At 42.7% G+C, this 60,948-nt stretch overlaps 1 protein-coding gene across 1 annotated transcript; it reads right to left on the reverse strand.

The window, feature by feature from the left end:
• Window positions 1-34,251: 34,251 nt before the first annotated feature.
• Window positions 34,252-37,879, reverse strand: LOC103650730 (uncharacterized). Its single transcript, XM_035966333.1, has 10 exons — window positions 37,728-37,879; window positions 37,464-37,602; window positions 36,921-37,387; window positions 36,747-36,839; window positions 36,485-36,583; window positions 36,072-36,416; window positions 35,865-35,993; window positions 35,556-35,792; window positions 35,429-35,483; window positions 34,252-34,502 (listed from the first exon to the last, which is right to left on the reverse strand). Exons 1-10 carry the CDS (start codon window positions 37,875-37,877, stop codon window positions 34,486-34,488), a joined length of 1,731 nt encoding a protein of 576 aa, XP_035822226.1. The 5' UTR covers window positions 37,878-37,879; the 3' UTR covers window positions 34,252-34,485.
• Window positions 37,880-60,948: the final 23,069 nt, after the last annotated feature.

Raw genomic sequence — 60,948 nt, forward strand, 5'->3', positions numbered from 1 at the left:
ACACACCCTTTTTTTGAAAACAAAACACTAATTGCCATACCACACCAGACTCGTCCATTCCTGTTGACACAGACTATTCGAATAAGTTTGAACTCTGCGTAGAGGGGTACACTTTACCCACTAGTTCGGTTTCTGCGATCTCACCGTCGTGAGATCCGAATGCTGAATCTCTTTCTTTCCTCGCACGTCCTTACCTTAACGGTTATACCGGAAGGAGTCAGGCCACCGCCATGTCGAAACTGGACAAAACATTCCCCCTCCTTATCCTCCCGATGCTCCCCAGCCTTCATAACCCTGGGGTTTGGACCGTACGAGTTCAGATTGAGTGACTGCCCATACAGTCTCGAGTGGTTGTACTTATCATGAGTACAAGTAGTGATGGATGAAAAACCAGACCTTATATGACAGGACAATCCTTCTGCTCACACCTAAACCAGCTGAGCCATCACCTTAAGCCCTCCCCTAAACCAGGGAGCCCCTGATCATCCCTACTCAAAGGTGATAAGGGTGAAAACCCTTCATCATACACATTTTGAAAAGCATTTTCTTTTGAAAACTCACACCTTTTCTCAAATCATTTGTAACAAATATATCAAGGATTGATTACGGCAAGTGGCTGGGTGGCCATAATAACTTGTCTCAAAATCATATCATGCATAAAATAATAGGCTGAGGGTTGTGGTTGAAAAATCATAGGTAATTTATGCATCAAAGGGATCCAGTGAGCTTGCCGTGCTTATCCGGCGAAAGGGGGGTGAGAGCTCGCGGAACTGGCTTCTGGCTCCACCGCCTGGCGTAGACTTACAGATCTGGCCTCCACGAGACGACACGAACGCTCCGATAACTATGCAACATGAATAAGCAAACATACAAACCAGCAAGTATATCAACAAATATTTAGTATAGTGGTCAGAATAGCGATATATGGATGGGTAGAGTCTTGAGTAGAATCTGTGTCATGTGGTGTTGAGATACTACTAGTGGTGGAGCGGAGGTGCTTACCAGGAGGGTGGGCTGGAGGCGAAGCGACACTATGCGTGTAGCCGGCAGAGCGGAGTAACTGAGTGGGTGGGGTGTTTGCCTTGGCTGAGGGTGTTGAGTGTGTGTGGAGAGGGAGAGGGTAGCTGGGTGTATTTATAGCTGGGTGTATGTGGTGTAGCACAGTGAAGTTCACTGTTGGCGAGAATAGTGACGAATGAATCGTCTGACTTAGTATGAACAGGAGAGTTATAGGTAGAATATGGGACAAGAGTATTTTGGGTGTTTTCTGGAACATGAACCATGCTTAAGGGATGACATGGTTGGATAGGAAATAGTTTGATAAGAATTTAGAAACAAGAATTATTGGTATATGAGTTTGGAAGCCTGGTTCAAAGGAATCTCAAAGTTAAGAGTGCTCAACTTGGAGAAACCTGGGATGGGTGACCAGATGGGAAGTTCCCTACTGGAAGGAAAATCACAGTCACTGGAGTTCGTATGACTGGAATATGGGTCTGGCTGGTCTTAGGTGGACTGGACAACATGACAGATAAGTAGTTGAAATTTGGGGTGATCAGATGATCGATGAATAGTAATGATGAATAGTGACGACGAAAAGTTACCATAGATAGTATCGATGAATAGTTACGATAGTGAATAGTAACGATGATGAATAGTGTTGATGAGTAGTAACGATGGTGAATAGTGTCGATGAATAATGATGGTGAATAGTGTTGATGAATAGTGATGGTGAATAGCGTCGATGAATAGTGATGGTGAATAGTTCGTATGAACGAACGATGGATAGTGACGATGAACGAACGATGAATAGGAACTATGAACGAACGGACGAACGAACGATCGGAATTTCGGCAGCATAACGACAGGACAAAGATTATCTGGAAGAACGATGAATAGGGACTATGAACGAACGATGAACAATGAATAGGAACTATGAACGAAGAATAGGAACTATGAACGAACGGACGAACGATTGAATGATCGGACGAACGAACGATCGGAATTTCGGCAGCATAACGACAGGACAAAGATTATCTGGATGAACGATGAATAGGGACTATGAACGAACGATGAATAGGAACTATGAACGAACGATGAACAATCGAATGATCGAATGAACAAACGATCGGAATTTCGGCAGCATAATGGCAGTAAAAAGATTATTTGAACGAACGAACGAACGAACAAACCATGAACGATCGGACGAACGATCGAACGATCGGACGAATGACCGAACGATCCTTGTGCTAGTGTGTGCTTATGTGGAGCATGGAGTGGGCGTGTGTGTGTGGGGTGAGTTGCCATGAAATGGCTTGGGGTGGGATGAGAGGAGGCCCTTGCCCCTCTATTTATAGCCATGGTGGGGGGATTAGGGCGAGGGATGAGAGGATTAGTGGGAGGATGAGAGGATTAGTGGGAGATTAGCATGGATTTGTCTTATATGAGTGTAATTAGCTTGTAGAGCTCAACGTATGACACCGGAGACATATGTATTCGTATGAGCATGAGGAAAGTTATGAAGAAAATATTTGTAGGGACTTGAAAAATGATTCTGAAGGTATTTCTTAGGAAGAAAATACTTGGAGATATATCGGTGGAATATTTGGGCAGTATTTATGGAAAGAATTTGAGGGGGTCACTGGGGAAATATCTTTGTAGTATTTCTGGAAAGAATTTGAGGGGGATCACTGGAGAAACATTTGTAGGATATTTTGAGAAGGATTTTGGAGAGAATATAGACCACTATATTTTATTTGTTGATATCAACTCACAAACAAACATTTTGAAACGAAATTTGAAATTCATTTTGAATTTAGAGCGTGTTTGAGAAAATGTCAAGATTTGAATTTTTCGGATGCTACAGCTTCCGGCTCCTCTCGGACTCTCTTCGCTGTCTCCACTATCGAGCTTTCGTTAGAAACGCCGCGGGCCTCGTTCCCTTCGGTACACGGTGGTGGCCGTGACACAAACGCGGTTGTCACGGTCTCGCAAGACTCTTGCCCCACTCGGTACAATTATAATGGCCCGCTCAAGAGCCGAGGGGTTGTGTGGTTTGTCTAAACTCACTCAACTAACTAGGATTCACCTAGAGCAAGCGCTAAAGCGGTCTAACTAACCTAAGCACTTCGCAAAGCACCTACGCTAATCACCAAGTGATCATATTAAGAACTTGGGTGTAAGAGCACTTGGGAATGTCTACTATATGCCTTGGTATGTCTCTTGGGCTCCCACACTTGGAAATGGCCGGTTGGGGTGTATTTATAGCCCCCAACACAAATAGAGCAGTTGAAGAAAAGCTACTGCTTTCTGCGGCACACCGGACAGTCCGGTGGTGCACCGGACAGCGCACTGTAGCATGTCCGGTGCGCCTAGCCGTTGCCCTGTCAGAGCAAGTGACCGTTGGCGCCGTAGGCTTTCCACACCGGAGAGTCCAGTCCTCACACCGGACAGTCCGGTGGTCTTCTCTTCGGGTGCCACCTAGAACTAGCTATTGGGCTGCGGTTCCCTGGTGCATCGGACAGTCCGGGGTGTGGGCACCGGGCAGTCCGGCGTGTGGGCACCGGACAGTCTGGTGTGCCACATGACAGTCTGGTGCTCCACGCACAGGCAGTCCGCAGGCAGCACACTTGGACTTTTCTTGGATCTTTTTAATGCCTTCTTTTGAGGTGTTGCTTTTCTCAATTCCTTAGTCCAAGTTAATCTTGCATCCTGTGAACTACAAACACAAACACTAGAAAACTTATTAGTTCACGGATTGTGTTGATCATCAAACACCAAAACTCAATTTGCCAAATGGCCCGGGATCCATTTTCCTTACACTCAAGAAGTTTGGAATGAAGAATGTTAAGCCCATCAAAACTCCTATGGGGACAAATGGGCATCTCGACCTTGACACATGTGGTAACTCTGTAGATCAAATGGTATATCAGTCTATGATAGGTTCATTGCTTTACTTATGTGCTTCTAGAACGAATATTATGCTCTCTTTATGCATGTGTGCAGGATTCCAAACCGACCCTAAGGAATGTCACCTAATGGCCGTGAAAAGGAACTTGCGATATTTGGTTCATACTCCTAGCTTTGGGCTTTGGTACCCCAAGGGATCTACCTTTGATCTTGTTGGGTATTCAGATGCTAATTATGCTGGATGTAAGGTTGACAGGATGAGCACATTAGGGACTTGTTAGTTTCTAGGGAGATCCCTGGAGCCTTGGGCTTCAAAGAAACAAAACTTAGTGGCTTTTATCTTACATTGCCGTAGGGCATTACTGTGCACAACTACTATAGATGAGGCAAACCCTTAGGGACTATGGCTACAATTGAGCAAAGTCCCTCTCCTATGTGATAATGAGAGTGCTATCTGCATGGCGGAGAATCCCGTTGAACACAACCACACTAAGCACATATACATTTGGTACCACTTCCTAAGAGACCACTCACAAAGGGGAGATATCTTCACCAAGCCCTTGGATGAAAAGAGATTCTATGAGCTTTGGAATGAACTAAATGTCTTACATTCTCGAAACCTTCATTGAAATGTTGCACTATGCTCATTTTATACTTTTGATCATGGCATGTCTCTTTCATTTGGTACAACTACATATTTCTTATTCTTATTGTGCCAAAGCTAAGACTAATATGCTTTCAAGTGTGTTTCTATACTTAGTCTTAGATTGAAAGGGAAATGGAGTTTAAGGCAAAGGCAAAGCTTCTACTGCATATTCGTTCGGTATCAAACACTCTTTGCCCAACTCATGTACTTATATTCATATCTTTCTTTTTATAGGTGTTGGGGACTTGTTCTCAAATGCTATTAGTTAAGAACAAGGCAACACAAAACGTTAATGGTTAAAGTCCTTCGCCCTTCGGAGCATTATTTCCCTCTAGGATATAACGACTCTTTGGACGAAGGTTACGAAGAACATACCTTCATAAGCACAACATATAAAAATGAAAAGGGATTCGTATGAAGTATAATAAACAACATGAACAATTAAATATGTTGTTATTATTGAATTGTTTGTATCTTATTATTATGAATGAATAGAAATGATAATTTATTACAAGTGTACCTTCGGCTTGAAGGAAGATAAAGAGTACAAGTGTGACGCAAAAGCAAAATGCCAAGCCAGCCTGAACAGTAAGGGAGCACTGTTCATCTATTTATAGGCACGGGACGCAGCCCATGTAAAATTACACCCATGCCCTTTACATTTGCTAATAACTTTATAGTAATCCATCGAGGTTTAAATAGCCTTTTCATCTTTAAGTCGGTTTCCTTTTCTGCTATCATGCCGAAGCTCCCCTGCGCATAGCTTTGGCTCTGTGCCATCCTTCGTATTCCTTATACTTCTTCACACTGTGGTTTTGATCCAAGTCCGAAGGTACCTGTTCATGTATTACACTCCAGAAACATTGTTAAATCACATTTTTGAGGACCTTCGGAAGCCAAAGGCCCCCAACAGTAGCCCCTCGCAATATTAATTTGTTAGGATGATAAATTTAGATTGCGATATGGACGAAGGCCCTAAGCCGAAGGTCCGAAAAAACACCTTCCCTTTGCTAGAATAGCAACAGTCAATGACAAGCGGGCCCCTCCCACTTGCAACGCCCTGGGCGAATAAATATGATCCGACCGCGAGCTCATTTGGTACGCTTTCTTGCCATCTGCTTTGCCTGCTCGAATAACTCTTTGCCTACAAACTCTTGTCCAGCTTTTTAAATTTTTTAGCTTCGGCCTTAAGAACACATTTTTAGCATTTTCGAAGAGATGTCTCAGGAAAAGAAAGTTGTTGCTGAAATGAAACTGAGCCTTTCTGAGGAGAGGAATCTGGGCTTTCTTGAATCGATAGCGAGAACAAATACAGAGAAGATTACTAGAGAAACTTTAGAAGGCTTATCTGAAGATACCGGTGAAAGTGACAGTTATGATGTAGAAAGTGGGGGTGAAGACTCCGAAGATCGACCGTGGCGACCAAGTCACACAGTCTTTGGAAAATCGAGTATTAAACAGAGTCATCTTGATAACATGAGGGGAAGATATTTTCGAGACATGTCTATTGTGAGGGCAGATGACGGAGAGAGAACTGTGCCTACTCCCGAAGAGAATGAAGTCGTGATCTTCCGAAGCTTTTTTAAAGCTGGGCTTCGGTTCCCCTTAAACAGATTTGTGGTCGAAGTTCTGAAGATATATCAGGTCTTCATCAACTTACTCCCGAAGCTATCATAAGAATGGGAATCTTCGTATGGGCCGTGAGGAGCCAGGGCTTGGAGCCAAATGCAAAAAGTTTCTACAATATTCACGAGCTATTATATGAGACGAAACCCTGGGGTAAAGAGCAATATCATAACAATTTTGGCTGTTATAGCTTCGGTGCTCGCTCTGGGTCAAGCTGTCCCGTGCCAACTTTTCGGAAGAGATGGCCCGAAGATTGGATGAAGGGATGGTTCTATGTGAAAATGATTTGAAGGCACGAGAAGATATTAAAGATATCATCATGTGTCCTATCTGGCATCGCTTCGGTCTCCGGAAACCAAAGGTGGATATTGACGAAGCAGCCGAAGAATGTCAGAGAGCCTTCGGCGTAGTTTGCTCTTTCATCGGGACAAGGGATTTAATCCAGGAGCACATAGCCTTCAGAGTATGGCCACTTGTAGAAAAGTGGGAAATGCCAAAGGAGACTATCACCAATTCTGACGAAGGTGGGTTGATTAGGATGAAATTCACCTTCAGATATGAGGGTAAGTTTGTTGAGCCAGATGATGATTGGCTGAAATGCATTGAAGCTACAAGCGATGAACTGCTTGGGCCTTACTCAAAGGCAGAGGATACTGCGTTATCTGCGGCCTTTGGAGGCCGGAAGAAGAAAAGGCTCAACCGAGTTTTTGATGCTATTGGGTTCATGTACCCTGACTACCGCTACCTGCTACGGGGACAAAAGAGAAAAGATGCAACTTCCAGGAAAGATGATGCTTCAGCTGCTCCAAGCGAGCCTGCGTCGAAGAGGAAAAGGGTGAAAGTCCTTACTCACCGACCGCGCTTTATTGAACCGGCCATAGTGCCCGAGTTTGTCGGTGAGGCCTCTTCAGCGACTGAAGCCAAAGAACCTACACCTGCGCAAAGAACTGAAGAGCTGACTGCAACGCCGAAGGCTGAAAAAATTGAAGAGCCGAGAGCTGAAGGGACAAAAACATCAGAAATTTTAATCCCTTCGGCAAAAGTTGAAGTACCAAAAACCCAAAAAGGTCTAGCAGTGACCCCCAAAAGAAAAAGGATGGTTAATGTTCTAGATGTATTAGAGACAATAAAATCTTCAAGCACTACTCCGAAGAAAATTGCCGAAGTTCCCAAAGTGCAAATTGAGACAACAGCCTCTGAGGCCGAAGCTACAAAGCACCAAGCTGAGACTGAAGCTGGGCCTTCAGAGCCTGCCAAGATGAAATCCTTGGAAACCATAGAAAAAGAAACAGAAGCGGCAGAACAAACTTTGGCTGAAGAAACTGTCCCTGTCCCCCTGAAGCATTTTCTGAAGCTCTCAATTATATTTTTACGACATGCTTCGGGAAAAAAGTTGACTGAAAAAGAAAAACAAGAGGCTCAGTTCTATGCCCAAAAATTGAAATATCCGAAGGGAGCATTGATTTTCAATGGCAGCGGAGAAGAAGACTTCTTATATTGTCTCCCAGACAGCAAGGAGATTTCTATCTGTCGGGAGATGGGAAGAAGCTTCGTATTCTCGACGCTAGAAGATGGGCTTTCAGTGTTATCAAAAGATGAATTGGCCGACAGCTTAGCGTACAACAGCTTAAAGGTGAGAAAATAAAATTTTTGTGCTTAAAAACAAGACTTTTTCGTTTGCTTATACTTAATACCACACTTCTTTTGCAGGGCCTTATTCTTAGCAACGCCCTTAGGGCGCAAAAAAGCGCTGAAGACGAGGGATATACCATGGCCTTGAATAACCTTCGTTCCGAAGTAATTGAGCTAAGGAACGAAGGTCTTGAAAAAGACAAAATATTAAACTCATTGATAAACAAGATAAAAGAAGACGAGGCTACTTCGAAAGCCCAAGCTGAGGTCCAGAAGTGCAAAATTGAAGATCTTCGAAAACAGCTGGCAGAAGAAAAATTAAAATGTGCAGTTGCCGAAGCTGACCGAGACGCTAGTGAATACTGGAAAAATCACTGGAAAAAAACAGTTGTGGAGCTTCGTTCTTCAAAAGAAAGATGCTATGAAAATTCTATGGCATGTGTACAAAAGATAAAAACCAGCTTCGCCAATATTGGCGCATACTCAAATGAGGACAACTTCGTAGTAGGCGACCCTGAAGGCCCAATCGAATGGATCAAGGGAGAAGCCGAAGCCTTTGAGGAACTTTTGGGTGGCCGTGGAGATGTCTGTGCCTTCTTAGGTGCCAGGGGAATTGCAGCCATCTTAGAGAAGGCAGGATGCGAGCATGTGAAGATTTTGGCCCAAGCCGAAGCCGCGTTTTCTATTGAAGATACAAAAACCCTTCGGCCGAGGCAAGCTTAATTGGCGGAAAGTTTTTTACCGACATCTGGGAAGACGGTAGCCGAGAGATGGCTCACGAAATTATAAGGAAAAGTGAAAAAGATACCCACGAAGCTGAAGAAGCAGCAAAGGCAGTTGAAAAAACTGCATAACTTGAAAGGCGGATAGGTATTGTCTAATTGCTTTTGGCTTTATGTTTTATTATCGTGACTTCGAACTTATTCATGTTTCATATCGCAGCTGAATTATCTCCTCCCCCGGAGCCCTCCGGGTCATAGGCCGACCCCGAAGCAAAAAAGGAAGATGAAATTACTAAGATGGCCGAAGCTATTATGGACAAAGTTGTTTTTCAACTACTAAACGAAGCTGCAGAAGTAGTTTTAAAAGAAGAATAGCTACTGTTGTAAAAACATTTGGAATATTAATGTAATATGTGCTGAACAAAGTTTGTAATATTCTATAATTTGAAAGTAATATATAAGATGTATGTAATTCAATTCTTTACGATGCATGAAACTTTACATACATACCGCTTTTGAGCCTTTGGCGAAAAAACACCTTCCCTTCTTTTCATGCTTCGTGAAGAATATCCATATGCGTGAAAATATTATGCTTCGTAAGCAATAGATCTCCTTTGATACTGAAGTTGACGAAACTGTATATCCTCAAACTTTGTTTTGTGCCTTGGCACAATTTCTTTGAAACAATTTCCGAAGATTAACATTGTATTCCCTTCTTGTGCCATTAATGCAATGTGATGTATGATGTCATGTTATGCGAATGATGTGATGATGCTATGATATGCAAAATGATATTTGCGCCGAAGATACACATACATTCCCACAGTAGGACACAGTCTCTTTGCCATTTATTTTTCGGCTTCACCGCTCATTTTTCGGTGTATCAGCGTTGACTTTTCGCTGTAAGCCTCCCTTAGGAGCTTCTTCGCCTTTTATTTCGGCGGTATCAGCGTTTATTTTTCGCTGTAAGCTCTGCATTCCCTTTGGAACGACTTTTGAGCAGAAAACTTACGCTGCGTTCCCTTAAGAACGACTTTTCGAGCAGAAAACTTACACTGCGTTCCCTTAAGAACGACTTTTGTTGCTTCGTCAAAACTTTTGGAACTTCGTCGATTTATGAGGAAGGTATATTACATTATGATAATGACGACGCTATTACAAGAAATTGAAAACAACAAAAGAACTAAGCTTTCAATGATTGCTCTTCATTGAAAAAGGTAAATGACAACAAATGTAAAAACTGTTTCAGAGGTAGGATATATCTTAGTAGATGTGCTTCGATTCTGGCACAGTACTATTGACTGTGCGAGCTTCGGACTGCTCCCTGAAGTCTCGCTGCTCGTGAGTGTGTTGGCTCCCTTCTGGCTGCTGGCCTTGGGGATAAGAGGGTTGCATTGGTGGTGGAGGTGGAGGCTGTTGCCAAGATGCCTGAGGTTGACTTGCCGAAGCAACAAAAACTGCAGGATGGTTACCCACGTACTCTGGAATATACAGTGAGTGGTATGAAGCAGTACGCAGAACCTGCTTCGGCTGGCTCTGTTGGGCTGCACCTTCTGCTATCTCTTTTTGTTTCTGGATGGTGACATGGCACATCCTGGTAGTATGGCCCTTGTCCTCACCACAGAAAAGTCAATAAATCTTCCTGGGCTGATCCCCAAACCTTCCTCCGAAGCCCCTGGCGCCTCTGCCCCTTGGAGCTGGGGCCGGGGATAGCTCTGTTGCTGCCCCGAAGCCTGGGAGTAATACTGCGGCCTCTGTTGCTGACTTCCCCTGTCGTCATTCTGAGTAGAGTGGATAGATCTGACGTGCCTAGGGTGGATTCTCCCTCCGAAGCCCTTGGTCATTTCGGAGAACCTGTAAGCTTCCTCCCTTCTTTGTCGAAAGTCATTATCTGCTCGGATATATTCATCCATCTTCTGAAGCAGTTTCTCCAGGGTCTGAGGGGGTTTCCTGGCGAAGTATTGGGCTGTAGGTCCTGGTCTAAGCCCCTTAATCATGGCCTCAATAACAATTTCATTGGGCACCGTTGGCACATGTGCCCTCAGTCGTAAGAACCTTCGGACATACGCCTGAAGATATTCTTTGTGATCCTGAGTGCACTGAAACAAAGCCTGAGCAGTGATCGGCTTCGTCTGAAACCCTTGGAAGCTGGTGATGAGCATGTCCTTCAGCTTTTGCCACGATGTAATTGTTCCTGGCCGAAGAGAAGGGTACCAGGTTTGTGCAACATTTTTGACTGCCATGACGAAGGATTTCGCCATGACTGCAGTATTGCCACCATATGAAGATATGGTTGCTTCGTAGCTCATCAGAAATTGCTTCGGATCTGAGCGTCCGTCATACATTGGGAGCTAGGGTGGTTTGTAAGACGAGGGCCAAGGTGTAGCCTGCAGTTCTGCTGACAGAGGAGAAGCATCATCAAAAGCAAAATTTCCATGATGGAAATCATCATACCAGTCATCCTCGTTGACGAAGCCCTCTTGGTGAAGCTCTCTGTACTGGGGCCTTCGGTTCTGCTCATCTTGCGTAAGATGACAAACTTCTTCAGAGGCTTCGTCTATCTGCCTTTGTAGGTCAGCTAGCCGGGCCATCTTTTCCTTCTTCCTTTGAACTTGCTGATGCAACATCTCCATATTCCTGATTTCTTGGTCCAAGTCGTCCTCCCGAGGCGTTGGACTGGTGCCTTCCTCTTCCGGCTTCGGGCCTCCCAAAGAGAAAGGGTCTCCTAGTTCAGGTCCAGCGGCTGCAGAGCGGCAGCCCCTGTTGCTGAAGCTTTCTTTGGCGGCATGACGAAGGTCAATGCTTGCCGAAGGTGGTCGAAAAGGGTTCACCAGAGGTGGCCGCCAATGTTGGGGACTTGTTCTCAAATGCTATGAGTTAAGAACAAGGCAACACAAAACGTTAATCGTTAAAGTCCTTCGCCCTTCGGAGCATTATTTCCCTCTAGGATATAACGACTCTTTGGACGAAGGTTACGAAGAACATACCTTCGTAAGCACAACATATAAAAATGAAGAGGGATTCGTATGAAGTATAATAAACAACATGAACAATTAAATATGTTGTTATTATTGAATTATTTTTATCTTATTATTATGAATGAATAGAAATGATAATTTATTACAAGTGTACCTTCGGCTTGAAGGAAGATAAAGAGTACAAGTGTGACGCAAAAGCAAAATGCCAAGCCAGCCTGAACAGTACGGGAGCACTGTTCATCTATTTATAGGCACGGGATGCAACCCATGTAAAATTACACCCATGCCCTTTACATTTTCTAATAACTTTATAGTAATCCATCGAGGTTTAAATAGCCTTTTCATCTTTAAGTCTGTTTCCTTTTCTGCTATCATGCCGAAGCTCCCCTGCGCATAGCTTCGGCTCTGCGCCATCCTTCGTATTCCTTGTACTTCTTCACACTGTGGTTTTGATCCAAGTCCGAATGTACCTGTTCATGTATTACACTCCAGAAACATTGTTAAATCACGTTTTTGAGGACCTTCGGAAGCCGAAGGCCCCCAACAATAGTCCTCTAGATTTTTTCGTTTTTGGCGCTTAATGCCAAAGAGGGGGAAATTAAAGGCCAAAGCAAAAGGACCGCACCACCACTTTTTATCTTCCATATTGGTACTATTGCATTTGCAAAAACCCTTTTGACAGCTAAGAGGAGAGAAACTATCTATGCCAAAGGGGAGAACATTTTCAGGAGGAGTTTTTACTTGGCCAACGGAAAAGCATTTGAAAAAGGGGGAGAATCTTTCAAACTTGAAAATGCTTTTGAATAGTTCTATTCTTATTCCTTAGGCCAATTGCAAAAGAGTTTGAAAAGTCTTTTCCAAAATATTTGCAAAAACAAGCTAAGTGGTGCAAATGTGGTCCAAAATTTTAACTATGTCAAAAACATTCATATGTACTTAGAACCACTTTCACTTAATTAACTTATGCACCCTTGTCAACTAGTTACATTTCTGAGAGCACCTAGAGGGGGGTGAATAAGTGATCCTGCAAAAATCAACTCTAAACAACACAAACTTGGTTTATAATGAGTGTTAGTGAGAAGTAAAACCAAGTTGGTATGAGTAGAGAGATGGATAAAGGACTCTTCTCTTGATTGCTCCTTTAATATGAGTATTATACTTAGGAGCAATATTGCAAGAGAGTAGAGAACTCAAAAGATAGTAATCGCAATAAATAAATACACAAGTGACACAACTAATTTTACCATGGTTCGTCCAATGCCTACTCCACGCTGTGGTGACCTCCTTTGGTCAAGGGCTGCACTAAACCCCTCTCAAGTGATCTAAAGATCAAACTTGAGTGCCACAGATATATTCATTATATCAGAATCCTGTTGTGAGGAATCTCCAGAATTGGAGTCTCTCACGCCTTACATAATTGTTTACAATCAAAATGGACTAAGGATGGGAGTAGAAACACACACACAAGAAAACAACCGCAGCAACAACACGAACACAAGCCAAGAAGAGAGCGCAAGAATCAAAACGGCGGAGTCACAGCTCAAGAAACACACTCAAATATCTCTCTAATGAATCATCAATGTGGTCGCGGAGTCTCGGAGTTGTAGTGTGCTCAACGTATGCTTGTGTACTGCTCCATGGCGCCTAAGGCTCCTTTTATAGCCCCAAGGGACCTAGGAGCCGTTGGAGCTCCATTTCGAAGGCCCTGGTTGCCTTCTGTCCGCGGGCGCACCAGACTATTTGGTGCACACCGGACACTGCACAGTGCAAATGGCTATGAATCACTTGATTGGCTACTTTCTGCTTCTAGGTGGCACCAGACTGTCTAGTGGGTGACACCGGACTGTCCGGTGCTCCTGTTGACCATTGGCTCTGGCTGACATGTCAAGTAACCATTGGTCGACTGACACACCAGACTGTCCGGCGCTCCACGCAAATCGTCTGGTGAATTATAGCAGAGGGAGTCTACCATTTTCGAAGAGAATCATATTCAGTCAGACTGTCACCGGACTGTTCGGTGGGTGGCACTAGAACGTCCGGTGCTACGCAGAATAGCCGAGATGCTCCTTTTTCTTGACAATTCTCTTTTGCTCCTTTTGACTCGACTTCACATAGTCTCTAACACTTAGACAAATATGATTAGTATCTAAAACAATTGACTAAGTGCTAGAAGCATACCTTTTTCACTTGGAACCATATAGATTTGTAGTATGCCCTTTTTCAAGCCTACAAGTGCCTTTTTCTCAATTTGCTTTAATTACTTGTGCTCATGCTCATACAAGATGATGTTTATTGGGGGCCTTCGTCCTCTGAAGGTCCTCAAAAACGTGATTTAACAATGTCTTCCAAGTATGACATATGAACAGGTACCTTCGGACTCAAGTTAAAAGCATACACGATGTGAAAAGCATGATCGTGACGAAGGTTGCTGTTGCTCCGAAGCTACGCGCAAGGGAGCTTCGGCTTAATGGCGGAAAAAGGAACCGACTTAAAAGGGAAAAGGCTATTTAGTCCCCATTGGGTTGTCTAAAAGTAAATAGTAAATATGAAGGACATGAATGTAATTTCACACAGGCTGCGCCCTGTGCCTATAAATAGATGAACAGTACCCCGTACTGTTCACGCTGATTTGTACTCGCTCGTGCATCACACTTGTACTATCTCCTTCTGTCAAGCCGAAGGTACAAATGTAATTGTGCCTTATTCATGTTTATTCATGATAATATAATAGAAGATGAGTTAATAATGTTGCATAATCATTCATGTTGTTTCTTATGTTTCACATACTTCTCCTTTCATTAATGTATACTTCGATGATGAAGGTATGTCCTTCATGACCTTCGTCTGAAGATCATTATATCCTGAGGGAAATAATGCTTCGAAAGACGAAGGGCATTAACCTTTTTAATATTTTGTGTTGCCTTGTTCTTAACTCATAGCATTTGAGAACAAGTCCCCAACATTGGCGCCCACCTCCGGTGAACTCATTCGACCACCTTCGGCAAGCACTGACCTTCGTCATGCCGCCGAAGAAGATAACCGCGCCAGGGGCTGCTGCACTGCAGCCACTGGACACAAATCAAGAGACTCTCTCTCTCCGGGAGGCTCAAAGCCAGAAGAGGAAAGCCACTAGTCCAACATTCCAGGAGGAGGAGTTGGACCAAGAGATCAGGGACATGGAAATCATCCATCAACAAGTGCAAAGGAAGAAAGAGAAGATGGCTCGGCTCGCTGATCTTCAAAGGAAGATCGACGAAGCTACTGAAGAACTGCGTCATCTTGCTCAAGATGAACAAGACTGAAGGCCCCAGCACAGGGAACTTCGTCAGGAAGGCCTATTCAACGAAGATGGATGGTATGATGATTTTAATCATGATACCTTTACTTTTGATGATGCTTCTCCCTTGGCAGCAGAACTGCAGGCTATCCCATGGCCACAGTCTTACAAACCACCTCAGCTACCAATGTATGATGGGCACTCAGACCCAAAACAATTTCTGATGAGCTATGAGGCAATAATATCCTCATATGGAGGCAATGCAGCTGTCATGGCTAAATCCTTCGTCATGGCAATCCGGAACGTGGCCCAGACATGGTATTCTTCCCTTCAGTCAGGGACAATTACGTCGTGGCAGAAGCTCAAGGACATGCTGATGACCAGTTTCCAAGGCTTTCAGACGAAGCCAGTCACAGCTCAGGCCCTGTTCCAATGCACGCAAGACCATGAGGAATACCTCCAGGCGTATGTCCGAAGATTTTTGCGATTGAGGGCACAAGCGCCCACAGTGCCTAATGAAATTGTCATTGAGGCCATGATTAAGGGCCTTCGGCCAGGACCTACGGCTCAGTACTTTGCCAGGAAGCCTCCACAAACTCTGGAGAAGCTGCTTCAGAAGATGGATGAGTACATCCGAGCTGACAACGATTTCTGCCAAAGAAGGGAGGAAGCTTACAGATTCTCAGAAATGACAAGGGGCTTCAGAGGAAGAATCTACCCGAGGCATGTCAGGTCAATCCATAACTCCACTCAGAATGACGACAAAGGAAGTCAGCTTTAGAGGCCACAATACACCTCACAATCTTTGGGGCAACAACAAAGGTCTTTTAGGCCGCCAGCTCCAAGGGGCAGAGGCACCAGGGGCTTCGGAGGAAGATGCGGGGATCAGCCCAGGAAGATTTATTAATTATTCTGTGGCGAGGACAAAGGCCATACTACAAGAATGTGCCAAATCAGCGGAAGCCGAAGCTCGGCAGAATCAGCCGAAGCAGGTCTTGCACACTGCTTCGTGCCACTTTCCCTACATACCAGAATATGTGGGCAATCACCCTGCAACTTCTGTTGCTTCGGCTAGCCAGTCACATGCTTCCTGACCACAACTCCCACCCCCACCACCACTGCAACCAACCTATTCCCGAAGCCAGTAGCCAGAAGGGTGCCAACACACTCAACAGCAACGGGAGTTCAGGGAGGAATCCAAAGATCGCACAGTCAACAGTACTGTGCCAGAATCAAAGCACATTTATTGAGCGATATCCTACCCCCAAAATACTTTTATGTTCTATGTCATTTTTTTTCTCAATAAGGAACAATCAATGTAAATCTAGTTTTAATTCCTTGTAATAGTTTTGCTTCTATCAGAATGAAATATATCTTCTTCACAGACTTACGAAGCTCAAAAGTCGTTCCCAAGGGAATGCAGAGCTAAAATCGCAGAAACCACAAAAAAGTCGTTCCTAATGGAGCGCAGTGTAAGTTTTGCCGAAGCTACAAAAAAGTCGTTCCTAAGGGAGCGTAGTGTAAGTTTTGCCGAAGCTACAAAAAAGTCGTTCCTAAGGGAGCACAGTGTAAGTTTTGCCGAAGCTACAAAAGGTTGTTCCTAAGGGAGCGCAGTGTAAGTTTTCTGCTCAAAAGTTGTTCCAAAGGGAATGCAGAGCCAAATACCGCCGAAATATAAGGTGAAGAAGTTCAAAAGATGTTCCTAAGGGGATGCAGAACTTATACTGCCGAAATAGAAGGCGAAGAAGTTTAAAAGATGTTCCTAAGGGGATGCAGAACTTACACCGAAAAATAAGCGGTGAAGCCGAAAAATAAACGGCAAAAAGGTTCCGATCATTCCTAAGGGGACGCAGAGATTGTGTTTCAGTGTGGGCGTGTGGGTGTGTGTCTTCGACATTAGCATCATTCTTCGCATCATATCATCACATCATCCCGCATAGCATCACATCATACATCATATCGCACCAATGACACAAATTGAATACGAAGTCGATTTTCGGAGATTGCTTTATAAAAATGAAAATGTGCTAAGGCACAAAGTAAGATGAGAAACATAATTTCATCAGCTCTATTGCAAAAGAAGGGATCCCTTGATTACGAAGCATGGATGTTTTTACGAAGCCTGGATGTTCTTATGAAGCACGGATATTTTCACGAAGCATGGATCTTTTTCTTTACGAAGCATGAAAAAAGAGGGAATGTGTCTTTTTCGCCGAAGGCTCAAAAACGGTATGTATATAAACTTTCATGCATCGCAAAGAAGTGAATTAAAAATAATTTACATATTATATTAAAAAATATACACATAAAAATATTACAGTTTTGTTACAACAAAGCTACAATGTCCATCTAAAAATATTGTTACAATAAACGCTAGTCTTCTTTTAGAATCTTCTCTATAACCTCATTTAGCAATTTGTTGACAACTTCGTCAACGATAGATTCGGCCATATTGATGATCTCCAGTGCTTTCTTTGTCTCTGGGTCGGCCAGGGGATCAAACGGTTCCGGTGGCGGAGATAATTCAGCTACGATAAAAAATTATTAATCAGTCCGAAGCTGCAAAAAACAAATGTCGAAGCTAGATGCCGCGAAACAATACCTATACGTCTCTCGCGCTCTGCAGCTTCCTCAGCTTGTTTTGCTTGTACTCGGGCGTCATGGATGTATTTTTCGCTTTTCTTCATAATTTCGTGTGCCATCTCTTGGCCACCATTTACCCAGATGTCATTATAAAATTTTCTGCCCATTAAACTTGCTTTAGCCGAGGGATCTTTTGTATCATCCACAGAGAAGGCAGCTTTGGCCTGGGCCAGAGTCTTGACATGGTCGCATCCCGCCTTCTCCAGGATGGCTGAAATACCCCTTGCACCAGAGAACGCGCACACATCCCCGCGATCGCTTAGAATTTCTTCAAAAGCTTCGGCTTCTCCGCTTATCCATTCGATAACACCTTCAGGGTCCCCTCGTATGAAGTTATCTTCGTTAGAATAGGCGCCCACATTGGCGAAGCTAGCCTTTATTTTCTCCATGCAGCTCAAAGATTTTTCAAAACATCTTTCCTTGGATGCACGAAGTTCTTCAATTGTCTGCTCTAAATAATTTTTCCAATATTTGCTGCTCTCTCGGTTAGCTTCTGCGAGAGCGCATTTTTCTTTAGTTTCTGCCAACTGTTTCCGAAGATCTTCGATTTCATTCTTCTGGATTTCAGCCTGAGCCTTGAAACTAGCTTCATCTTCTTTCACTTTTTTACTAATGAAATCAAGATTTTGTCTTTTTCAAGACCTTTGTTCCTTAATTCAATTACCTCCGAACGAAGGTTGTTCAGAGCCATTGTATATCCTTCATCTTCAATGTTTTTCTGGGCCCTTAATGCATTGCTAAGAATCAGGCCCTGCAAATGGAAGAAAGAATAAGCATGACAAATAAAGTACCCCATTTTTAAGTTTAAATATAACTCTTATACCTTTATGCTATTTGAGAGCACCTAGAGGGGGGGTGAATAGGTGATCCTGTAAAAACTTGAAACTTAATGCCACAAAATTTGATTAGGAGTTAGCACAATAAAGCCAAGTGGCTAGAGAGGAGTTCTTGCAAAACACAATAACCACAAGAAGATCAACACAGATAGGCACAGTGGTTTATCCCGTGGTTCGGCCAAGTCCAACACTTGCCTACTCCACGTTGTGGCGTCCCAACGGACGAGGGTTCCACTCAACCCCTCTCAAGCGGTCCAAAGACCCACTTGAATACCACAATGTTTTGCTTTGTTTCACTATATCCCGCTTGCGAGGAATCTCCACAACTTGGAGCCTCTCGCCCTTACAATTTGATGTTCACAAAGAAGCACGGAAGTAAGGATGGGATGAGAAACGCACACAAGACACAAAATCAGAGCACAAACACGCACACAAGTCACAACTCGAGGTCACAACAGAACCCGAAGAGTTCTCTACTCAAATGGAGCTCTAGTTGCTATCACAAAGAATCAAATGCTCGGAATTGGAGTCTTGGTGCTTAGGAATGCTTAGAGAATGCTTGGTGTCTTCCTCCATGCGCCTAGGGGTCCCTTTTATAGCCCCAAGGCAGCTAGGAGCCGTTGAGAGCATTCCAGGAAGGCAATTCTTGCCTTCTGTCGACTGGCGCACCGGACAGTCCGGTGCACCATCGGACACTGTCCGGTGTGGATTTCTTTCTTGTTTTGGCGCAGCCGACCGTTGGCGATTTGGAGCCATTGGCGCACCGGACACTGTCCGGTGCACACCGGACAGTCCGGTGCCCCCTTCAGACCGTTGGCCCGGCCACGCGTCATGCGCAGATTGCGCGGCCGACCATTGGCTCGACCGACCGTTGGCTCACCGGACAGTCCGGTGCACACCGGACTGTCTGGTGAATTTTTGCCGTACGCCACCGACGAATTCCTGAGAGCGGCCTTTTCACCAAGGCCAGCCTGGCGCACCGGACACTTTTCGGTGCACCACCGGACAGTCCGGTGCTCCCAGACTGAACTGTCTTTGGCTGAACAAAGCCATCTCTTTTCCAAATTGATTTCTCCTGTTTCCAGTACTTAGACACAATACATTAGTCCTTAAAACAAAGTACTAAGTCTTAGAAACATACCTTTATGTTGATTTTCACTTTGTCCATCATTTGGCATAGATTAACACATGACCACTTGTGTTGGCACTCAATCACCAAAATACTTAGAAATGGCCCAAAGGCACATTTCCCTTTCAATCTCCCCCTTTTTGGTGATTTATGCCAACACAACAAAAGCAATACAAAGATGTGCAACATCAATGCAAATAAGAACACAGATTTGATTTGAATCAAATTTGGCATATTTGGATCATTCTTTGCCACCACTTGGTTTTGTTTTTGCAAATCAACCTCAATTTCCTATCTCTAAGTCAAACACACTTGTTGAGACATAAAGAGAGTTGTTCCAAGATAAATTGATCAAAGATTTCAAAAACTCCCCCTTTTCCCATAATCAACCATTCTCCCCACAAGAGGCCAACTTTTGACAAGAGAGACAATAAGAGAGTTTTGTCAAACCAAAAGTTCTATTCTACTATTTTCAAAATTCTCAAGTGGTAGCTGATCCATTTATTGCTTTGGCCTTAATTTCTCCCCCTTTGGCATCAAGCACCAAAACAAGATCATTTTTGGCCTTAAAACCCCATTGCCTCACCAAAAGTGTCAAATAAGAGCAAAAGGCAATGAGAGACATGGAGATGAACTTGGAGTAAGTTACCCTCTCATTGGAGTGCAGTGAAAGTCTTTCATGGTACAAGTCCACATTTCCCTTTCAAACCTCCTTTGAGACTAAATTAAGAGAACTCAAGCACATGGTCAGTCTCAAAGGGTCAAGTTGTAGCACATCTCCCCCTAAATATGTGCATCACTCACACATGGACTTTTGAGGTCCGGGGAGTGTTTGTACAACTTGAACACCATAAATAAACAACAATATGCATAAAGGAACACGATCAAAGGCATAAAACACATGTATGCTATAAATCAATCCAAGTTCCACGAATCTAAGACATTTAGCTCACTACGCAGCCTGCAAAAGGTCTTCTCATCTAGAGGCTTGGTAAAGATATCGGCTAGCTGGTTCTCGGTGCTAACATAAAACACTTCGATATCTCCCTTTTGTTGGTGATCTCTCAAAAAGTGATGACGGATGTCTATGTGCTTTGTGCGGCTGTGTTCAACAGGATTATCCGCCATGCGGATAGCACTCTCATTATCTCATAGGAGTGGGACTTTGCTCAGATTGTAGCCAAAGTCCCTGAGGGTTTGCCTCATCCAAAGTAGTTGCGCGCAACACTGTCCTACGGCAACATACTTGGCCTCAGCGGTGGATAGGGCAACGGAAGTTTGTTTTTTAGAACTCCATGACACCAGGGACCTTCCTAAGAATTGGCACGTCCCCGATGTACTCTTCGTATCGACCTTACATCCAGCATAGTCGGAGTCTGAATATCCAATCAAGTCAAATGTAGACCGCTTTGGATACCAGATCCCAAAGCAAGGCGTAGCGACTAAATATCTCAGAATTCGCTTAACGGTCACTAAGTGGCACTCCCTTGGATCAGATTGAAATCTAGCACACATGCATACGCTAAGCATAATATCTGGTCTACTAGCACATAAGTAAAGCAAGGAACCTATCATAGACCGGTATGCTTTTTGATCAACGGACTTACCTCTTTTGTTGAGGTCGACGTGTCCGACCGTTCCCATTGGAGTCTTTGCGGGCTTGGCGTCCTTCATCCCAAACTGCTTGATCAAGTCTTGCGTGTACTTCGTTTGGGAGATGAAAGTGCCATCCTTGAGTTGCTTCACTTGGAACCTAAGGAAGTAGTTCAACTCGCCCATCATCGACATTTCAAACTTTTGAGTCATCACCCTGCTAAACTCTTCACAAGACTTTTGGTTAGTAGAACCAAATATTATGTCGTCGACATAAATTTGGCACACAAATAAATCGCCATCACATGTCTTAGTGAAAAGAGTTGGATCGGCTTTCCCAACCTTGAAAGCATTAGCAATTAAAAAGTTTCTAAGGCATTCATACCATGCTCTTGGGGCTTGCTTAAGTCCATAGAGCGCCTTAGAGAGCTTACACACGTGGTCGGGGTACCGTTCATCCTCAAATCCAGGGGGTTGCTCTACGTACACCTCCTCCTTAATTGGCCCGTTGAGGAAAGCGCTCTTCACATCCATTTGGAACAACCTGAAAGAATGGTGAGCAGCATAGGCTAACAATATTCGAATTGACTCTAGCCTAGCCACAGGAGCAAAAGTCTCCTCAAAGTCCAAACCTGCGACTTGGGCATAACCTTTTGCCACAAGTCTAGCCTTGTTCCTTGTCACCACTCCGTGCTCATCCTGTTTGTTGCGAAACACCCACTTGGTTCCCACAACGTTTTTCTTGGGACGTGGCACCAGTGTCCAAACTTCATTTCTTTTGAAATTGTTGAGCTCCTCCTGCATGGCCAACACCTAGTCCGGATCTAGCAAGGCCTCTTATACCCTGAAAGGCTCAATAGAAGAGACAAAAGAATAATGCTCACAAAAATTAACTAATCTAGAGCGAGTAGTTACTCCCTTGCTAATATCACCCAATATTTGATCGACGGGATGATTCCTTTGAATCGTCGCTCGAACTTGAGTCGGAGGGGCTTGAGGTGCTTCTTCCTCCATAGCATGATCATCTTGTGCTCCCCCTTGATCACACGCCTCTTCTTGATGAACCTGTTCATCGTCTTGAGTTGGGGGTTACACCATTGTTGAGGAAGAAGGTTGATCTTGCTCTTGGTGTTCCTGTGGTCGCACATCTCCAATTGCCATGGTGCGAATTGCGGCCGTTGGAACGTCTTCTTCATCTACATCATCAAGATCAACAACTTGCTCTCTTGGAGAGCCATTAGTCTCATCAAATACAACGTCGCTAGAGGCTTCAACCAAACCCGATGATTTGTTGAAGACCCTATACGCCTTTGTATTTGAGTCATAACCTAACAAAAACCCTTCTACAGCTTTGGGAGCAAATTTAGAATTCCTACCTTTATTTACTAGAATGTAGCATTTACTCCCAAATACACGAAAGTATGAAACATTGGGTTTGTTACCGGTTAGAAGCTCATACAAAGTCTTCTTGAGGAGGCGATGAAGGTAGACCCGGTTTATGGCGTGGCAAGCCGTGTTCACGGCTTCCGACCAAAATCGATCGAGGGTCTTGAACTCTCCAAGCATCGTCCTCGCCATGTCAATGAGAGTTTTATTCTTCCTCTCTACTACACCATTTTGTTGTGGTGTATAGGGAGCGGAGAACTCGTGCTTGATTCCTTCCTCCTCAAGATACTCCTCCACTTGAAGGTTCTTGAACTCGGACCCGTTGTCGCTCCTTATCTTCTTCACTTTGAGCTCAAACTCATTTTGAGCTCTCCTTAGGAAGCGCTTGAGGGTCCCTTGGGTTTCAGATTTATCCTGCAAAAAGAATACCCAAGTGAAGCGGGAAAAATCATCAACAATTACTAAACCATACTTACTTCCCCCGATGCTAAGGTAGGCGACGGGTCCGAAGAGGTCCATATGTAGCAGCTCCAGGGGTCTTGATGTGGTCATCACGTTCTTGTTGTGATGAGCATTTCCCACTTGTTTACCTGCTTGACAAGCTGCACAAGGTCTATCTTTTTCGAAAGTCACATTTGTTAGACCTAACACATGTTCACCCTTTAGAAGTTTGTGAAGGTTCTTCATCCCCACATGTGCTAAACGGCGATGCCACAGCCAGCCCATGCTAGTCTTAGCAATTAAGCATGCATCTAGACCGGCCTCCTCTTTTGCAAAATCAACTAAATAAAGTTTGCCGTCTAGTACACCCTTAAAAGCTAGTGAACCATCACTTCTTCTAAAGACCGACACATCTACATTTGTGAATAAGCAATTATATCCCATATTACAAAGTTGACTAACAGACAACAAGTTATATCCGAGCGATTCTACTAAAAACACGTTAGAAATGGAATGCTCGGATGAAATTGCTATTTTTCCTAGTCCTTTAACCTTGCCTTGGTTCCCATCACCGAATATGATTGAATCTTGGGAATCTTTGTTTTTGACATAGGAGGTGAACATCTTCTTCTCCCCCGTCATGTGGTTTGTGCATCCGCTGTCGATAATCCAGCTTGATCCCCCGGATGCATAAACCTGCAAGGCAAATTAGGCTTGGGTCTTAGATACCCAACTCTTGTTGGGTCCTACAAGGTTAGTAACAATAGCCTTAGGGATCCAAATGCAAGTTTTATCTCCCTTGCATTTTGCCCCTAATTTTCTAGCAACCACTTTCTTGTCCTTTCTACAAATAGCAAAGGAAGCATTGCAAGCATGATAAATTGTAGAAGGTTCATTACTTGTTTTCCTAGGTACATGATGAATGACATTTTTCCTAGCCAAACTTCTATCATGCATAATAGAAGAACTTGAAGCAATCATGGCATGTGAAACAACATCATTGTAACTTCTATCATAATGAACATTCCTAGAATATCTCCTATCATGGTATATGAAAGCATGGTTCTTTTGAGCACTATTAGCCATAGGGGCCTTCCCTTTATCCTTGGTGGAGATGGGAGCCTTATGACTTGTTAAGTTCTTGGCTTCCCTCTTGAAGCCAAGCCCATCCTTAATTGAGGGGTGTCTACCAATCGTGTAGGCATCCCTTGCAAATTTTAATTTATCAAATTCATTTTTGCTAGTCTTAAGTTGAGCATTAAGACTAGCCACTTCATCATTTAGTTTAGAAATGCAAACTAGGTGTTCACTACAAGCATCAATATTAAAATCTTTGCACCTATTGCAAATCATAACATGTTCTACGCAAGAGGTTGATTTACTAGCTATTCCTAACTTAGCATTCAAGTCATCATTGATACTCTTTAAGCTAGAAATAGATTCATGACATGTAGACAATTCACATGAAAGCATTTCATTTCTTTTTACTTCTAAAGCAAGAGAGTTTTGTGCACTTACAAATTTATCATGTTCTTCATACAAAAGATCCTCTTGCTTTTCTAATAATCTATTCTTATCATTCAAGGCATCAATCAACTCATTGATTTTATCAATCTTAGTTCTATCTAAGCCCTTGAACAAACTAGCGTAGTCTATGTCATCATCGCTAGATTCATCATCACTAGAAGCATAAGTAGACTTTCGAGTGTTTACCTTCTTCTCCTTTGCCATGAGGCAGGTGTGATGCTCGTTGGGGAAGAGGGACGATTTGTTGAAGGCCGAGGCGGTGAGTCTGTAACACCCCGGGGTCCACCAACACCCCGGAATGCTACTAAACAACACTTCTGACATCTATATATAAAATTTCGGCAGCATCCCCCTTGCAAAATTGCATAAATGAGGGGGCAACAGTGTATAAACATATATCATGACAAAAACATACTAAGTATTATTAATCGGCTAGCAAAGATAAGTTAAACATACGACATGAAGTGAATTAACTAGTGCGCACGACTAGTTAAAAAACAAACTTCCTTTGACAATAAGTTTCTAATTAAATCATGGCTGCGCCTGGGCAGCGTTATTGTGAGAGTGAAAGTGGATGTGCTGCTACTCCCCTCATTCCCAACATGTATCAAGTACCTGCATTGAGTAATGCAAGAGTGAGATGACACATCTCAGCAAGTAAAATAATATCAAACTGCTTAACCACATAAGAACATTGTTTTACCACCACTTGATTCCACAACCTTCTTATTACGAAGGTGCAGCACGTATACAACGTACAACACACCTAGTCACCACACCTCACAGGTAGAAACCACAATAGTAACATAGTAATGTCACACTTCATATATACCTCATGAGTGCAAATGTCTGCAAATGCAAGGATGACTTCTGCCTTCATACCTCTAAGGATATGAAGCCGCATCGTACCCCTCCTCGGGCAACGTACGATGCTAAAAATGTACCGGTACGGTCGGACCATAAGATCACGACATGACTTCAAAATGCAAGATGGATGATGCGATAAGCATGTCATGCCTACAACACTTCATATAACGTGATTCAAAAAAATACTTCAACTTCATCCAAGATGGGAATCAACCACATATATCATTACCAAATTATGATCATCCACAATATTAGACAATTGAGAATTAATACTTCCAAACAAATAAACTTCATCATAGAATTCAATGATTAACATAATTAAAACTTATGCATACTCAATGTCAGGGAATAGGATGCAACCCAAACGGTAGCAACCACCACTGTATTTACTTGCCTTTACCGGAAGTTCGGGCAAATCCCTAAGTACGATCCGGAAGTCCACCACCTGTTTTTGACACACAACTTAGTGCACCAATTTCACATAATCAGGCTCATAAACGACGCCGCACCTACGCACAACTCAAACCCCGCCGTGGGTTACATCTCTCCCCACACCCACCAAACTGCAGCGGCGCTGCTTAATAATTTCATAACTTTAAAATTATGACAGCAGTGGTAACAAACAAAAACTCCAGAGGCATCTACATGAAATTCCCCACAAGTTTTGTATACAATTTATAATTAAATTCCAACATCTAATTAGCCCAAAACAGTCCACAAGATGAACCCTGTAATCTGTTTTTTGTCTTTTGGACAGCGACATACCCGGATTCAAACAGCGATATCTTTTAAAATATAATTCCAAATCAAGCACATAAGTACTTATTGGAAAGATAAGACAAAGCCCTACATGATTATCATACTGGTTAACACTAATTACCCACGAAAAATTCACAGAAACTGCTAATACTACTGCTGTTCACCCACCTGAAAAATCTGTTTTTTTGGACAGCAACATAACCGGATTCAAACAACATCTCCTAAATTATAACTCCAAATCGAGCGCATAAGTACTCGTTGGAAAGGTATGACAAAGATCTACATGATTCTCCCACTGATCCCTACTAATTGCCCACGAAAAATTCCCAGAAATCACTAGAACTACTGCTGTTCGTCCACCCACTAAATTTCTGGACAACACCTCTACCAAATCGCATAGGTAAACATGTAACCAATTGGATTGCAGCACAAATATAACAAAATGATCACGAAAATCACCTTGGGTTCCTCCTTTCCTCCTTCTTTTCTTCCTTCTTCCTCCCTCCAAACTCCCGTGGAAGACTCGCAACCACACGACGGACACCAAGCGGGGAGGCTCCACCTTGGAGAGGAAGAGGTGGGGGGGGGCTAGGGTTGAGGGGTGGCGCTGCAATCACTTGGGGAAGAAGGAGAGGGATTTTGGCGGCTGCAAGAGTGGAAGAGAGAGGGGAGGGGCGGCCAAAGGGGTGGGGGAGTGAGAGGGAGGGGGCGGCTAGGGTTTAGGGGGGAAACTAATGGGCTCCCCACCGCCGGATCGAGATCCACGGCCCAAACTCGCTCTCACGTCTGCTCCCGACCCCAACGCACAAATCCAACAACTATTCTACTGTTTTATTGGTGAATGCTTCCTAAAAAACTCCAACCCTAACTACACAGATCACGAAAGAAAAGGGAAAAATACATTTAACTTCTTTCAGAAAATTGGGTATCACACTCTACCCCCCCTTAAAAAGAATTCGACCTCGAATTCCGATGCTTCTATCAGAACGACAAGGAAAGATCAATAAATCAACAAAACTCACACATAAAGAAAGGTTCGGGTACTTCTACCGCATCAGCTCCTCAAGCTCCTAGGATTCTAAGATACGCAGCAGACGACACTCAAGAGTCTGGTCTTGCTACATAGGAATCGGCTCTAGCTCGATTTGATGGTCTGGATTCCGCAAATACTTCCTCAACATAAAGACATAGAATATATGGTGTACTCTGATCATAGACTCCGACAATTGTAGGTGCTAAGCCAAGCTGCCAACTCGGGCTAAGATAGTAGACGGTCCTATATAACTCGGACAAAGCTTTCCTAACACCAAATCAACATTGACACATGCAAGTACTTCAATAAATATATATATATGAATGCAATACATACTGTGCTCAAATAGCCTAAACCAAACCTATCCAAACAAGAGTAACTTCAAAAGATCAATTTAATGCTTGCATATTTCTAGACAGCAGCACAACGGTTATTTGTTTTCCTCATAACTCACAAAATATTCATCCAATAGAAGTAAACTAGGACTTTATGGAAAGCTTACAAAGTCCACTATACCCTTGGTACTATCATCACCACAAGATTTGACACTTAGAAAGGCCAAACAATGCGAAACGTAAATTTTGTCCAGACTTGAACAGAATTCAACTACTCACTTCAAAAATCCATAATTGGAGTCTCAGTCATCCCATTCGGGCGCTCCTAGACTTTTTAGAAAGCCAGTAAAATTGTCTATATTTCATTTATAAACCTATCAGGTTAATTCAATGCATATCAAGATCAAAAGACATAAGAAAGGCTTTGCTGTCCAAATTTGGACAGATTCAAAGATTCCAATTAAAACAGATGTAGCTTAACTTATAGGTCACCAAAAAGGGTGATCCAAAATTTATTGGAAAGCTTAAGGAAAGTACTACCACTTCTTTATAATTTATAAGAACTGATTTGAAGTTTAACTTGGGCAAACAAGGTCAGTTTCGAAATCTGTACAGAATCTGGACAGATTCCAAGACTAGACTTGAGAAAATCATAACTCCCAAACTACTAGACCTATGGTCATGAAATTTTACACAAGTAAGATGAAGAAGTTGGCTACAACTTTTTATATACAACACCTCTACCGAAAACATGGTGTAATTCATTGAACTAGCGGCATAACCAAAACTGGTCATGTAGTCCCAAACAGCAAGCAATAGATTTATTCAGGTTCTATACTCTTCTAAGATTAAGCGTTCATCGAAGGACTAATAACTTTTGGTTCTTCATACGAGACACTTAGAGCCAACATAAGGGTAAAAGCAATATGCTTACTTTTTAAATCATTTTAAGCCTAATCTCACATCATGCAAGCAAGAATCAATTTAAGTATACTATGCCTGCCCATATATCCATCCAATAACTCAGACAATCTGCATCTCCACCTAGACTTCACACGACGTAACTATTTCATACTTACGCAAACACGCCAAGACCAGAAAACATGGCTTCACAACAATACGTACTGGCCTATTCAAATATCCCTCGCTATCTCTCTGTTTTAGCCCACGCTCCACATATACAATAACAAGATAACTATCACAACCACTACATCTATTCCCTCCCACCATACAACATAATTAACATGGACTGCGAAAGAGCTCACCATAACTAAACCAAACTCCCAAAGAAATATCCCTAAATAGAAAATTGACAATCAACATCACAAGTGCTCATTCTGTCTCTACCTCTTTCACTATAAAAGCAATGATAACAAATAAATATTGTAAAATCATCTAAACTTCATGACCTACAACTTTTGTATTCAAAGGATAAACAAAGTTTTTTTATCTCCATTTTTTTAATTTGGCTTGTAAGGTGACATACATGATCTGCCACCAGAACCTGACGGAACATGACCCATAAATTCAAAACCTCATAACTCTCTACATCTAACAAAATTTTACAAATATAAACTCATTGAAAAGATTATAACATTCCCTAAAACTTTTATTATAATGAGTGTCTCAGAATTGGTTTCCAAACCGATAAAACAATGCAATTGCTTTGTTACAAAACTGATAGGTTATAAACAATGGACAACTAAAATTCAAAATACTATAACTCCTGCTATACTCAACTTAAAACTACAACGAACACGCGTTGGAAAAGTTTGGAAATTGTCCACGACTTTTGCAATAAAGTTCCACCCAAATTTATCTTTATAGCCCTCAACTCTGCATGACCTACAGCTAAACTCAGCCTGAGATACTGCACATTAGAGATTTGACTTATATCCGGACAACCACCTCTCCCAATCTATTTAACAGACAATTACAAGTAAATACCCATTAAAAGGTACTAAGAAAAACTAAAAGTTTTTCTTAAAGAGAATTCCCAAATTTGGGCTCTGAAACTATCAAAACGCGGTCGATTTATTAGTGGTTTTAACGACACCTAAAGTTCAGACACAACGGTGCAACAATTTCAGAGTAGCCTAACTCCAATTATATGCAATGAAAATTACAAACCAATACTCTTTGGGAAGATCATGAAATTACTAAAACTTTCATAATCCAACAAAACCCAAAATTTACCGTATTCAATGTCTATACTTCCGTACAAAATTAAGGCTGCTATCGGAAACCCATAACTCTCAAATGTTTAGACCAAACTGGGTGATTGAGCATCCTATGCAAAGATGAAGAAACCTACTATAAAACATTCTAGATAAGTGAAGCCTGATTCAGCCTCCAACTAATTTAAAATGACTCCCAAAACAAAACAACACCTTACCCATAATAAAAACAATATAAAATAAAACCCAAGGCATTGGCAGGTGCGACCAACATTAGGATTTTCCACTACCAAATGGGGATGCAACTCCCCAAAGCCTTTAAGCAACACTTTACCTAATAGGTTAGAACACTAAGCACCACAATCAACGAATTCAACAACCTCATTTGTTAATGCCACTAAGGTCAAACATCCATGTATCGACAATGTATGAAACACCTGACATACCCGTCTCTAGCACTATAAAACATGGTTGTTATTACACTAGAATCCAACTATTAGAGCTCTCCACAACTATTCTGTTGACGTGAAGCAAATGGTGCTCATGTCATGTAACGTCTTTTCCTCCTCTCAAAAGAGATAAAATTTGCAATACTCATAAAGCAATGGAGGGATAACAAGAAAAACTAATGTACTTCTTGACACAGACTCATGCAAAAGCTTCATAAATATTACTTTCAATACTAAAATAATAACACGATACTATGCTCAACAGGAGTAATTGGACGTCAATAAGACAATCCACATAACCAAACTACCTCGATTAACCTCACATACAACAAAACCTACTATTACTGCACTTGAACAATTTGTACTTCGTGATATCACAGGATGCATTCAAAGTAGTAGACATACATGATCTATCAAACCATCATTCATATAAGAAAAATCTCAATCCGATGCAACAACCCCATCATTAAAGAGATCGATGACTAACAAACATAAGCAACTCCCAGTTAAGCATTGACTTCATTTAAGATAAAGCGGTCCAAATAATGATTCAACAAGCATGCATAGAGAAACTGCTCATAAAAAATCAAACTGCCATACAATGTTGGCAAATAAAAAAAATATAAAACGGGATGTCAATATCGCCTGCATGACTAGCCTGCAACAACTAAAAAAAATATGCATAGCCTTTATGGCTATTGAAACAAGCCATAGAAGGAAAACATGCACGACATAAAATCCACTTGAAACCACCCTATTTATTGTTAAAAATAAGGTTGCACATAATAAGAAAACCTATCAGGTAGACATGGTTGGACTTATCAATCTACGTCATGTCACAAATTCACTCGAGTTTTACCAGTCTAAAGATTTCATAGACATTACAACGTTGCATCTGCTCTATAGATACAAACCAATTTTATACTAATATCAAGTTAGCAAGTAGCCACACTAGCCTAAAAAAATGAGGTGCAAAGCATTGCACCCATGGAAATATTACATTGATAAGTTGGGTTGTAACCCAACAGTCAATCAAACTCAACAACACCATAAAACTACATTATATAGTGTTTTCACACTACACCAAGTCGGATTAGACCCACTATACACAAGCTCAATAAACAATTGGTCCTATAAGTACAAGAACCCAAGAATCCTTTTGGGAAAAAAACATCCACAATCAAGCATATAGAAATATATGATGGTAATAGCTCAGAGATTTGAAAACATTGCATCCCAAAAAAAAACATCATGACGATATGTATATAAAACAAGTACATTAGTAGCTTCACTTGCATAATATCTTCAATAACAACCACATCAAGAAACCAATACTAAATAGAAGTAACATATCATATCAAGCATTACGTCGTTAACGACATACCCCATCAAACCATAAAGGGATTTGGAGTAAGGAAGTTCTAGTCATCTATACAATAAAATACTAATATGAAAGAGATACGAACCCATACCCTTCCTATATGTGCAAGTGTGTCAAATTGCGTAGAATCTAAAGTCTATCCTCTGATACCAACTGTAACACCCCGGGGTCCACCAACACCCCGGAATGCTACTAAACAACACTTCTGACATCTATATATAAAATTTCGGCAGCATCCCCCTTGCAAAATTGCATAAATGAGGGGGCAACAGTGTATAAACATATATCATGACAAAAACATACTAAGTATTATTAATCGGCTAGCAAAGATAAGTTAAACATACGACATGAAGTGAATTAACTAGTGCGCACGACTAGTTAAAAAAACAAACTTCCTTTGACAATAAGTTTCTAATTAAATCATGGCTGCACCTGGGCAGCGTTATTGTGAGAGTGAAAGTGGATGTGCTGCTACTCCCCTCATTCCCAACATGTATCAAGTACCTGCATTGAGTAATGCAAGAGTGAGATGACACATCTCAGCAAGTAAAATAATATCAAACTGTTTAACCACATAAGAACATTGTTTTACCACCACTTGATTCCACAACCTTTTTATTACGAAGGTGCAGCACGTATACAACGTACAACACACCTAGTCACCACACCTCGCAGGTAGAAACCACAATAGTAACATAGTAATGTCACACTTCATATATACCTCATGAGTGCAAATGTCTGCAAATGCAAGGATGACTTCTGCCTTCATACCTCTAAGGATATGAAGCCGCATCGTACCCCTCCTCGGGCAACGTACGATGCTAAAAATGTACCGGTACGGTCGGACCATAAGATCACGACATGACTTCAAAATGCAAGATGGATGATGCGATGAGCATGTCATGCCTACAACACTTCATATAACGTGATTCAAAAAAATGCTTCAACTTCATCCAAGATGGGAATCAACCACATATATCATTACCAAATTATGATCATCCACAATATTAGACAATTGAGAATTAATACTTACAAACAAATAAACTTCATCATAGAATTCAATGATTAACATAATTAAAACTTATGCATACTCAATGTCAGGGAATAGGATGCAACCCAAACGGTAGCAACCACCACTGTATTTACTTGCCTTTACTGGAAGTTCGGGCAAATCCCTAAGTACGATCCGGAAGTCCACCACCTGTTTTTGACACACAACTTAGTGCACCAATTTCACATAATCAGGCTCATAAACGACGCCGCACCTAAGCACAACTCAAACCCCGCCGCGGGTTACATCTCTCCCCACACCCACCAAACTGCAGCGGCGCTGCTTAATAATTTCATAACTTTAAAATTATGACAGCAGTGGTAACAAACAAAAACTTCAGAGGCATCTACATGAAATTCCCCACAAGTTTTGTATACAATTTATAATTAAATTCCAACATCTAATTAGCCCAAAATAGTCCACAAGATGAACCCTGTAATCTGTTTTTTGTCTTTTGGACAGCGACATACCCGGATTCAAACAGCGATATCTTTTAAAATATAATTCCAAATCAAGCACATAAGTACTTATTGGAAAGATAAGACAAAGCCCTACATGATTATCATACTGGTTAACACTAATTACCCACGAAAAATTCACAGAAACTGCTAATACTACTGCTGTTCACCCACCTGAAAATCTGTTTTTTTGGACAGCAACATAACCGGATTCAAACAACGACATCTCCTAAATTATAACTCCAAATCGAGCGCATAAGTACTCGTTGGAAAGGTATGACAAAGCTCTACATGATTCTCCCACTGATCCCTACTAATTGCCCACGAAAAATTCCCAGAAATCACTAGAACTACTGCTGTTCGTCCACCCACTAAATTTCTGGACAGCACCTCTACCAAATCGCATAGGTAAACATGTAACCAATTGGATTGCAGCACAAATACAACCAAATGATCACGAAAATCACCTTGGATTCCTCCTTTCCTCCTTCTTTTCTTCCTTCTTCCTCCCTCCAAACTCCCGTGGAAGACTCGCACCCACACGACGAACACCAAGCGGGGAGGCTCCACCTTGGAGAGGAAGAGGTGGGGGGGTTAGGGTTGAGGGGTGGCGCTGCAATCACTTGGGGAAGAAGGAGAGGGATTTTGGCGGCTGCAAGAGTGGAAGAGAGAGGGGAGGGGCGGCCAAAGGGGTGTGGGAGTGAGAGGGAGGGGGCGGCTAGGGTTTAGGGGGGAAACTAATGGGCTCCCCACCGCCGGATCGAGATCCACGGCCCAAACTCGCTCTCACGTCTGCTCCCGACCCCAACGCACAAATCCAACAAGTATTCTACTGTTTTATTGGTGAATGCTTCCTAAACAACTCCAACCCCAACTACACAGATCACGAAAGAAAAGGGAAAAATACATTTAACTTCTTTTCAGAAAATTGGCACTATACCACGGAACATTATTTGCAACTTATGGTCTGTCGGTAAAATCAGTTTTACCGACGAACTATAGGTCGGTAAAGACCTTTACCGACGGACCACGAACGTCGTTGCAAGCTGTGTCGGTAAAACTTTTACCGACCGACCGTTGTTTTACCGACTTATCTTCCGTCGCTAAAAGAGAAGTTTTACCGACGCTTCATCATTTGGTAATAATAGTATTACCGACTCTCTAAGAGTTGCAGCTGCCACGATTTACGGACGCTTCATCAGTTGGTAATAATAGTATTACCGACTCTCTAAGAGTCACTAATTGTGTAGATTACCGACCAACAATTCGTTGCCGCAGATATTACCAACCAACAATCCATTGCATTCATACAAATAGATTATTATAAGGACACTTAATGCTCATACACTTCACTAATCTTTCATGAGGTAACATATTGCACATGTTGCACACAAATTAATGGTCTTTCAATATCCATCGATCATATATTAACATCATTAGTAACATAATGTTTGCAATACATCGAACTAGTCCATAGGTTGCAATATCACATTACATAACTCAAAAGCTAGTCCACGGTATTACAATAACTCAATTCCTTCACGTTGTTGTACGCAACATACGCAACAAAAGCTCCAAAAGAAATGCAAGACCGAAGAACCATGTCCACGGTTGGTTGTAACATGATCTGATACTAACATTGTCCATTTCCTGAAAAAATATAACCATGTGTAAGAAACTTATGAATCAATTGCCGGGAACAAGAGGTACTGGTACATTGCAGTAACCAAAAAACTGAACTCCAAATGAAATAAAAAATGCAGCAACCATAGCCCATGATAAAATTTGAAAGTTCATAACTATAAAATGAAATTATAGCTTGCTGCACAGCACACACACCATAACTATAAACTGAAATTATAGCTTGCAGCATAGTAGCAGTACACAGCCATAGAGGATAGAGCATGATATAATACCAAAAGTGTAGCTCATAATTCAAAAAAAAACATCCAGCAGGCAGCATCAATCATCCATAAACATTATAGCTTGTTGCACAGCACACACACACAGAACCATAAGTCCATAACTCCATAAGACCATAGCCATAAGAGTATAAAGACCATAAGCTTGCTATCTTGCTGCACACACACACTCAGCACTTCAGTTCAGTCTGCACTCAGCAATCAGACCTTCAGAAGTTCAGATCACCTGTCCTGTCCACACTCACACGCCATTCTGCATAACACACACACACTCACAGTCTCACACTGCATAACACACACACACACACACTCACACGCCAGATCACCTGTCTTATCCACCAGACAGCACACCAGATCACCAATTCACCAGCATTGCATAACACACAGTCACACTCACACAGTCACACACCAAATCCATTACTGTACTACTATTTTGAAAACGCCAAACCATATCTGCCTATATCCGTTTGGCGTTCAAATAAGCTTAGCAAATAAGTCAGCAAAGAAAAAACCATGGAGATATGGTTAGTAGTAGTAGAGTCAAAGATCCGGTTCTACACTATATCAGGAAAGAAAATGCCAAACAGATATGGTTAAAAACAGCAAATAAGTCACCAAGCTAGGGCCATTAAGAGTAGTAGTAGAGTCAAATACCTGAAATGTTAGGTGATGTGTTAGGTGTTGCTGATGCCTTGTTGATGACCTTCAGCTGTCAAAGTTAGGATCTGTCAGTAGGTACTCATTAATCAAAAAAGAAAGATATCAAAGTTTCGTTTATTACTTTCTTGTATGGCCATGCAAGCGACATCATGTGAGCAGTAGCCATAGTTTGCATATCATCGTAGGGACGAGCCAACACTGCATCTCTTTTCAGGACACAAGTCACAACAACTTCACAAAATTGCCTTCCAATGGGCAGATCTGCAACTATGGTACTCGGATTAGTTGAAACTATTATTCCTTTGGCCACAGGTTGATCCGATCTCAACAAAGCATATAATATGGCTTCTCTTCCAACCTGATACAAGCGATAAACACAAAATTAGAAGCATGATAAGGATAATACTGGTTAGAAGGATGAAAGTATTACCAAAGAATTATGTTTAGAATGAGAAGCATCATTAGTGCCTGGTGCAGTGCTTGGTGCAATTGTGTCCTCATCATTACAATCGTCATCTCCATATGCATTATCTTCATCACCATGTTCTAACCTTGAATTCTGTTACAAACATTTGGTGAATTATGAGTAAATCGGAAGATAAACATTACTTTGTGTAACAACAAAGAAAATTTATACCACATTTTGACGTGATGTGGAACCATGCTGTGACATGGGCCCTTCACTTGCCCTGTCTAGTTGTGCCCTTTCCTCAATTTCTGCCTGCAATTGAAGTATGCGTTTTTCTAGAGCAGCCTTGTCCTTTTCAGCTTTGGTACGAGCCAGAATCTCCATTTGTAGTCTTGTTGGTGCATAACCCTTCAACCCAGGGGTGCCAATATCTTGAGGAGTTGGGCCTAAACCCACAGCACGGATATATCCTTTTGGCTCTTTCTCTCCACAAACAAGAGCAAATACATCACCTTCCTGAATTGTTTTCTCCTTTAACTCTGGATATACTTGGACAACATCTTTAAGTTTATTCTATGAAATAAACACATGTTATTTATTCTGTCTAAATAGTATTACTAACACTTAGGAAAAAGACTTACGATAATTGGCTCTGCCTGAATTGAAGGAACACCATTTTTTCTTGTATGGGTTTTGATAAAGGTTTCATCTCTTCGTGGGGGGCGTCCTAGTTTCATAGCCTAGAAATGGTTAAGACAAAAGTCTGAGTAGTACTAGATAGATTGCTCATATCAAAAAATCGGAGTTCGATAATTAGTACTACTGGACATATTGCAAAAAAATCGGAGTTCGATAATTACCAAAAATATGAGTACAATAATTAGTAAGACAGATTAAACATACCAATTTATGCTCTGAACATGCAAAGCTCACACTACCAGATGTATGGAGCAATTGTACCTTTTGCCGGCTTACTTTTCCAGCTTTCGAACGAGCCTAGGACATAGCAGAAGTGTTTAAGAACTGAAAATATACATGTTGACAGCTACACTTTGCACATATAAAGATGTTTGTTACCTGAAATTCAGAAGTCAACCAATATTCATAGAGAAATTTCCAATCAGCGTCACTAACCCTTTTATCTGGACATTCTTCAATTTCATCTAGAGACAAATCAGGATCAAAATACAACTCCTTTATGGTTGACTTGAATTCTTTCCATTTTCTCCCAGCAGTACGCATAACCCAGTTTAAGGCAGCAGGATCAATATCAAAATATGACTTTATATCATCCCACAACTCATATTTCTTCTCAACATCAATAAGCCTCCAATCCTTGCAAGCAATTGATATTTTCTTTCTAACTTGACAGCCAATAACACTAGAAAGTTGCCTAGCATTTTCACCAATAGGTTGACCATAACCATTGAGTAAAATTTTTAGTTTTGGCATGTCAGGTGTCCTTGAGAATATGTCATCCTTCTTAGTTATGCCCCTTCCTTTCCTATTCTTTGTACCATTGTTTACATTACTGTTTTGATGACCTGAAGCAGTAATTGATTTAAGTCTATAGCCCATTATATATAAGTACTACTATTAAAGTAAAATGAAAACAATTACCTCCAGAGTTATTGAGCAAGTCTCCATCTAGATGCAAATCATCAAACACTCTTTCCTCCTCAATCTGAGCCCTATTTCGTTCAGGTCTTGGGCGCAAGTTTGGTCCTTCAATTCTTGCAGTATTTGTGTCATGAATTTTCTGCAAGCAAACGGTATTACTAAGAACTTGTTGTGCCATTATAGGGATGTTTAGAGCTGCCATTATAGGGATGTTTAGAGCTGCCAACTTCCTAGGCTGCCATTACTAAGATTCTTGCAACATACCTTTTGTTTTTTCCTAGGCTGAACTTGCTGTGCCATTATAGGGATGTTTAGAGCTGCCAACTTCCTTTTGTTTTTTTCAATATTTTCAATCCTTTGCTGTGCATAAGCATTGCATGAGATAGAATTATTGTTTCCTCTTGCGCTTGACATTTTGTTTCCTGAGAAATTGAGAATGAGATCAGTCACCATCTAAGTTTCGTCAAAATGATAAAATAAGCAAAATGATAAAATAAGCATAAAGGCAGTAATAACAAACTTACTTTCTAGACTTATTTCCCTGTTTTATTCCACTAACAATTACACCATCTATATCTGTTCTAGCACATGGAACTCGTCCAGCAACCACACTTACACACACATTTGGGTTTAGATCAGCCACTACCTCTGCAACATCATTAACATGACCTAGAATTTCATTTTCAGCATCTTGACTTCCATACAAATCTCGAGATTTTGGCTGAACAACAGCAACCCATTCAGTCTCAATAGGATCAGCAACATAGTAAACTTGAGCTGCTTGTGATGCTAATATGAAAGGTTCATCTGATATGTTTTGACCAGTATTGAATAAATGTTTGAAATTAACTGTGGTGATCCCAAATTGATCTGTTCTAACCCATTTGTTGTGCACACGATTATCAACCCAATCACACTTGAAAAGCATAACATTTCCGTTGTGGTGATAGTTCAATTCCAGAATTTCTTTTATGATACCATAGTAGATGATTTTATCTACTATTTGATTGTCATTATTTCCTCTTTCAAAACATGTTGTATCTGCAACTAGAGCTACACCACTACTTTGGACAGGCCTATTTTCATCATAGGACTGTGTATGGAAGGCAAACCCATTTACTGTGTAGCTGTTATACTGATGTGCAATCATCATTGGTCCCTTAGCTAAAATTTTGATCTCTTCTGGAGCTTCCTCACATATTTCTTCAACCTGAGATTATTAGTACTTTAATAGAGTAAAAGCTTTCTTCTATCATATTCTAAATGTACAGGTTTGCTTACTACTTACATGCAACCTAAACCAGTCATGAAATGTTTTATGCTGCATGCGGTTGATCTCACGTTTGTTTCTAACACCAATTGAGGAGAGATAAAGAGCATGTTTGCTGAAAAGGACATAGTTGGAAAGGACACATTAGCATATTTGAAAAAGGACATAATTATGTCCTTGAGGAGAGAAAACTTACTCTAAGTATGGTTCTATATTAGCATAGTTGAACAGGACATATCTATGTGCTTGCAGCCATGTCTTGTAATCAAGATTGACAATACACTTGCCTGCCAATCCTCGACCAATATTTTCAAAGAAAGGAGTTGTAACAACATTCTTTGTTTGGAGCCTAACATGATTTCTAACTCTATGGTTAAATTGAGCCTCATCTTGTAAATACCGAGAACAAAATGTGAGAGCCTCATCAAACATATAACCCTCCATAATTGATCCTTCCGGGTGACATTTTGTATGAACATGGCCCTTACATTTTTTAAGAAACCTATACATATATACAACAACACTCATCAAATAATTAAATATATAGGCAGTTGTTTTCTATGTTGCAATATTCATAAGAAAATTACCTCTCAACAGGCCACATGCTGCGAAAGTGAATTGGACCTGCCACCATCGCTTGGGCAGGAAGATGTACCATCAAATGTACATTAATAGTAAAAAATGATGGAGGGAAAATAGTCTCTAGAAGGCTCAAGATCTCAGCTATTTCAGACTGTAGCTTTTGCATGTCGCTTATTCGAATGATAGGGGAGTACAATTTCTTAAAGAAGTTGCTTAAACGAATCAAAACAGCACTGACTTCATTAGGGAGAACTCTCCTCACAGCAAGTGGCAGTAAGTCTTGTAGAAGAACGTGGCTACCATGGCTGTTAAGACCAATTATCTTTTTCTCGTTAACAAAAACATTACGTCGTATATCAGCTGCATAGCCATCGGGAAACTTGACCCCTTTTAATACTTGACAAAATAATTTCTTCTCAGCATGACTCATTGAGTAGGGTGCAGGAGGTAAATAAAATTGGTTATGTTCTAGTTCAACTGGATGAAGATCACTTCTAATTCCTAATTCTTGAAGATCCAAGCGAGCATTCAAATCATCCTTAGATTTTCCAGCAATGTCCAATAAAGTGTTAATTATGTTGTCACATACATTCTTCTCTATGTGCATGGCATCAAAATTATATCGGACCATCAAATCCTTCCAATATGGAAGGATGAACCAAATAGTTCTCCTTTTCAAAAAGACTAATGGTTCACCGTCCTTACGTTTCTGATATTTTGTGGGCTTACGAGATGGGTCCTTGCCATAAACTGTTTTTAGATCTTTGGTGCATTCCAAAATTTCCTCTCCTAAAAGAGGAACAGGTGTCGGACTTAGCTCTTCGCCACCAAATGAATCAACATCAAACCTAAATGGGTGTTCTGGATGCAAGAACCTGCGGTGTCCCATGTAACAAGACTTGCAACCATTTCCAAGTCTAAGGGAATAGAGCAAGGAGTGGCAGTCGGGACACGCTGCTTCACCAGATGTGACAAATCCGGATACACTACCTAGACCAGGGAAATCAGTGATGGTCCAAAGTATTGCAGCACGCAATTGAAAGTATTCACCCTTCGAAGCATCATAAGTTCTCACACCATTAACAAACAAATCAAGCAGGTCATAAACAAGTGGCTGAAAATATACATCCATATCACTTCCAGCAGAAGATCGGCCAGGAATCAGCACAGACAAGATAAAATTTGTATCCTTCATGCACATTGAAGGTGGAAAGTTGAATGGAATCAGAATGCCTGGCCAAATACTATAACTAAGTTTCATAGTCCTATAGGGATTGAAACCATCGGTAGCAAATGCTAGACAGATATTTCGGCTATCAGCAGCAAATTCGGGATGTTTTTTATCAAAATCCTTCCATAGGGGGGAATCTGCAGGATGCCTAAGCAAACCATCATTTATTCGGTGTTCATCATGCCACCTTGTGAGACTTGCAGTTTTGGAGGACACAAATAATCTTTGAAGTCTTTTCTTGATAGGAAAGTAACGAAGAACTTTCTTAGGAATTTTGTACTCACGCTTTCCGTCCAAACTCATCTTTTCTGATTTCCAGCGTGAAACATTACATTTCGGACATGAATTAGAGTTTTCATGCTCCTTCCAGTAAAGAATGCAATCGTTCTCGCATGCATGGATAGAAGTGTACCCAACTCCCACTGATTTCACTAATTTCTTAGCTTCATGAAAGTTTCTAGGAAGTGCTGAACCCTTAGGCAACGCATCAACAAGTAGATCAACCAACAAATTAAAACTTCTATCCGTCCATCCTCCAAGAAGTTTTATGTGAAGTAAACGAACTAGAAAGCGTAGCTTTGAGTACTTATTGCAACCTGGGTACAATTCTTGACTGTTGTCTGCTGCTAGCCTACGAATGGTAGCTACATCTTTATCAAATGGATCAAAAGACCCATCATCTTCCATATCTCCTCTATCATCTAAACCACATGCTAAATCCTTAATCAACTCAGATATGTCATCTTCTTCGTCATGCACCTCAATGAACTCAGGGACATCACCATTTTCATTGTTCAATACAGAGGAACTAGCTTCTCCATGTAAGGTCCATGTTCTATACCCTTTTAAAAATCCATCACAAATCAAGTGTTCTCGAACTTCAATAGCCTCCCGCCAAAATGAGTTGACACACTTCCTACAAGGGCATAAAATCTTGCTTCCTACCGCTGAATTTTTTAATGCAAAAGCTAGAAAACTATTCACCCCTTGTGTATAGGCCTTTGTCTCCCTACATGCAATTTCTATGTTAAATATCAAGATAACCACGTAGCACATTTTTTTAGTTATTGTGAAAAAAAGTTGTATTGTACCTAGCCACATTGTCGATCCACGATTTATCCATGTGTGTTATTACGGATATGATAGAGCTTCTAAGAACATATAACAAGCATAAAAACTTTGCTGCATACACTCAAAGATAATGAACAAACACACAATTGAACCGGAAACAAGGTAAATTAGTTGAACTTACCTTACACTAGAGCTCGACAATCTCCTAGTTGTTTTTGGATTTTCTGAACTACAACACCTTCCTTTCCTTGCTGCCCCTGCCGTACCAAAGATTTGTAGGATCTTGTGTTTATTATCAGCTATTCTTATGCTAACATATCAGCTACATAACAAGAAGAAGGAAAAAACAAGTTTGCAGTGAACTCACACGAATCTGTTTTGCTAGGCTTAATATTGCAAGAACCTTGAACCAACTTTTAATCCTGCATGCAAGAAAGAACAAAAATGTTGAATACATGCTAGAGAAAAAAATGTTGCAAGCTAGAGAAAAAAAATGCAGCCAGCATGAACTGAAGGTTATAAGCTAGAGAAAAAATGTAGTCACCAACACATACATTGATCCTGGTACCATCATGAACTGAAGGTTACAAGCTAGACTAGAGGGAAAAATACAGCCAGTAGTGCATCAGTAATCTTGCTCATGCTATCATCATTAAGCTTAAGGAAGAACATATGCAACTATCCTCATGATCCTTCAATCACTGCCTTACATTTCGTGTTGCATCAGTGGCAATCAAAACCAGTAGTGCGTGCTCAGTACTTTAACACTACCAACCAGTAGTGGCAAACATGAAACTAATAAGCATGACCTACTGGAACTTATACTCACTGCAAGAAATTACATTAGTGTTCAACGTCTGGTAGTCTGGTTCATTGCCTGTCCATGCTGGTTCAGTTCTAAGACCATGAAGGCTGAAGGCCAGGACAATGTCCATCTCTCTAGGCGATATATGAAATCCTCAGGTCAGGTGGAAGTGCAACGCACAGCCTTCTTGGCTTTGGCTCAGACTAAGCTTAGAACACGTACTGCCATAAAGATGAAGCTTGTTTCTTAAGGTAGCAGTTTTGCATTTTAAAACAGATTATGCCCATAAGGCATCAAGCAAAATGTTGAATTACAAAAAGAAGAAAACTATTTAAGAAGCCTAACATTTAAGTTGTGCAGACTCTTCCTATGTTAGTAGATCAGCAAGATAAAAAGATCAGAGTAATTGCTACATAACTACAGGAAGGGAATAAAGTTTGTTGTGGACTCACACAAATCTCTGTTTTGTTAGGCTTAATCCTGCAAGGACCTAGAACAACCTTTAAATCCTGCAGATAAGAAAGAACAAAAATGTTAAATCAATGCTCCAAGATAAACACAAATTTGAGAGAGGAAATCGCTAGGGAATAGCCATAGACGAGTTCAGTGATGCTCCAGCATGAATTCCCCCAAGGAAAATTTCTTCAATCACACTCAAATCCTACGAACAGAAATTCCCCCAAAGTTTACCAAAAAACAGGAAGGGAAATCACGATTCCACAGGCAAATGACACCAAAGGGGGCAGCGTGATGGAGGGGCGCGACACGATGGAGGTGGCGGCGGGATTATTGAGGCAGGCAGATCTATGGAGGGGGTGGCAGGATGGACGATGGCGGCGGGATTTTGTGGCGCGCAGGCGGCGCTATGGAGGGGACGCGCGGGCGGCGCTGTGGAGGGGGCGTGCGGGCGGCGCTATGGAGGGGACGCGCGGGCGGCGCTCGGCGCTGTGGAGGGGGCGTGCGGGCGGCGCTATGGAGGGGACGCGCGGGCGGCGCTGTGGAGGGGGCGTGCGGGCGGCGCGGTGGGAGTTAGGAGAAGGGGGCGGGCGGCTGGATTTTGGAGGGGGCCGTCGCGGCGATTTGGTTGGGAGGAACGCGCGTAATAATTTGGCGGCACGCGGTTGGGTTGCGCCAATATATTTACCGACCGAACGAGCGATGTCTTTACCATTTTTACCGACGGATCTCCCAACGCTAAATATAAGAGATTTACCGACCGTCCCGCCGTTGCAAAAACTGGTATTACCAACCAACCATGTGTCGGCTGTTTTTACCGACCAACCTTTGGTAGCTAACAAAGGTCGGTAAAAATCCTCCGTGGTATAGTGTGGGTATCACAGAGTCCTTCATTGTCGGAGTTGGACGACGAACAATCCGAGTCCCACTCTTTGCCAAGGTGTGCCTCGCCCTTAGCCTTCTTGTAAGCCTTCTTATTTTCCCTCTTCTTCTCTTGTTCCTGATCACTATCATTATCGGGACAATTAGCGATAAAATGACCAATCTTACCACACTTGAAGCAGGAGCGCTTTCCCTTCTTGATTTTGTTGGGATGCTCCTTGCGACCTTTGAGCGTTGTTTTGAAGCGCTTGATGATGAGGGCCATTTCATCCTCATTTAGCCCAGCCGCCTCAATTTGTGCCACCTTGCTAGGTAGCGCCTCCCTGCTACTTGGTGCCTTGAGAGCAATGGCTTGAGGCTCATGGATTGGGCTATTTAACGCATCATCAACGTATCTTGCCTCCTTGATCATCATTCGCCCGCTTACGAACTTTCCAAGTATCTCCTCGGGCGTCATCTTGGTGTACCTAGGATTCTCACGGATAGAGTTAACAAGATGAGGATCAAGGACGGTGAAGGACCTTAGCATAAGACGGACGACGTCGTGGTCCGTCCATCGCGTGCTTCCATAGCTCCTTATTTTGTTGACGAGGGTCTTGAGCCTGTTGTACGTTTGGGTTGGCTCCTCTCCCCTGATCATTGCGAACCTTCCTAGTTCGCCTTCCACCAACTCCATCTTGGTGAGCATGGTGACGTCGTTCCCCTCATGTGAGATCTTGAGAGTGTCCCAAATCTGCTTGGCGTTATCCAAGCCGCTCACTTTATGATATTCATCCCTTCACAATGAGGCTAACAACACAGTAGTAGCTTGTGCATTTTTATGAATTTGTTCATTAATGAACAAGGGACTATTCGTGCTATCAAATTGCATTCCATTTTCTACTATCTCTCATATACTTGGATGGAGAGAGAACAAGTGGCTACACATTTTGTGACTCCAAAATCCGTAGTCCTCTCCATCAAAGTGAGGAGGTTTACCAAGGGGAATGGAAAGCAAATGAGCATTTGAACTTTGCGGAATACGAGAATAATCAAAAGAAAAGTTTGAATTGACCGTTTTCTTTTTCTCGTAGTCGTCGTCGTCCTTTTGGGAAGAGGAAGATTCGTCGTTGTCGTAGTAGACTATCTTCTTGATGCGCCTCTTCTTCTTCCCGTCTTTCTTCTTGTGACTCGAGCCCGAGTCAGTGGGCTTGTCATCTTTTGGCTCATTGAAGAAAGACTGCTTCTCCTTATCATTGACCACCATCCCCTTGCCCTTAGGATCCATCTCTTCGGGCGATTATTCCCTTACGTGAAGAGAACGGCTCTGATATCAATTGAGAGCACCTAGAGGGGGGTGAATAGGTGATCCTGTAAAAACTTGAAACTTAATGCCACATAATTTGATTAGGAGTTAGCATAATAAAGCCAAGTGGCTAGAGAGGAGTTCTTGCAAAACACAATAACCACAAGAAGATCAACACAGATAGGCAAAGTGGTTTATCCCGTGGTTCGGCCAAGTCCAACACTTGCCTACTCCACGTTGTGGCGTCCCAACGGACGAGGGTTGCACTCAACCCCTCTCAAGCGGTCCAAAGACCCACTTGAATACCACGGTGTTTTGCTTTGTTTCACTATATCCCGCTTGCGAGGAATCTCCACAACTTGGAGCCTCTCGCCCTTACAATTTGATGTTCACAAAGAAGCACGGAAGTAAGGATGGGATGAGCAACGCACACAAGACATAAAATCAGAGCACAAACACACACACAAGTCACAACTCGAGCTCACAACACAACCCGAAGAGTTCTCTACTCAAATGGAGCTCTAGTTGCTATCACAAAGAATCAAATGCTCGGAATTGGAGTCTTGGTGCTTAGGAATGCTTAGAGAATGCTTGGTGTCTTCCTCCATGCGCCTAGGGGTCCCTTTTATAGCCCCAAGGCAGCTAGGAGCCGTTGAGAGCATTCCAGGAAGGCAATTCTTGCCTTCTGTCGACTGGCGCACCGGACAGTCCGGTGCACCACCGGACACTGTCCGGTGCGGATTTCTTTCCTGTTTTGGCGCAGCCAACCGTTGGCGATTTGGAGCCGTTGGCGCGCCAGACAGTCCGGTGCCCCCTTCAGACCGTTGGCCCGGCCACGCGTCACGCGCGGATTGCGCGGCCGACCGTTGGCTCACCGGACAGTCCGGTGCACACCGGACAGTCCGGTGAATTTTAGCCATACGCCGCCGACGAATTCCCGAGAGCGGCCTTTTCACCAGAGCCAGCCTGGCGCACTGGACACTGTCCGGTGCACCACCGGACAGTCCGGTGCTAACAGACTGAACTGTCTTTGGCTGAACAAAGCCATCTCTTTTCCAAATTGATTTCTCCTGTTTCCAGTACTTAGACACAATACATTAGTCCTTAAAACAAAGTACTAAGTCTTAGAAATACCTTTATGTTGATTTTCACTTTGTCCATCATTTGGCATAGATTAACACATGACCACTTGTGTTGGCACTCAACCACCAAAATACTTAGAAATGGCCCAAAGGCACATTTCTCTTTCACTATTATACGCCAAGCTATCAGCAAGCTCATCCTTTGATAAGATCGAAAGGCCATCCTCCAGCTTCGGGAATCCAATGCTTCTACCTATCTCCCGGCAGATGGATATCTCTTTGTTATCCGGGAGACAGTACAGAAAATCTTCTTCCTCACTACCATTGTACACTAATGCCCCCCTCGGGTATTTTAATTTTTGGGCATAGTGTAGTGCTTCTACCTTTTCTTCTTGAGAAAGTCTCTTCCCTGAAGCATGGCGAATGATGTAGTCAGTGCTTTCCTTTAAAGCTTCGGAAGCAGGAGTTTCGACCCTTTTAGATTCAATTTGCTATGTTGCCATTTCTTGAACTACGGCAGGCTCTATCTCAGGGGGCACTGAAGGCCCAACTTCGGTTTCAGATTGAATCACTACAGCCTCGACTTTTGCCTTCTTCGTTTCAGCTTCGACTTCTGCTTGCTTTGTTTCAGCTTTGGGTTGCGTTTTGGAATCTTTGACAAGTTTTCTTGAAGGAGTAGAGCTCAAGGTCTTTGCTGTCTCCAGCACAACATCTAGCACATTCGCCATCCTTCTCCTCTTAGGAGTTGCGGTAGAGCTCTTTTGATCCTTCGGCACTGTTACCTCCGATGAAGGGCTCAAAATTTCTGGCACTTTTATTTCTTCAATATTTGACTCTTCAGCTTTACCCTTACCAGCCTTCGTCTCAACTAGCTCAGCTGAAAGTAGCTTCGACACTGTAGCTGGATCTTCAATCCTCTGCACAGGAGGAACAGTTTCTTTTGTCTTGGTGGCCGAGGAGGCCCCTTCGCCAAATTCAGGTATCGCAGCCGGTTCGATGTAATGCGACCGGTGAGTCAGAACCTTCATCTTCTTCCTCTTCCGCTCAGCCGTGATAGTCGAAGCAGCAACCTTTTCAGTAGCAGCAATCTTCCTTTTTACCCCTTGCCCTCGCAGCGGGTAGCAATAGTCAGGGTATACCAAGCCAATAGCATCAAATACCCTGTTTAACCTTTTCTTATTCCAACCTCCGAAGGCTGCGGACAAGGCATTGTCTTCCTTTTTTGAGTACGCTCCAAGCAGTTCATCACTTGTAGCTTCGATACATTTTAGCCAATCATCATTTGGTTCATCAAACTTATCCCCAAAGCTAAATGTGTACTTCAGCCAGACCAAATCACCTTCGCTAGAGTTAGTGATGGTCTCCTTCGGCATTTCCCAGCTTTCTACAAGCGGCCACACCCTGAAGGCTATATGTTCTTGAATTAGATCTCTCGTCCCAATAAAATAGCAAACAGTACTGAAGGCTTTCTGACACGCTTCGGTGGCGTCATCAATTTCAACTTTCGGCCTTCGGAGGCCGAAGCGGGACCAAATGGGGCGCATGATGACTTCCTTAATGTCTTCCCTCGCTGACAAATCATTCTTCACATAAAACCATTCCTCCATCCAAGCTCTGGGCCATCTCTTCCGAAATGTTGGCACTGGGTGGCTTGCGTTGGGGCACGCGATAAATTCATAACAACCGAAGTTGTTGTGGTACTATTCTTTACCCATGGCCTTTGTCTCATATAGAAGTTCGTGCATGCTGCAGAAGCACTTCACGCTTGGCTCTAGCCCTTGGCTCCTCACTGCCCAGACGAAAACCCCCATCCTTATTATGGCTTCGGGGGTGATCTGATGAAGGAAGATTTGGTAGGTTTTCAGCACCTCAACTACAAACTTACTTAAAGGGAACGGAAGTCCAGCCTTGAAGAAGCTTCGGTAGATCACAACTTCATTTTCTTCAGGGGCAGGGACGTTGTTGTCTCTGCCAGCTCTCACAATAGACATATCCCGAAAATACCTTCCTCTCATGTTATCAATATGACTTTGTTTGATGGTCGATTTTCCGAAAATTGAATGACTTGGCCTCCAGGGTCGATCCTCAGAATCTTCGCCCCCACTTTCCACATCATAGCTATCACTGTCACCAGTATCTTCAGACAGGCCTTCCAGTATCTCCTTAGTAATATTCTATGTATTTGTTTTTGCCATTGACTCAATAAATCCAGCAATATAAGGATTCACAGCCTTCTTCTCCTCAAAAAGCTTCTCCTCTTCAATCAGCTTCGTCTCAGCAGCAATCTTCTTGTCTTGAGGTATCTTTTCTTCAGAAATGGTGAAAACGCGTTTTCTAAACCGAAGCTCGGAGAGCTTGAAAAACTATCAAGCGCTAGTGAGCAAGAGCTATAAAATTGAGAAAATAAGGCAAATGGCACAAGCAGTGTATCAAGTGCAGTCAGTGTGAGTTCCTATTTATACGCCCAGTGCGCTCCAAATTGGAGGGCCTCGTCTGTCATTGACTGTTGCTATTCTAGCAAAGGGAAGGTGTTTTTTCGGACCTTCGGCTTAAGGCCTTCGTCCATGTCGCAGTTTGAATTCGTTATCTTAACAAATTAATACTGCGAGGGGCTACTGTTGGGGGCCTTCGTCCTCCGAAGGTCCTCAAAAACGTGATTTAACAATGTCTTCCAAGTATGACATATGAACAGGTACCTTCAGACTCAGGTTAAAATCATACACGATGTGAAAAGCATGACCGTGACGAAGGTTGTTGTTGCTCCGAAGCTACGCGCAAGGGAGCTTCGGCTTAATGGCGGAAAAAGGAATCGACTTAAAAGGGAAAAGGCTATTTAGTCCCCATTGGGTTGTCTAAAAGTAAATAGTAAATATAAAGGGCATGAATATAATTTCACACAGGCTGCGCCCTGTGCCTGTAAATAGATGAACAGTACCCCCATACTGTTCACGCTGATTTGTACTCGCTCGTGCATCACACTTGTACTATCTCCTTCTGTCAAGCCGATGGTACAAATGTAATTGCGCCTTATTCCTGTTTATTCATGATAATATAATAGAAGATGAGTTAATAATGTTGCATAATCATTCATGTTGTTTCTTATGTTTCACATACTTCTCCTTTCATTAATGTATACTTCGATGATGAAGGTATGTCCTTCATGACCTTCGTCTGAAGATCATTATATCCTGAGGGAAATAATGCTTTGAAGGACGAAGGGCATTAACCTTTAATATTTTGTGTTGCCTTGTTCTTAACTCATAGCATTTGAGAACAAGTCCCCAACAATGTTAGTCCAAACAATGTGTTGAGCATTTAATCACCAAAACTAAATAGAAATGGCCCAAGGGCACTTTTCCCTTTGAATTTCTACACTTTATATTTGTGTTGGCATCAATCACCAAGAAGGGGAAGATTGAAAGGGAAATGGTCTTTACCATTTTGTCTAAATTGATTTTGATGATTGATGACCATCACAACCTAATGAACTAACTAGTTTTCCTAGTTGATTGATTCTCATATGCATAAGTACAATCATCTGAATTCAAAGTCGACTGTGCAGAACCATAGATTATCCGGATAGGAGAGCTTGGAGAATTCACCTGTGCGCGGACCGTCCGGGCCCTTCCGGTAGACCGTCTGTGACACCTCGGTGAGCCTCAGACAAAAACTATACAATTCATAGAACCCCTTCAGGACTACTGTCTGAGACCAAGTGCGGACCGTACAGCCTCAGGCATGGACTGTCTGCCTATTAGAATCCAGAGAAACCCGAAGGTGCCGGGTTTGGTAAAATTCATTTTAGCGTCCTCATGGATGATCTTGGGTTCGCGGTCGGACCGTCCACGATTGTTTTATCTAATATTTGATGATACATTTAATGCACTTATAACCGTTGATATAGCTGTTACTACTAACCATTGTGTTTCCAGAATTGATGCGCAGGGGCGGACCGTTCGGCCCAGGGGCGTGGACCGTTCGTGCATGGCAGAAGATTTGCAACGGCTATGTAGTGGTTGACGGCTATAAATTCAACTCCAACCACCTCCATTAAATACATCTAAGCTTCCACAACTCACATTCATTGCAAGGAGCACAAACTTCACTCCATCCACACTCAAAGCATCAACTCCATCTCTGAGTGCCATAATTGTGTTCGAGAATCATTAGTGAATAGTGCTTTGGGGAGACACAAGAGAGTGTGACATTGTGATATTTTGTTGTTCTTTTTGCTTGGTTTCTTGATCGTGCTTTCGTCATCTCCTTCTAAACGCTCAACTGACTTGTAAAGCTAGCAAGAGAAACCTAATTGTGTGGTGATCCTTGCGGGGTCTAAGTGACCCTCGAGATTTAGAAGAAGCACTCAACCGCTCTAAGTGGCCATTTGAGAGAGGCAAAGGGTTGAAAGAGACCCGACCTACGTGGCCTCATCAACGGGGAATATGTTCTTTGGAACCTAACCTCGGGAAACAATCACCGTGTTCATTTATGTTGATCATTACCTTGCGATTTGATTATTCCTCTCCTCTATCTCTATAGTTCTCTTGCTTATTCTTTTGAGTTAGCTCCCAAAGTAATTCTGCATATTAATTGAGCAACTCGTGGCAAGGAGAACCAACTTCCACACTTCAATTTTATTATTACTCGTTCTGACTCTAACTCTGGGTGAAGTTCGTGTTCAAAGTTTATAATTTGTAGGTTTTGCCTATTCACCCTCTCTAGGCGACATTCAATCACCATCACGGGCAGGCAAGAGCTCTCGCGCCTTGCCCTATGTTGCTGCCTTCGCCTCTTCTGCCATCTTCCTGGTGTCTTGAGCTTGGGAGAGCAATTTTTGGAGCTCTGTGAAAGAAAGAGGCTAAGGTGGCTTGGTATGCCAGACAACGCAAATTTAAGAACAAGAGAAGGGTTGACCTCCAGCTGCATTGCACGCTTTCAGGAGTTTCGACTTCGCCTCCTCCAGACGAGCGTTGTCCTCCCCAAGAGTCGACTTAGCCTCCTCAACCTGGCCCCTCGTCTCGTGGAGGACCCCCTAGAGTTGGGACCTTTCTTCCTGGAGGTGAGCCGTATCGCCTTGCGCGTTGTCACGCTCTGTGTGTAGGCTCAATGCCTCACCTTGAACTTGAAGCCGATCGACCTCAGCACGAAGCGCGATGAGTTCATGCTATTTTTCCCCAAGACGGTCGGCCGCTGCACAGATGCTCAGGCTCCGTCTGGACGGTCAGCAGCGCCTCTGATTGAGCCGCCGACCGCATGAAGAGGCGCTATAGGGAGCAGTCAAACAATAAACTAAACATAGACCAAAAACAATGAGCCAAGAGGAGCGAACCAGAAGGGAGCATTCACCTAGCCAAAAGGGACAAAATCTCGAGTCATCGAAGCTGGGCAATCAAAACCGCCTCTCCGAAAGTGAGGTCTCCGCCCTTCATCGTCTTGTGTGGCACATACATGCTGGCAAGGGAACAAGAAGAGAAACACAGATAACACTTTCGGGTGGTCACCTTCTTTAGCGTGGCGACGGAAGGCATGTGAGAGGGAACCACCTCTGTTTTCCTCCCCTCACGACGCCTCGATGACATGAAGAGCCCCGGTGTTTGCAATGACGCTTGAGGCTCCATGCAAGGTACATCCGTCGGTTGGGATGTGGGAGGGCGCAACGCCACCAGTGTCGCTCCCCCCCTCATCATCACCGGAACTGGTGCCCCCACGCGACCTCTGGAGGATGCCGCAAGCACGATGGGGTCCAACGCCAGCCCCCTTCCTTGGGCTGGGACATTGGAGCTAACCTCAGCGTCCCTGAGGTTGGAAAGGCTACCCTCCAGCGCAAGGACCTCCATCCACCTGGACGCAGTAGAAGTCATGTCCTCCATGTAAGTGGATGGTCTAATGCCCCTCCTAGGCTCCGCACGGGCGAGGCACACGGCCTTCTCCTTTTTTCTCACCAGGCGACGCTTCCGACACGCCGCCAAAGTCTTCAACTCAGCCTCTCTCTTCTGCTTTCGCTTAGCCTTAATGACTACATCCTTGAGAAGGGGTGAAAGACAGGGCGCCATAAGCCCAATCCCCTACAAGACCACACTCACCCGTCCCACAAAGGGAGGAAGGGACAGAAGAAGATGAGGGAAAGAGAACTCACCAACTGCTCAGAACATCCTTGGGTAAAGGAAGAGCCGAATCCTCATCCATGAAGGACCCCGTTGACAATGTTGTAATGACCCTAACCCGGGCTTCGATTTAGGGCAACACGAGCGACTTGGCGGAGTGATGACTAGGGTCAACAACGATAGAGTACTCATACATTAGCTTCTGACAGGCCATCAGGGACTAGACTCGTCGTTGCATGAAGGTGTGCACCGGCCGAGCACCGGTGAGCCCTGTTGCTTCAGTGTAGCAACCGCCTTCAGAAGATGTCCCACCTTGCTCTTAAATCGTGCCTCTAGGTCGTAGTGCCACTTCTTCGTCGACACCGGCTCCCGGCCGGTGAAAGGTGGGGCGCTGTCGGCCACATTCTTGGCATAAAACAACTCATTTTCATACTGCACGGAGGAGGGAAGCAGGATCTTGAAGTACTCCACCTTTTGGCTCGTGCAGAGTTGAATGTCGGCAGATCCAACGTACAATTGGTCATCGTGGCCTGGAGTCACTCGTGCTCTAAAGAAGTACTGACACAACTTCCAGTAGGGGTCGATCCCCATGAACGCCTTGCCTAGCATGATGAACACACTATGTGGAGGAGTACGGTGTTAGGGTGGAGGTTTTGAATCTCCAATTGATAGTAGTGAAGGATCCCCGCATGAAGGGATGCAAGGACAGACTGAACCCACGCTCATAAAACAACGTCAGTACGACAACCTCGCCGTCCCTAGGACGAGGCACTTCACCCTTGCCCTCCAATCTCTATGAAATCTCTTTAGCGGGGATGAACCCTTTCTTGTCTAGATCCCAGAGGCGACTCTACCAGATTGAATAAGCTGGGAACAATGCCATGGGAGGAAGACGCAAGCTCGGCAGGCGCGGGGGGAACGAAGGTGTAGAGAATTCTAGGCGGAGGAGGCGAGTGTTTGAACGTGAGAATGCTGTAAGCATAATCGACCCCAAGTGATTTCCTTCCCTATTTATGAAGAGGCACAGGGGACCGAAACGACACCTAGACAATGGTGAAAGGGAAATGGCCTCAACCATTTTCTATAAATCAATTTTTGTGCTTAACGACCATCACAAATTTTATGGACTAACTAGATTGGCTAGTTGATCATTTCTCAGGTGCATAAAGTTCCTATTTATCTATTCTAAGTTGACTATCTGGAATACCGTAGATTATTCCGGATAAGAGAAGCCTTTTAGAAATTCACTTAAGCGCGGACCGTCCGGACCCTTGCGGTGAACCGTCCACGACACCAGGGTGACCCTCGGACAGGAACACTGCAAAAACATGAGTTAAGACTACGGACTGTCCGAAGGAGAAGCGGGCACTGTCCGGGACCAAGCGTGGACCGTCTGGCCTCAGACGTGGACCGTCCGGTCGTTGAAAAACCAGAAAAACCCGAATTTGATGGGTTCAGTAAAATTCATTTTTAGCGTCCTCGCAGACCGTATGGGGTGCACGGTCGGACGTTTGTGACTGCTTTATCTGACATCTGACGACACATTAAATGCACTATAGCCGTTGATATAGTAGTTACTGCTGACCATTGCGATTTCAGCCATTGATGTGCAGGGGCGGATCGTCTAGATCAGGTGCGCGGACCATCCACGGTTGGCAGGAATGAGGCAACGACTAGGAAGTGGTTGGTGGCTATAAATACAACCTCAACCACATCCATTCAACACATCCAAGCACTCCACTCATACACATTCAATACAAGAGCTAGCAATCATTCTAAGACAGATTCAAAGCTTCCAATCTCTCCAAGTCCCACAATTAAGACAAGTGATCATTAGTGTTTAGTGACTTGAGAGAGTGTGATCCGTGTTTTATTTGTTGCTTGTTTTTCTTAATTGTGATTTCTTCACCTCCTTCTAAATCTCTAGTGACTTGTAAAGCTAGCAAGAGACACCTAAGTGTGTGGTGGTCCTTGTGGGGTCTTAGTGATCCTTGAGATAAAGAAGAAGCACTCAACCGGCCTATGTGATCGATTGAGAGAGGGAAAGGGTTGAAAAAGACCCGACCTTCGTGGCCTCTTCAACGAGGAGTAGGTTCATTGGAACCGAACCTCGGGAAACAAATCGTTGTGTTCATTTGTGTTGATCTTCACCTTACAATTTGATTCTTCCTCTCCCCTCTCTATAAGTTCTCTTGCTAACAATCTTTTGAGTTAGCTCCCAAAGTCATCCGCATTAATTGAGCAACTCATAGCATGAAGAACTCTCTTCCACACTCCATATTCATTATAATTTGTTTTCTAATCCTAAACCCGGGTGAAGTTCGTGTTCAAAGTTTATAATTTATAGGTTTCACCTATTCACCCCCCTCTAGGCGACTTTCAAGTGGGCCCTCCACCAACGACACGGGGGATCCGCCACATCGACCAAAGAGCCACCTTGGGCTTCGAGCAGAGAAGGCAACGTTTTTTGCAGCCTTTACACCGCTTGGGTCAGAGCACCAGAGAGGGGCGCCGCAGAGGACGCAATGGAAACAAGCGAAGCGGTTAACCACCCCTTCATGCCATTAGAGTACGATGCGGCCAGTGGGCCGTTTCGCGTCCCATCAAGCAACCCACGCCAAGCGACGTCATGATGGGTGCCCTCTTTTCCACACCACAAAGTAACTATCCCATGCTGACCAGGTAAAAACCCGAACTCACCATAACTTCTTAGAGTCTAACAACTCGAAGTGATGTCGGGAGAACATGCCAAAAAGGAGTTGATCACTGGGTAAAATCCTGGATCTTCGGGGAAGAAAAATGAAGGCAAGAGTCCGTCAAAGGAGGCCGGTGACAACACAAGGAGGACAAGGATGAATCCGCTGGCACCATCAAATCACACAAGAAGGGTGACAAGAAGAAAAAGAAGATGAATAAGGTGGTGTACTACAAGACCGACTCTTCCATGCCCTCAACCTCCGACGCCGAGTCGACATCTTCAAAACGCTAAGAGCGTAAGAAGTATAGTATGATTCTTCTTCGCTATCCTCGCATTCCTAAATGTGCTCCTTTACTTTCTGTTCCATTAGGCAAACCACCATACTTTGATGGTGAATATTATTGTATATGGAGTGATAAAATGAGGCACCATCTAACCTCACTCCATGAAAGCATGAAGGGGATGAAGTAACCAAGATCACAAAGCGGGAAACAATCGAGGAGGAACTCAGTCGGTTCGTCCTCAACAAAGGAGAAGAGCCATAAGCCATGTACCGGCTCAAGACAATGGTGAACCAAGTCCACAACCTCGGGAGCACCAAGTGGGATGACCATGAAATGGTCAAGGATATTCTAAGATCTCTTGTTTTTCGTAACCCCACTCAAGTGCAATTAATTCATGAGAATCCTAGGTATAAGCAAATGTCTCCTGTGGAGGTGATTGGCAAGTTTGTGAGCTTTGAACTTATGGTCAAAGACTCCAAACACATTGTCAACTTGGAGCATGCTGCCACCTTCACACCCGAGGTGCAACCCATTGCATTCAAGGCAATGGAAGAAAAGAAGGAAGAGCCTACACCAACTAATAGGCTCCTAATTTATGCCTCCAAGCTTGACAACGAGGAGATGACTCTTATTATTAAGAGCTTCCGGAAAATCCTCAGGCAAAGGAAGGGGAAGGAATACAAACCCCGCTCCAAGAGGGTTTGCTACCGTTGTGGTAACTCCTGTCATTATATTGCTAAATGTCCATATGCAAGTGATAGTGACAGGGATGATGACAAGAAAGGGAACAAGAAGTTGGAGAAGAATAAGTACTACAACAAGAAGGGTGGCGATGTGCACATAGGAAGGGAGTGGGACTCCAACGAGAGCTCCACTGACTACTCCTCCAACGAAGATGCCACCAACATCGCCATCAATAAAGGTCTTCTCTTCCCTAACTTCGGCCACAAGTTCCTTATGGCCAAGGAGGGCAAAAAGAAGAAGGTATACTCTAGAGACACCCCAAATATACTACTTCCGATGATGAGGGTAGCTCTAGTGAAAAGAATGATGATTTGTCTTCTCTTTTTGCAAACCTTACCATAGAACAAACGAAGAAAATTAATGAATTGAACCATTAATGAGAAAGATGAAATATTGGAATGCCAAGAAGACTTGCTCGTTAAGGAAAACAAAAAATTTGTTAAGCTAAAAGATGCTTTTGCTCATGAAGTTGAAAAATGCAAAAACTTGACTAAAGAGCTAAATACATGCAATGATTCAATTTCTTGTCTCAAAACTAAAAATGTTAGTTTAATTGCTATGATTGAGGAATTGAATGCTTGCCATGTTCCTACATCTACCATTGAGCATGTTACTATTTGCACTAGATGTAGAGATATTGATGTTAATGCTATGAATGATCATCTTGCTATGATTAAAGAACAAAATGATCACATAGCTAAGTTAAATGCCAAAATTACCGAGCATGAACTTGAACATAAAAATTTTAAATTTGCTCGTAGTATGCTTTATAATGGGAGATGCCCTAGCATTAAGAATGGAATTGACTTCCAATCTGGGAACCAAAATAACATCAAACTTAATGTCCATAGATACAAGATTTCTAACTTTGTTAAGGGCAAGGCACATGGTGCAAGATAGAGAAGGTTACATTTTATATCCTGAAAACTATCCTGAGCATAAGATTAGAAGAATTCATGCTAAGAAATCTCATCCTGTTGCTCATCATGCTTATATTTACAGTAATGAGGCTTCTAGTTCTAGGCATACAACTCAGATTAAGATGCCTAAGAAAAAATATTATTGATGTATCAAATGAACATAGCATTTCATTTAAAACCTTTGATGCATCATTTGTTCTTACTAATAAATCTGGCAAAGTAGTTGCCAAATATGTTGAGGGCAAGCACAAGAGTCCAAAGACTTGTGTTTGGGTACCCAAGGTGCTTGTTTATAATGTGAAAGGACCCAAGACCGTTTGGGTACCTAAGGACAAGGCCTAAATTTGTGTTGTTGGTTTATGCATCCGGTGAAACAAGTTGGATAATCAACAGCGGGTGCACAAACCACTTGACAGGGGAGAAAAGAATGTTCTCCTCGTATGAGAAAAATGATGATCCCTAAAGAGCAATCACATTTGGGGATGGAAATCAAGGTTTGGTCAAAGGATTGAGTAAAATTTCTATATCACCCGACCATTCCATTTCTAATGTATTTCTTGTAGAATCTCTAGGCTACAACTTGCTTTCTATATCTCAATTATGCAAAATGGGTTATAGTTGTTTACTTACTGATATTGATGTTACTGTCTTTAGAAGAAATGATGGTCAGCTATATTTAGTTGATTTCACTGATAATAATGCTGAACTAGACACTTGCCTTATTGCTAAGACTAATATGGACTGGCTCTGGCATCACCAACTTGCTCATGTTGGGATGAAGAATCTTCACAAGCTTCTAAAGGGGGAACACATTTTAGGACTAACCAATGTTCATGTTGAGACAGACAAAATTTGTAGTGCATGTCAAGGAGGGAGGCAGGTTGGAACTCATCATCCACACAAGAATATCGTGACGACCAAGAGGCCGCTTGAGCTACTCCACATGGATGTATTCGACCCAATTGCTTACATAAACATCGACGGGAGTAAGTATTGTCTTGTAATTGTGGATGATTATTCTCGCTTCACTTGGGTGTTCTTTTTGCACAAAAAATCACAAACCCAAGAAACCTTTAAGAAATTCTTGAGACGGGCTCAAAATGAGTTCAGGTTGAGAATCAAGAATATTAGAAGCAATAATGGAACAGAGTTCAAGAACTCTTAAATTGAAGGATTTCTTGAGGAGGAGGGCATCAAGCATGAGTTCTCTTCTCCCTACACACCTCAACAGAACAGTGTTATGGAGAGATAGAATAGAACTCTTTTGGATACGACAAGGACCATGCTTGAGAAATACAATACATCAGATTGGTTTTGCAGAGGCGATTAACACCACTTGCTACTCCATCAACCGACTCTACCTTCACCGAATCCTCAAGAAAACATCATATGAACTCCTAACCGGTAAAAAGCCCAATGTTTCTTATTTTAGAGTTTTTGGGAGCAAGTGCTTTATTCTTGTTAAGAGAGGTAGAAATTCAAAATTTGCTCCTAAAGCAGTAGAAGGTTTTTTACTTGGTCATGACTCAAACACAAGGGAATATAGAGTCTTCAACAAGTCCACTGAATCAGTTGAAGTTTCTTGTGACATTGTGTTTGATGGGACTAATGGCTCTCAAGTAGAGCAAGTTGATCTTGATGAGTTAGATGATGAAGAGGCTCCATGCATCGCGCTATAGAACATGTCCATTAGAGATGTGCGTCCACAAGAACCCAAAGAGCCTTCACAAGCAGAATATCAACCATCATCCTCCATACAAGCATCTCCACCAACTCAAAATGAAGAACTAGCTCAAGAAGAAGAAGATCAAGTTCAAGACAATGAGCCACCTCAAGAAGTATGCATCGATCAAGGGGGAGATGAAGTTGATCAAGAAAAGGAGGATGGACAAGAGATTAAAGATCAAAGACCACCTCACCCAAGAGTCCACCAAGCAATCCAACGAGATCACCCCGTCAACTCCATACTTGGTGACATTCAAAACGGAGTAACCACTTGATCTCGAGTTGATCACTTTTGTGAACATTACTCTTTTGTATCTTCTATTGAGCCATATAGGATAGAGGATGCTCTTAGAGATCTAGACTGGGTGGTGGCAATGCAAGAGGAGCTCAACAACTTCACGAGGAATGAGGTATGGCATTTAGTTCCACGTCCTAACCAAAATGTTGTAGGTATCAAGTGGGTCTTCCGCAACATACAAGATGAGCATGGTGTGGTGACTAGGAACAAAGCCCAGCTTGTTGCAAAAGGGTATTCACAAGTCGAAGGTTTGGATTTTGATGAAACTTATGCACTCGTAGCTAGGCTTGAGTCAATTCGAATATTACTTGTCTATGCTACTTACCATAGCTTTAAGTTGTATCAAATGGATGTGAAAAGTGCTTTCCTCAATGGTCCTATCAAGGAAGAGGTGTATGTTGAGCAACCTCCTGGCTTCGAAGATAGTGAGTATCCTTCACATGTCTATAAGCTCTCAAAGGCGCTTTATAGGCTTAAACAAGCCACAAGAGCATGTTATGAATGCCTGAGAGACTTCCTTATCACTAATGGTTTTAAAGACGGAAAAGTTGACCCTACTCTCTTCACTAAAACAATTGACAAAGACTTGTTTATATGCCAAATTTATGTTGATGATATTATCTTTGGATCTACTAACAAGTCATCTTGTGAAGAGTTTAATAGAATTATGATATAGAAATTTGAGATGTCCATGATGGGAGAGTTGAAGTATTTCCTTGGATTTCAAATCAAGCAACTCCAAGAGGGAACTTTGAAAGTCGCCTAGAAGGGGGATGAATAAGCGAAACCAGAATTTTAAAACTTTAAACACACACTACAAGCTGGGGGTTAGCGTTAGAATTACATTCAAGTCCGAAAGAGAAGAAAAACAAATCAACCAAGAAATAAGGCAAGTGAACACGGTGATTTGTTTTACCGAGGTTCGGTTCCAAAGAACCTAGTCCCCGTTGAGGAGGTCACAAAGACCGGGTCTATTTCAACCCTTTCCCTCCCTCAAACGGTCACTTAGACCGAGTGAGCCTTCTTCCTTAATCTCACGGTCACTAAGACCCCGCAAGGACCACCACACACTTGGTGTATCTTGCCTCGCTTACAAAGCACTTGAGAATAAGAATAGGAAAAGAAGAAATGCAATCCAAGCGACAAGAGCGCAAATGAACACAAAAATCTCTCTCACAAGCCACTAAGTGTTTGGAATGAATTTGGGACTTGGAGGGGATTTGATCTTTTGTATTGTGTCTTGGAATTAATGCTAGAGCTCTTGTATTGAATGTGATCTTTAGAACTCTTGGATGCCAAAGGTTGTGGTGGTTGGGGGTATTTATAGCCCCCAACCACTTTGGTAGCCGTTGGGGAGGCTGCTGGCGATGGGCGCACCGGACAAGCACTGTTCCTTGTCCGGTGCGCTACCATGTTACCCAACCGTTAGGGTTCGGAGTGGAGTCGACCGTTGGAGCTTTGTCTTCTTGCGGCACTGGACAGTCCGGTGCCACATCAGACAGTCTGGTGCCCTCTGACTTTGCAGCTTTGACTTCTGCCGCGCACTTTTCACGTGGCAGGTACTTTTGCAGTCGACCGTTGGCGCTAGATAGCCGTTGCTCCGCTGGTACACCGGACAGTCCGGTGACACACCGGACAGTCTGGTGAATTATAGCGGAGCGTGCCCTGGAATTCCCGAGAGTGGCTGCTTTGGAGTGTACGGCCCTGGTGCACCGGACACTGTCCGGTGGCACACCGGACAGTCCGGTGCGGCAATTCTCAGCACACTCAAGTCCTTTTACTCCTTTAAAATTGTGTCCCTAATTTGAATCTTTTATTGGTTTGTGTTGAACCTTATGCACCTGTAATACATGAATTCTAGACAAACTAGTTAGTCCATGTGTTTGTGTTGACTATCAACCACCAAAATTAATTATAGGAAATGGTTAACCCTATTTCCCTTTCACACTTTCATTAGCCAAACAAAGTACATTCAAGATATTCTCAAGAAGTTTGGAATGAAGAATGCCAAACCCATCAAAACTCCTATGGGAACAAATGAGCATCTC

This window comes from Zea mays, chromosome 3 (assembly GCF_902167145.1).
Source record: "Zea mays cultivar B73 chromosome 3, Zm-B73-REFERENCE-NAM-5.0, whole genome shotgun sequence".
NCBI classification, from domain to species: Eukaryota; Viridiplantae; Streptophyta; class Magnoliopsida; order Poales; family Poaceae; genus Zea; species Zea mays.

Excerpts from the sequence above, each read along its gene's own strand:
- LOC103650730 (XM_035966333.1), bottom strand. The coding sequence starts at position 37,877 with ATGTCAAGCGCAAGAGGAAACAATAATTCTATCTCATGCAATGCTTAT. Across the intron at positions 37,388-37,463 it reads CTTGCTCAATAACTCTGGAG|GTCATCAAAACAGTAATGTA; the intron begins GTAATTGTTTTC and ends TTACTGCTTCAG. Across the intron at positions 36,840-36,920 it reads GGTTGACTTCTGAATTTCAG|GCTCGTTCGAAAGCTGGAAA; the intron begins GTAACAAACATC and ends GCTATGTCCTAG.